Below are 70,278 nucleotides of genomic sequence, written 5' to 3' on the forward strand. Positions count from 1 at the left end.
TTCAATTATATAGACAATCCAAACTATTTAATACTAGTAATGAGCTTCAAGTTGTAGGTATAGGTTTCTAATGTGTCTTTGGCTGACATCACAGGAAAGTTAGTAAAGATACAATACAGTACCTTGTAAGGCAAACGGTGGTGAAAAACAAGAAATTCACTGAAAACACAAAAACCTCCACATTAGAAAAAAGATTGAACAACCATCATACCCCCAAACATAAGCACAACATAATTTTTAAATTGCATTGCCATTAATAATTGGCTGCCTGCAGGCACTGTATAAAGGCTGGACAACTGTTTCCTACCAGTCCAGTTCAAATGGGCAACAACAGCAAGACATCTTTGTAACGCAATGAATCAGAGATTAACAGACATTCAAGGTTGACAAAATGACACAGAAAACCCTGCCATTCAGTGGAGCTCATCAGCAGTCCACCTGAATATCAATATATTTAGGAATCATACTTAAATCTTGACCAAACAGACTTCTTCTTTCAGGGGTTGGTATCTTTGCTACAGTTAAAATGATGTGCAAGTGAGCTGTCGATGATACATCTCTCTCTCTCTCTCTTTCTCTCTCTCTCTCTCTCTCTGTGCACTTGCATAGAACGGCAAACAGACAATGAGCCGGGACCGCTTTGTAATCTGCAGATGCTGGCAAGTAAAACACAATGTGGGTGTCAAGTTTTTAAATTGAGTCATTACTGAACCAGAAAAGGAGGGAGGCAGCTTCTAGTTTGTAGGATTTAAAACAAAGTCACTGCTGAGGTTAAAGAAAAGTGTACTCGCTTTAACGGTTTAAAATGTGTTAGAATGTGATTAAAGAAGTTGATGTGCGAGTTGAGGCCTGACATACTTTAAGCTGTTATTTGACTTGTAAGCATTGAGGAGTCGAGGTGAGTGAAAGTGTTCGAGAGGCAGCTGTGATTACGGTTCAACTCTGCCTGTAAATGCTTCATTCCCAGAAGTCAGTGTTAGCAGCACAATACACACACGTTGTAACTCCTGAAAAGAAGTTTTTAACATCAGCTGCAATTCCAGAAAAAACATGAGCGGTATGAAACAAGTGTAAACGGTACTAGATAAAGGTAAAAATGAGTATGAAAGGGCTAAAGGGGAAAATAAAATATTCTGTCCATTATAATGTATGATTATACATTAAACATCCAAACAGTGTCCTACATGAGCTTCAAATGTTGAAGTTTGAGTGTTTAAGTATGCTAAAGTAGCTCATACAAAAAAGCGGCTAGTATGTCAATAATAAAGATTGTAATATGAGAATATCTCTAAATGCTGTAGCACATGCCATATAATCTACTCCTGAGCCTACAATAATCGAGTTGGGGCAAGAGAATATAATACTGAAGCAGTTGCTGCTTTTTGGCTTAGAAGAGCAGGTTGCACATTGTGTCTGCAATTAGAGGGGAAATTTGCCACTTTTTATGTGGGTGTCCAGTCTGTGTTGGTAGTAAATGTAGTCGTTTGAAGCGATAAATCCCTCGTTGTGTGTTAAATTGACTCAAGCATTCTGAGTTTGCAGCTGCAAAATGTGTTGCGCTTCCTGCGTCCAGTGCCGTACAGTGACGTAGTTGGAGGTAAGGAATGCCTCAAATTGAAAGCCCGCATGCTCGATGCTGCTCAAAAACAGAACCTCCTTTTTCTTTTAACTTGTATTGCAAACTAGCTACTTTTCCAAAAAACGAGTGCAGTGGATGTTTTGGACGAGGAAACATTTAGCAGTAATTTAGCTGACTCAGATATCCGGCCCTATTTATACCAGCCAGAGTTTACAGCAGAAGAAATGCAAGAGGATATGGCCGGCAGGGACCCTCCGGGTGTCAGAAGCTCACGTGCAATGCATCCTGGTACATATAGGCACAGCCGGCACAGTTTACTCCTCCAATACAGGTGTCAGTGAGGAATGTATTGCCTCGATTGTCCTCCTTCACCTGATTGGACATCCGCATGAGTCGTTGCTCAGTATCTTAATGATCAGGCATTTAAAAGGACAGAGGAAATGTCATGCAGCATAATCACAACTCGGGCCAAAGTGCATACCAGTGAGTGCAGGGTTACAGACACAGGTAAACGCTTCCACAGAAATTGAGTGAGAAGTATTTCTTCATGGATAAGTGCTTCCATTAATGTCATCACAGAAACAATCGGAGGAGGAGTTCTGATAACAGGCTCTCAAGCTCAACTGCTTCGCTAAGTTTCCAGCAATATTATTTGCAATGAAAAGATGCTGTAAAGTGAATGCATGGGGAAACAGATTCAGATTAGAAGTAGTATTACAATATGCTGGATGGTGTATGGTTCGGTTTGGATGCCTGTACCTCTCATAGGAACAATAATAGGGAGTAAAAATATTATAATAACAGAACACTAAAAATTTTGGCTCTTTAAAGGTTCAACATGATCATCTATTCGCCATCGCCCCGACTACTGCATGTTCTTAAGACATGTTGCTGTGATCTCCTCGGGCAAATGAGTCGCTCCTGCTGAAATTAAGGGTCACTCGGGTCCCAACTTTAAGCTGGAGTCCAAGGTCCAAGGTATGCGGGCCCATGGCAAGTTGTGAGCATGCTGGTTCAAGATTGAAGGCCTTCCCTGGGTTTCATTCCTACACAGCGCCGTTCTGGAGGCGGTCAGGGGTGAAGCAGCCGTTGGTCTTACAGCTGCTTTCTGCTGTTGAGGTCCGGGTCACTTTGCTCCTGGCCTTCCAGCGCTGAGCCAGCGGCTCTAGGAACAGAGAGACAGAGGAAAGCAGATAGCAGAGCCCAGCCAGGTAGAAAGAGCAGTCGTACGTCTGAGTGTAGTCGTACAGGAAACCTGCAAAACACCAAAAATAGGGACACTTTCAGAGTCTATTTGTTGAGTAGTACGCGGCACGGGTCATTCATAGCAACATAACTTCATTAATATGTCATGTGGATACAAGCTGGGGAAGCCTGTCGATGTGGGGATTTCATACATATCTTATTTTTTCAAGATATTTAAAACTTGAAATGAATGTTTATTTACAGGCACACATGTACTTTCAATGGGAAAAGCACAATAATGAGTTAGGATCAAATCACTTCACATTTGTGTGCACATGTTACACACTCTGTTTAAACTTAATTTAATTCCCTAAATACACACTGCGTAGTTATTTGTATTCTATTGTGTATATGTATTTTATGTCAATATCAACATATAAGTAAGTACATGTCTCTGTTATTACAACATACATCCATACCTTAAGAATATACCAAAGACCAAACCCACGTTATTACATTCACTTTATTCAAAGCTTTTTTGTCACAGTTGAGAAGGACATAACTTTGGTCCTTACAAATAATTGTGACCTGCTAAGAAGGGGCACACCATACCTGTACGTGAACATGTTCATGTACAGGTATGTGTCAGACATATCTGTACATGAACATGTTCACGCACAGGTATGTTTGACACATACCTTGAGTTTTGAGACTTATGCTCTAATGACATTTCAAGCAATTATTAATAACTATTTGTACATTTCTATAGGAGCATGTGTCATTTTCCTAGTATGCAAGTCATATTTGCAACTGGGTTTGTGCTGATACAATACATGTTTGGTAAGTACAGTTTAGATGGTGCTAAAAAAGACAGAATTAATGCTTAGAAAGTCAGAAAAAATTAACCAAAGTGAAACTCCACTCTAGAACGTCAACATAACAACTTCAACCACTTTAAAAGAAGCGACGTGTTATGTGGCAAAAGTGGCAAAAAAGTGATCGTATATTCATTTATAAAAATGACTTGGTAGAGTATGTATAAAAAAATATTCCCATTAAAATGTTATACTTTGTAATATAATAGAATTGCTACAGTATGGTTAATCAAAACATGTGTATAGTATGATAAACCATAAAAATGTAATTAAAAAAGATCCATAGTACCAAAACGTACAGACATTGGTAAATTGAGGACACGTGTGTGTGTGTGTTAAATGTTAAACAATTAATTGTAGGTTGTATTTCTTTCCATAATGGATATTTAACATTTTTAAAGTGTACCCTTCATGTTCATAATTTGACACAGTTTTACACTCTTCATAGGTTTACCTCTATACCTACAGAATAACATTTCCAGCGTGCTTGACTTGGGTGTAAACTATACTGCAGGTGACTTACTGTCGCTTGTTTGTTTTCTTTACATGAGACACATTGACCTTTCACTTCAATTGTCACCGGATCAGAAAAAAAGCAGGTAGAACCACAATCCTGGCAGGTCAGTTGGAAATTCAGAACAACTGGATACGACAACAAAGTTGTCACAAGGAGGATACATAGCAAACTATGCATCCTCCTTTGTTTCCTACTTGAACAACAGGGATGCTAAACAGAGCCACATGCTATTTCCATACAACCCTAAAGGGGGTCATTAGTCACATTTCAACACCGAAATCCATATGCTCCTTTGAAAGGACTGCCCAACTCAGTTTACAGGGTCCATGTCAAAAAGTTCAAGGGAACCCCCGGTTTAACTGGAGTTACCTCAGGGCACGAAGAGTTAAAAGGAGAGCGGGTGAATATGTTGCGCAAGCTCTAACCAAACTCCAGCATTCTATGCATTGGCGATAATAACTGATTTTATTCATGCTCTCATGTGTTATGCAGAACATTTTCTGTTTTCTTTTGGCTGACCCAAAGAAGGTGTAGTTCATGAATCCACCCCAACTTGTTGTCATAGAAAAACACTGTAATAAAAACTAAAGGCAGATCAGAAACGGCTTTCTAAGACAAACAAAGACAGTCTGCCACTAGTTAAACAGAGTGACTTAAACCCTGCCATAAACACAACACTGTTATTCTACTTGACTCACTTTTAGGCAAGATGACATTTGACCCAGTAACCATGTATGCATTTTTGTCAAAGCAGCCCCAAAGTCCCAGCCTGCATTGAGAGCTGCACTAACGAGAGGCTGTTTTTCTCCTGCGTGTTTCAGTTTTCACTCTCCTTTATGACTGCGCACACACAAACACACACGCACACGCACACGCACATGCACGCACATGCACACACACTTAGAGGCACTGTAGGGAATTTAGGGCCCCATGAAAATATGTGCATCTCCACCCTCCAAAAAATATAAGTTCGCAAGAAAGACTTTTCCACGAACGCAATCAGAGTCTGAAACTCTTGTGGACAGAAGAAAAAAAACACACACGACCTCACCTTGTCCCTCTGAGTAACAGATCACTTCAGGACAGTAAGGTCATGGCTACATATGCGCTGCATATGTACAGGGTTGTTATTGTGTGCATGTAGAAAAGTGGGTAAGCACATGTCTGGATAGGTTTTCCATGACGTGATCCACTCACCTGCCAAAGGAGGTCCTGTCAGGCAACCCAGGCCGACAAAGAACATGGAGAAGCCCATGGAGTTGTTGAGTTTCTCTGATCCCACGAGATCAACCTGCAGAGCAGAACAACAAATTATACCTGAAGCTATTGTTGGGTCATCTCCTTTCCTGATAGCTTTTTCAAATTAAAAGACAATTGTTTTGCACATATTTTAACACAATGCAAATCACAAATCCTCCATATTACTATCATATTTTCAAAAACATACAATCTTAAATGGATGAATGTTTTGAGCGTCCTGTTACAACTATTCAACGTGATGATGACCTGTCAAAAATGTTGAAAATATCTGCAAATTCATAATGCATGATAAGGGTGAAACAAATACTCGAGGATCAACACTAAATAGTATGTAAGTGTAGGAGTCAATGTTTGACTAGGTCGTCTAAAATATGAATGAAGTCATAGCATTTGGAAGCTTCTCGTTCTGGCACAAGGGACGACAGCAGCTTGAAGATGAAGCAGCGATCCAACCAGACGCGTTAATTCATACGAGAGTCGCAGCAGGTCCAGGCCTGTGCACCGAATGTTGTGCGTGGAGTGATCTTTTTGTTCACGTTTTAATTCATTTAATTGCGTATTTGCGTCAACAAAATATCTGTGAAAGGTCATCTGTGATCACATCCCATTAAGACTTGCCGAGTCAAACAAGGTGAGGTGCCAGCATGTTTCAGGAGATGTCAACACCTGACCGACCTTACTGAGTAAAACTTCACGTGTAAAATCAGTTACAGGCAGGCAGAGAGGACTGGTAGACTGATTCTTCCCTTGATATTCAGAAAAATAAATCAAAACTGATCACACAACATTTAGACCCAGAGGCATGCCCTTCCCTTTGACTATCGGCAAGTGGTCTTTCTTGGTCTGCACATTAATATCATGGTGAGACTGACGCTGGCGGGATTCTGTGATTTTGGTAGAGCACGCTGTGGCACTTCTTATTGAATTGCCTTCACGGACCTATACTGATTTTCTGAGGCCCTGTTTTTATTATAAATGTGCATGAATAATAATACATGTAAATTTAAACTATTTTTACGAAAAATTGTCCTTAGTCTTTTGAGTTTAGTTGCGTAAAATCTCTACATCTCACCCTAACCCTCTATACCATGCTGACGTTAGCATAGCTCAAGGCACCACAGAGACTAAGAACAGCTTCATAGAGGAAATGCGCTTTGCCCGCCTGTCTGGTATTTCAGTGCCAGTGAGTGTGCGGTGCTCAGGTGACAGGAGAGCCGCAGATAGGCCAGTTGTTGGTATTTTGGTGGAACGTGTCTTAGACGTCATGCTAAGAATACACGCCTCAGAAACACGTCTCATTCTGCCGCAATGTCAATCTCCTGCCAATTGGTTCATATTTTGTACGAACACAACACGGTGTAAAATGTGCAGTAACAACACAGTACCACTAAAATGTAAATTCACAATTCAATGCCTCTTCAAGCCTCTTTCCATTTGTTGAACCATTATCGTTGTGCATTTCTGTGACTGGCTCAGCTGTTTGAGAGCGAGGCGACCAGTCAGGTGACTGGCTGAGAGTGTATTTATGAATCTTCCCACACCTTCTGATCTACATCAACGCCCACCTAATTCATGCACCAAAAACTGCCGTTTTGCACCCATCATCAGACTTGGCCTTTAAAACTGAGCCCTCACTCTTGATTATTCATTCCCCATCCATCCCTAATCTGTAACCCTGTAGTACAATTATTCCAAGTGAGTCACGTATAAAAAAAATGACAGGACCTGTAAAGTAAAGAGTACAAAAGCATAGCATGCATGTTCAAATAGGATGGTCTCCTTACTAGAACGGGCAGGAGCAGAGCCATGTATCCTCCACAGAAGATGGCAAAGAAGATAGCGTAAAACATCAGCAGGATGTAGGAGGTTGCCAGTGGGGAGAGCAGGTTGACTAGGCCGCACAGGATCAGGTAGGCCTTGTGGTAGTGGTATTTATGGAAGAGGTTCCTGTCTGTCACCCAGCCCGAGGCCAGCTGGGCGATGGTCTCTGTGATACCTGCAACGAAAGCAGACAGTTGAAAGTGAAAGTGTCAGATGAAGAGGAGTCTTGGGGATGAGAGCAAAAGGGGAAGAATAAGTGAAAAAGAGTCGTCAGTATGAACGTCAGTTTACTGTTAGTACCTTAGGATTTAATTAAAAATGTGTACTTTCTGAAAAGCATCATTGATACAAAGTTAACTATACTGGTTCAATAAAGTATGATATTCCTCACTGTTTCTTTAAGGAAGGAGTGAAGAGAGGCAGACGAGGGAATGCATCAAATGAAATATTCAGGTATAAGCTGCTCTTTGGTAATAGAGTTTTTGATGGAATCCAAAAAACAGAGCGTCCCTGCTCTCTTCCCAAATGTCCCTAATAATCAGGACGCTTCACATTTAGAAAACAGATGCACTCTACAGTCACAGACGTCCAGGTATCAGAGTAATAAAGCAAACTGATTATTTTTCACTTGGAATATTCTACAACCGAGACACAAATGTTCATAGACTATATTTAAAGTTAGATTCATAAAGGAGTCACTTCACCCAATTGTTTAAAACAACAACAACCCTAATTGGTATCCTTCCAACTGTTTGATGCATTGCCATATATTGTGTAAAGACATTTATGGTTCCCAGTGAATGAATCCTGATAACTTTGTTGCGCTAAGGTACTAAGGCAAAAAGTTACATGCAGGGACTTGTGAAAGTGGGGCAGACACAACGTATGAGGGAAGAATGGCGCTCTGCAGCTCATCTACACGGCTTTGCATTAATACCAGATATGACATTGAGACAAAGTCCCAGTTGTTCTGGTCCTCTGAAACAAGAATGTTTCCACAAACTGTGGGTGGCAACCCATCCATTTGTTAACATCTGTATTACACTTGCAACACCAAGGCAAACTACTCATTATGCACTCCGTCCCATCTGATTGATTGTTTGCTCCGGTCGGGTATGATGACTGGGCAGATATGTGCCGTTCTCTGCTGAGGTCAACTGGAACGCGATAGGCAGTGCGGAAACTGCAGCGGTATATTGACCGCCGCAGGAATAGCTACAAGCAGGCAGCGCTGAGCTATTGATCAAATAAAACAAACTGATTCTATGCAGATCACAGTTACCCATCCCTTGCTCAGCCTCTGCACCACAACTGCACAGTCTGCAGCCACTAACACCCGGTTTGAAACGGATGAACGTCCTGCTGAATATGGATGAGTTTGCACCCAGTCTGTGTAAACAAGTAAAGTATGCAGATGTATCTAAATTGGGAATGACGGTCAAATTCATCTGCATGAATCAACAAGTGGATGTAATTAACGATGGTCAGGTACATCGTCACTCTTCAAGGCTTTGACTGAAGTTCACATGAATAAAAAACAAAATGCCTCGTCAGTGAACACTCACTTTCCTTACATAACTGACTCTAGAGCATTTCTCTCCTCCGAGGTTGAAAAGATGACATGAGGCAGCTGTGCTGTGTTTATGTGTCCTCCTCTAGTGACCCAAGACAGTGTCCCGGGGTGTCCCTGCTTGCACACAGACAAGTTGTCAGTTTGCTTGTGTGTTTTAGCCTCAGTAGGTTGTTTCAAGCCTGCAGCTGTTCTTGTTCAAACTCAGTATACTGCAGTTTAAATGTGGCCTCTCTAAGTAGCAAGCCAACTGCATCAGGGACATTATTAGTTCTCCCCGTAGAGCTGACAGGTATAGAAGGTGTATACTCTATGCATGCTTTTGGACACTTTAACGGGAGGTTGCAAGGCATGGAGAGGGGCCATTCGCTTTGCTTCAAGGAGGGATATTTTGTCACTAGATTAAAGCAAAGTGGTTATAAAAGACATGTTGGGTTTCTCAGCTTCTCCAAGGTGGAAGTTGGCTTGTCTTGCCTCCTCTTTTGTACGTATTCATCCTCTGCAGAGTATAAGCCACTTTAAGACGGGACTCAAACTAAATTGGGAGCCCCTTGTCCCACTGCCAACAACTTTACTCAGTTAGGTGTCGCTTAGCAACTCCAGTTAGCGCCGGTGTTGGTGGCGGAGGGTTGACGAACAAACTGACCCGGACGACAGTGGCCTCCCTCCCTCAGCTGAGTCAATGGGCTTCTATGACAAGCACTAGTTCGGGGAAAGAGGGACAGCGGGACAGTGGGAGGGTGGCTTTGTGGCGTGGGTGGCACCCCGTCTCTCTCTTTCTCTCTCTCTTTTTCTCTCTCTCTCTCTTTCTCTCTCTGTCTCTCTCTTTCAGTACACATGACCAGAGAATGTGACTGAACAAACGTGTCCGAATCAAAAGAATCGGTCAGTCTTGCTGCTCGCTGGCACTGATCACTGGCATGAAGCTCAGAAGTGACCCCATAGAATTCAATGTCCTTTGGTTTGAGTGAATCCCGTCTAATTTTCTCCAGCAGTGTTACTTGGCACCCGTCTAAGTTTTTGACTGAATCCTCCAGCAGTGGTTGTATCCAGCTGCACCAATGCTGACAAAAGAAACACTGCTTATTCACCGGCTCATCTGCGTCCCATAAATTTAAATTGCTCAGTTTTTAGGGAAACTGCCCTATAGGCCATTTGAACCATCTCCCAAAAAGCTGAGGCATTGATACATAATTCAAACAATTCAATTCAACCCTAAAGAGATGTATGCACTTTTTGTATTACTGTGAAAAATAGCATCATCTTCCTTTGTTACATCATAAAGGAATTCATGTGACAATTTAACAAGAATTATTTAAACTAAAAAACACCTTTCATCAAAAGTAATACTATCCTTCAGCTCACAATAAAGGTAATAAAAAGCCACAAAAATTATACAACAATTATTTAAATTTTTGTATAATATGTTTGAGGACTGATTACCAATGGACAGATTACAAAACAGAAGCAAGTAACCCATAAACGCATGTCCCCGTCTGGAGTATTTCAATTATTCACAAAGTCTGACGAAGCAATCTTCAAAAATTACACGCACATGTGGACGGTGGTCAAAATGTTAATGCTGCTTTCTGTAAATAATGGAGTGGCCTCATCAATGGCATACTGCTAAACCCACCCACCCTGGCCAGTGGACCAAAGTTCAGCTTTTATGTAAGCACATTCATTACATAAGACTGCAGAGTCTGAGCAGCTCACAAATAATTAATGCCTAAATGTTGACTGAGGCCTTTTTTTGCATCGCTTCTTATACCCAGTCTTTAAGAAACCTGGATCTTCCATTTCAAAGTCACTGTGAAATCTGCTGGAAGCCACATTCAAAGACAAACAACAGCAATACAGTATCTATTCAAGCAGGAGTCTGTAAGATTTACAAAGAGCGTCCATATTTCAGACACAGTCGATGCAGACTGGTGTCTAATCTAAAAGAGGAACATTCCTGCATCACCTTTTGTGATGAGAATAGTTTAATTGGTAAAACTGTTAAATTAAAAACAATTAATGTGCATCTTAATAGCAATGTATGACAATACTTCTATACATAAGAGGTGAAGTTGTGCTTGATCGCAAACTCAATTTCTAGGAACCATTGTCATAATGTAATTGTCAAAATAATAATAATTAAGATGACTATAGAGTTTCATCTAATGACGAGATCATGTGCAAAACCGTCAAAAATAGTTCTATGATTTGGGAAATCTGCTTGGTTCCACGAGCCGAAATGTGTTTACTGAAGATTTGACATTGATGGGATCCATCGTTTAAATTAGTGAGGTTAAGAGGTTTGCCGTTGGAAGATTTTGTTACCTTTGGACTGAGCCGAGCTAGCTGTTTTTACCTGTTTTTATGCTAAGCTATGCTAGCTGGCTGCAGCTATATTTACTATGCAGACATGTGAGAGGTATCAATTTTCCTGTAAGCTCTATTTTCAGGATCGTCAAACTGTTCCTTAGAGTTGGATCATAAAAACAGAGTCAAACATGTTAACCAATGGGTGCCTCACCTGCCACAGAGATGATGAAGGAAGCGTCCATGGCATCGATGCCCAGGGTTCTGGCTCGAGCGGTCAGGTGGAAATAGGGGATGAAGTAGGCCAGCTGGCTGAAAACCAAGGACCAAGTGTAGATACAAAAGAACGGGTCCTTTAGCAAGGAAAAATCCAGTATTTTGGTTTTTATGATGGCCACCTCACTCGGAGTGCTGGCATGCGAGGGCAATCCAACAATGGCGGACCCATTCATGCTGCCATTGAGCTCCGATGAGCTGTCTGGAGTTTTGGGTTTACAATGACCCAAGTCCTGGTGGGGCTTGTAGCCATTCACACCATTGAGGACCAGTCTGGTCAGTTCAGGGTTCACTGACTGGTCCTGGGATCTCTGAGTACATTGGCCCTCCAGGTTCTCAGTGTCTCCTTGAGGAGGAGGGGATGACAATGAGTCTGCTTTGGAGATGCCGTTTGATAAGTGAGAGGAGCCATTCAAGCAGCTCTTAGTGTATTCCTTCTCTGAAGAGCTTTTAATGGAAATAGCAGGGCTCTTTTGAATAGGAGAAGAGGTAGGGTTTGAAACAAAAGGCTTCAAATAGATTGGTCGCAGGAGCATCCCAGTGGCCACCAGATTCAGCATGAGACCGCCAAGAATCAGCATTGCACCTGTAGGGGACAAAGAGACCTCAGGAACCAAATTTATCACCTTGTATATGCGGTATTTTTACTTACACAAAAAGGAAATACAGCAGACGAAATACTCACATACATTTTACAGAGTGCACTGGTCATTAACAGATTTGTCCTGCATACCTTGCCAAGCGTAGTGGTCCAGCAGCAACTGAGTGAACGGAGCAAGGGCAAAGGTCAAACCCATCCCAGAGCGCCCGATCGCATACGCCGTCGCTAACCTCTTTCGGAAGTACAACGCAGTTACGACTGAGAAGGATTGGTAAAGTAGTGCAAAACCCATTCCTAAGAAGAACAGTGAAGGTTATCACTATGAGACGCTGTGTCTTCAACAGGAATGGAGGCAGGCAAGAGAAAACATGAATCTCAACAGGAAGAGTTGTCCTCATGCAGAGGACACATTGATTTGTTTTTGTGTTTTCAGTCATCAGCAGATTTATGACTCGTTGAGACATTTTGGCATACCACAGATTTCTACTTACCAACTATCACTCCCATGCTAATGTAGAGGAACACCACATTGGTGGCGAAAATACTTATGATGAAGCCTCCACTAACCAGCACCGCCCCAGCGATGGAGGTGACTCTGGTCCCGAGCTTAGCACAGGCCACAGAGGCAAGGGGTGCTGGAGAAGATGCACCAAGACATGTAATTATTATATAGCCTTCTGCTGCCTATGTGTAAATATGTAGAGGAAATGTAGCTTCAAACAGTAAAATATAATGCATCGTCTTTATAAACTGTTTTAAAACTCAACGCAGGGTAAGGCAGACGGATTTGGCTTCGTTCTGATATTAACCTCCAGACAGACGCAGACTGGACATGATGGAACCGATCCAGCTGATGCTTTCTGATGAGCCTCCAAACTCATCTTGAAATGCCACAAAGAAGATGCCGAAACTCTTTAGTGTTCCCATCACTAAGACGTTTACCTGCAGGGGTGCACATACAAACACAGACAAGCAAACAAAGGTAGGGAGATGAGATTACTAAATGCAAACAAAGAGTGCAAGTGAGGTAACGACATACCGGACAGGCTGGAAAACGACATTATTGCCACACAATATACCTGGATTTGAGTACAGTGTTCGGGAAAAGCTTGTTGCTTGACAGTGTTGGGCTAAATATTCACATGTTTAAGATATGAAAGATCCTTAACAACTTAAGTGGATATACCAGGAAGCAATGCAGCACCACCATCCAGCCCCAACCTCCATCTGGAGGATCCTCATACTTGATCTCTTTTTCCTTTTCCTTCTTAGAGGCCATGGCATCCTTCCTGAACAGGTTCATGGCTGCCTAGGTTTCACTAGAAGAGAACAAAGTAAATGAAACATCAACAACTTCACAATGTGTTCGGCTTCGTAATCAGAAGCATTCAACACATCACCGGCCAAACATATTCTAGCATAACAGAATCTTTCTTTAAAAAGCTTGATTGTTTTCTAGGTTTGATGTTGATTTGTCTTCAGTAAAGTACTTTTACTTCAATCAACTTTACAGAAAATGGTTGACCAAAATGTTCGATAAAGGGCTACGTGAAACAAGTCAGTTACAGAGGAACTAAACATGGTTAATTTTCCACCACTTTCACTCCTATTACAGTTACTGTACTGGACTCAATATCTTAGTGGTGTTTAAAGCAAGTGTGAATATCTAATCATGCGCATCTTGAAGATTCTTGTCAGCACGTAACCGAACGGCCTGTTTCTAGTTTTGATTTATGAACAACGAACCCGAGAACTAAATTTGGGATTTATGTAATGACTTGTCCTTGTCCTTGTCCTTCCAGAAGTCCCCTGGCAGAGGGGGTGAAACGGGGGGACAATGGACTGTGATGCTGTGCTAAAAGCCAGCTGCAGTTTGTCTTTGCACCCCATCAGTTAATGTGTGACATTGTTCGACTTTGAGCCTTTCTTAGAACTTGTTTCCAAATGCAAAAATTAATCCGTAACAGATGAAGAAAATAAATGGGGGGGATATAAAAAGGAATAAAGAATATATAAATAAGTTATACAACTTGGAATAAAAATAGAACTACATTAAATAAAAAATAATTAAATAAATATATGAAGACAAATAAGGAAATTTAGAATTATTTTCACATTTATTTCTTCATTTATGTCTATATATTTTTGGGAATATATCTATTGTTTTCAAATAGATTACAAAATGTTTCTTTATATTTTTTAATCTATTTTTGTATTGTTATTTACTCATTTCTATCCTTTTATTTGTCTTGATTCTTTTCCCTACTGCTTTTGCTATTCCTTGAAGAGCAAAACTGCATAATGCAACCCAAAAGGGCCAAGTAAAGTCAACAGATTGTTTCCAGACATTGTTAGGATATGCATTATTAGTATTTTGCTGCATCATAAATCAATTGGATTGAAGTACGCCAGATCCAATACTGGACATACAGTCTTAATGAAACCTGAAGAAATTAAGGTGTGACATGACTACCAAGGCTCAAATGCTGGAAAGTAAAGAAGCTGAACCAAGTAGAAGGAGAAGGCGTAGTAAACCTGTGTTTATCACCAGTCCTTTGTAGACTGCATCTCTAACTCAGTCTGACTAAGACATGTATAAGAAGCCACATTAGGCAGAGAGCACAGAGCGGATTAAAAGGGGAATGAATTGGGCCAGTGTACTTGCGAGCAAAGTATTTCTCCCCCATGTGCTGTTCACAGGTTTTCCTCACAATGTGCTTGAGTGCATGTCTGTGAATGTGCCGGGGGTCTGAGGGTTGGAGCGATGGGGGAATGGAGATCAGAGCTTTGTAGTGCGGTATTACAGTTTTTCTCAGTTGCCTTGATACATTTCTCGAATCATCTTTAACATTTGCAAAAAAGTGCATCTCTTGAAATAGTTTGTACAAACAGCACCACAAAATGGATTCCTTGTCTGTAAATTGCTCCAAGTCCTTAGTTTATCTTTCAAAAGTAAATATGAAGTCATTCTTTCCAAACAAGATAGTCAAAATGCTTATCCATGTTGTCAATACCACAGCAGGCTCTGTACGTTCATTCTGATGTAAACCCTGGCTACGGTTTTGATGATTGAAATTGCACAAGGCTTCAGTTTGTCATATTTCAATAGTGCAGAGTTATAAATTACTGTATGTGGGAGATCGATCGCAAGAGATTGTATAAGGTATCACATTTACACCTTTACCGTTTGTACTGTAACTTCTTGACAGTCCATGTCATTGTGATACAGAACAGAAAATAAAAGATTGTTTTCCAGCAGTGCATAGAACAAATGAAAAAATAATACATTATTAGAGATGTAACATCTCTCCTATTTCATAGAGAACTGGTTGATCTAATGCTTCACAAATTTTACTTCATTAGTGAAAGTCAAGATTGAATTGATCCATTCAGGATACATGCACACCAAAAAAATCAAATAGACATGTGTTTAAAACATGCTTGACAGATTATGATAACTGGTTCAACTATTTTGCATGTGATTAATAGATATGTTAGGGGGTAAGCCTATTGAACACAGAACCAGTATAACAGTTTTTGATCAGAAAATTGTACCTAATCATGCATGAATGTGCCACAGCATTTACAAATTGTTTAGAAGAATTAGAAGTAGCATTTATGAAGTGCACAAGTGGATTATTAGGAGGTTTTGAGAATTTCTATTATGATCTAAGAAATGTACCAAAGCCACTAAGAATAACAGCATGTTTTAATCCACCATGAGATTCTCTCTACAACTTTCTTCTTCTAGTCTAATATAATAGTTGAGTAAAGTTAATGGTGATTAACGTCCAAATGTCCTAAATCTTTACTTTTTTTTAATTTTTTTTTTTACATCTGTCCATAGATCACATATACAACATCTGAGCAACAGGCAATGACACTTACACATATCTTTTCATCAGAGTCAAAGTCATCCAAATGCATGGTTTGTATCCTTGAGCCCGAAGAAAATGTGTTGAGAACCTTTCCTTCTTCATGCCACGTGTTTTTAGTAACGCATCCAACATGTATCCATGTGTACAAGCTTTCTGGCGCTTACTTTGATTTGCTACTGCCAATTGTTAATCAGTGGAATAGTGTGAAAGCATTGGCAGGAACGAGTTGTAAATCACCTGTGCAGCATGTGGAGAACGGCTCCATGTCTCCACTAAAGGTGGAGCACAGGGAACCTTTCACTTAGAAACGACTTCAACAGAAGCGTTAAGGATTGTTAAACATTTTAGGGAAATGCGCTAATTTGCTTAAAAAAACACGCCATGCACTCTCTCATCTGTCCACAAAGAAGAATTACACACTAATGTGTTGGGTGTCATGATGGCTGAGCCTTCGGAGCGCTGACTAAATACAGCGACGTCCTGTTGGGTTCAGACTGCAGTGTTGCATGTTATAACCTCTCCCTCTATCGTTCTGCCTCTGGATTGGATAGGACTTACTTTAAAAAATACTTAAACACACAACAATTTGTTACACGAGTTAGGGTTAGACATATCTTGTTTACTAGTTTGTAGAATTGATGATTTTAATAGACTTAATAGAAAAATCCTTGCCTGAAGTTTTGTCCTAGTCTGAATGAAAAAAAGATTCTGTGCTGCAGCGTCTAAAGACAGAGACAGAGTCTCTACCACTGCTTATTAGAGAGCCAATTAGTCATAAATCCATCTCTATTTACTATACAATTCACAAAGTACACAACTTTCTGTTTAAGTATCCCACAATACAATATGCTGCATTAAGTAGACGCTAAAGTCAGAGCTGTGTGACATCACATCCGTCAGTGAAGATGCAAAATAATGATCACCCATAATTGTCCAAAATCTCAATATGTTACATGGGGAGAACTGTGTGATCCCTCAACCACCAACAGAAGTTACCAGAGCAATGGCTCTGGTAACTTCTGGTAAAAACACAACAACGAAACCCTCAAATATTGATAAAAACCTCTCCTAAATACGCGTGAAGCATGATTGAGTTTGAGCGTCAGGCTCATTTATTGGTCTGGAGTCCGGCTCTGTTACAACTCACTCTTCAGATACTCTGAATGATTAAGTTGCACAAGTCTATCCGGCAATAATACAATCAGAAAAATAACAAAAATACACACATACACATCGCTTCAGATCATTCCTACATACTCTGTCGTTACCAAGTAACCAAGTGAAACAAGGGAGGAACCCTCTATGGTTATTTGTTAACCCGAGCAGCGACAGCATCAGCAGCACACAATAAAACTGGTTAATTGAGTTACCTGTCAATGCGGTTTCGGTAGTATGGCTGGAGCCTCTGGAGGTGGAGAATAAACGCAGGAGTCTTATTCTCCGAATCTCATTCTCAGGTTGGTCGAAGGGCACTTGTAACTATGACTGCATCAAGATTAGTTTTATGCCTGCAACAAGGACCATGATAAGATTTAGCGTGAGGTAAAAAAGATGAAAATGAATGCCGGCGGGGAAGTATCCCTCATATCTCTGAAACCTGAAAACAGAGACATACCTCGCATTATTTACACAACAATGTAGATCAAATGTGGTGCCTATCCACCTTGTTGATAAACTATTTCCCAGTATAACTCAAAACTCATGTTCTGGGAACTACACGTGTCAGTACAAAATTAAGTGGCTGTCTAACGTTTTGAAACATGTCAGACTGAAATGACGGACCTGTTGGCCCTGACACTGACAATTACCCACAATTTGAGTGTTCTAACTTATTATTTCACAAATGATCAACATGTTAAAATGTCATGTGTAATGAAATGTTATTATGAGACGTATTTACAAGTGAATCATTGCACAAAACTGTAAAGATGTTTGTCCACACATGCAAACTTGAAATAATGTGGCCCAAGAACTGACGCAGCAAAAGCACTGCAGGCGGCAGTCTGACTCAAAAGATGTGAGAAATACAAAGAATGTTGCAACACACAATTTAAATTGCTAACAAGATGTACAGTAATGAAGAAAAGCCATTAGAAAAGCAAAATTGGGAATCAGGCAGGTAATTTGGCACCGTCGTCAACCAGTCAGCTGTGTCTTCTACAGATGGATGCAGTGGCAGTATGGATCTGTGAGGGGACACCTTGACAATCTAATCAATTGTGTGGTGGGAGGAATTTGATGTGATCACAGTAATCAGGCTCCTCTTGGTCTTTGGTTTGTTTTTATCTGGGAAAAGATACAAAGAGGAAACAAATAACATGATTTAAAGCTAAAGCATTGCTTTCCTGTGGCTTCACACACACACACACACACAGACCAAAACGGCATTTCAAAAATGATCTTAAATGTCTGTGTAGATGTGTTTTCAATAGCATGGAAGTAAAACTTTAAAGATGGAAATACAGTTAAACAGATGTCAGGCTGACCTCTGAGCTCTCGCAACACCAAAGAGGCATGCGTCAACACCTGCACAAAGTAGGAGAACCCTCCTCCCTCCTTTTCCACAGCTGTGTGTTAAGAAACCTGCCCAACTTCTTTTACAGTATTAATGGCTTACATCGTTGTTCTGTTGAGGCAACTCATAGGTTTATAGTTTAACAGAAAACATTTGCATGCAAGGCCATGGTCGCTGCATACAGACATTAATGGACAGCTCACTGAAACGTTCTTTCCTTTTTTGGGTTAAAATGATTTCCCTCCACTTTAAACCGAGAGCTGACACTTCAAATATTTGCAAAGACATGTCTTCTGGCGATTGACAGAAGTTGAAACGGCAGATATTTCCAAGATTACCCACAGATTCAGAGTGTGAAATGAGCTGTCTCCAAGAGCTTAGAGTGAAGACAAGACAATGAGCTTCTTTGGAAAGCAAGCACATTGTACAGGGAGGGTGGGGATGCTTACACATTTTACACAAACATTAATTTTCTGCATTGTGTAGAAAAGTGTAAAAAAAAAAGAGAAGGGAAATAGTGAGAATACAGCATATCTGGCATAACTGTAATAAAGGCAATATATTCAGTTCACACAAAGATTGCAGAGCAAAGCCTAATAAAAGGACAATTCTTCCTCTGCAGCATTATTGTCCTCAAATGCAGCCTCTAAAAGTTTAATCTTTATTCCTCCCTGAAGATTACTTTGTCAGCCAATACTCTTTTGCAAGAGTTTGCATTTCTGCATGGCTGTGCATTACAGTAAAGTGAGTAAAACTGGTTACTCAAAACCAAAGTTTAAACAAGTCACTGTGAAAATGTGTTTTAAATAACTTTCTTGATAATGTTATTTCCTTTACTTATTTTCCTGTCTGCCTAAGTATTTTATCAATCAAGATAAACCCCATTTCACAACCTGGAGCCTCCAACTATATGACTGCACTTTTACTCCTGCATTGAATTGTGAAGAAAAGCAGACGTCAGTCCTGAAGAATTGTGAGATTATATATATATATATATAAACGCAGGGTGTTTAGCTGAAAGCTTTTAGCTTAGTGCACGGAGGCGCACACAGACACACACCCCGTATAATCTAGGAGAGAAAACGAATAGGTCTTACCGTGTGTAGCTGTGAGCTGCTTGTTATCTTCACTTCACAGGCCTGTTGCATAGTGGCCCTCAACTCAACTCTGCTGGAGAGGCGAGAAAAGGCTCGTTCAAGCAGATGCGACATGTCAGGCACCTTTACACATTGACAGTAACTTACGTCACTGGACGTCTTGAGATTGAACTGACGTTTTTGTAAAAGTTGTGAAAAGTTTGGTAAATCAAATATAACTTTTGAGGCTCACAGAGGGTAACAGTTTGGATGAGAACTTGTGTTTGATCTCTCAGGGATGTTGGAGACAGAAATTACAATATAATGTGAATAAAAAAATGTTTTTGTTCTGTCAACTTGTATTTAAAACGATAGTTGGCTTATATATGCAAATACATCCATACCTGAAATCTCCTTTCGTCCTCGACGCGCTCCTGCTCCAATATTCAATTAGATCAATTTGACGCGTAATTTGGGGTTTTCTCGCTCCGGGTTTGTGCGTCCCAGAAGGATGTGCGCATCACCAGTGAGGGACTTTTTGGCAGAGAAAGATTGCTGCGGGACCTTTTTCTTCAAGGATGACCGTGCCATAACTTTGCCTCTATGAGCGAGTCTCTCTGAGTTGCATCTCACATCGCAGCCTCGACATTGCTGGCTCTGCTGAGGAGCCGCAGAAAGCAAAGCATTCACCGAGGAGAGCCACGTGACTGAGACGTAGCAGTGTACCTCATCTGAGAGAGAGAGAGAGAGAGAGAGAGAGAGAGAGAGAGAGAGAGAGAGAGAGAGAGAGAGAGAGAGAGAGAGAGAGAGAGAGAGAGACAGAGAGAGAGAGAGAGAGAGAGAGAGAGAGAGAGAGAGAGAGAGAGAGAGAGAGAAGGGACAAAAAAGCTCTGCGGTGAAAACATCAGAGTCGCCGCAGGCTCAACTGGTCAAAGCGCCACCAAGACGCACTGGCTGTCTACACCGCAGATAAGCAACACGATGCGGACACGCGGGTTTCTGATCGATCCCTCTTGTGCAGAATTCCTCCGACTGCCGTACCTCCACCCAGAGATGAGTCAAAGCTCCCCGGTGAATGAAAACAAGTGCACCTGCCGCGTCACGGGTACCTGCTCCTGCATGCGCTCGAGATTCTTCCTCTTCATCACAGACTTAATTACACGTTGTTGTTTTTTTTTCTTAGATGCCAAGCAGCTGCCACAGAAAATGAATTGTTAACCACAAAACACTGACTAAAGGAGGAAATAACGAATACTTAACACAGAAGAGGGCAACATAAAGTCAAGTTGAAGTTTATTAAGGGTTGTTCTCTGTGCATCAGTGCCATAGATGATAGATGATAACAAAAACACACACAAAGTAAGAAGACAGCTGGAAATAAGATGTTGAAGGGGCTTTTAATTAATGCATATTAACAGCAAGGTATACATATTTATATAATATATTTAGAAGAAGGGAATCTCACGGCAAGTGTTAGAAAATTAGCAAGCATGTTCTGGTTTATATATGGACCAGCAGAAAACACAACAGACATGTGAGAATTCCAGATTTCTCTTGATCTTTCATACAGTTTAACCAAGGTTGTGTGAATATACTTGTGTGCCTCTCATGTACATTTTTCTTTTTTTTACATATAAAATTCCTCACTGGGTCGTGTTGTCTTCAAGATGCGATCTTGTGAACTGCTACTGTGACGGTCCCATGACTCCTCACCAGAATGTTTCTACAAAATAAGCAAACAAATCCAATTTACTGAGACAAATATTCACCTGAGGAACAATAATTATTGTTAAGTATTGACTCAACCAATCATATCAACCTTTCTGCACTTCACCTCCATTATTATGAATATATTAATATCATTGGGGATGTTATGACTGAAGGCATTACATTTAGTATCATTGCCATTATTGAATGTTGACGTTTTAATCCACAGTAAAATAACAGGAGGGTTGACAAACTGTTGACTTTGTTTTGATATCCGTCCCATTATGAAGTCATTGGGACTTTGAAAAAAAAAAAAAAAGATAGTACTTCATCCAGGAGAGGGACATCGGGGACGGAGAGGATCCGTCTGAGAGTCTCTCAAAGTCGGGCCTCTCAAGCCTTGTTGACGAACACTGTAATTCTACCTTATTTGTACTGGCAGTCTGCCAGTCACAACAAAGCAGAAGACTCACCTTCAGTCACTTTAAGGTCTAACATTTAAAATGAGTTATCTCTAATAATATTCACCAACATGAACCAGAAGATGTTTCGCAAAGTCCAGAAGGTGGCAGCATAGTCACACAAATTAAAGCTAAACTCCTTGGCCAAAGACTTGAAGGTCAGCATGAGGTACAAACAATAGACACTCAATCTCTGATTTTGGATGTCTTTCAACAGTTTTCTACCCAAGATGTATTGATCTCCACAAGTGTTAATCAAAACCACTGCAGACAGAACCCCTTAAATTCACTGAGATGGAGAAAAGGGTGGAGATGCAAGTCAGTCGAGTTAGTGCTCACCCTGACTCGGACTCCAAACACACTGTCGGACTATCTGTTGGGTCTTTGACGAGAGCGGCTGCTTGTTTGGCCAACACTGACACAACACCGCCATGTTCATCAGACAGGGAGCCGCGGCCTGGAGATCGAGATATAGAAAAGAGTTTTTAAACAGAACTGAAGAAACTTCAATAGGAGCCCTCATTCATCTTTCTTCTGATAACTGAAAGGAACACTTGCATTGTCACTTCTAGCTGTGTCTTTTCAAAGTCTAGTTACATATAACATTTGCAAAAAACGTTCAACATGTTTTTGGTTTTATCACGTTAATGACCCGTCTGATCAGCTTGTATTCCACCACTGTCCTGTGACCCTAACTGTTCCCCTTGAAGAAGTACTTCAACATTTTGATCTGGCCCTATACATCTCTGTAAAACCACAATATGTTGTTTTTTGTACTTAAACAAACAAGATACAACCAGGTGAACATTGATATATCATTTTAGGAGGTTGTTAGTAAAATCAATTGGCAGCATTCACAACTGCACAGAAACAGTCATAATCTATACCTGACTGTAACTTATCATAAGTGACGCTCACACATAACCCCACGTATTTACTAGCATCAAGGTTTCTGAGCATTCTAATTGATTATGTCATTTAGCATCTGTATCTCCAAACATATTTCCCCAAAACAGCTGTTTGTGACCCAGGTTGGCATAACACTGCGGGACAACAAGTTGCTTGTGTTACACAATTTTATAACTGTGCATGTGTGCATTGCACCAGACTCCAAAGCAGCTTCTTACCTGAGGCTGTGCGACTAATTAATGTTTTGTTTTTGTTTGTCTTGTTCAGCATAAAAGGACGACAACTTGCCTTTCTTTGTGCAACCATGTGCTTTAAAATAACAGCACATGAACCTGACATCTTGAATGAACCTGTTGGTTTACAGGATGTCAGTAAATAGCAGGAAACTCATCTCAAGTTCCCAGAGCCAATAATGACGTCTCAAAGTAACAGCCCAAAACCCCCCAAATATCCTGTTTACTATCATACCTGTCTAAGAACACTAGACAATACCCACGTTTGATTGTTTTTGCAATTTATGCTTGAACAATTGCAAAAACAATTGAATAAAAGGCCAGTTTAGGTCTAAATACATTGACCAATGTGTTATATGAAGCTTGCATGAAACAAGCAGTGTTTTCTTACAGCCAAGATTGTGTCCTTGTTCATCCGTGCAGAGCACTCCGACAACTGATGGATTTTTCATGCTGCAAACAACACAGAAAACAAGGAGCTTTTAGTCGTCTTTAATGTGCCAACAGCTAGAATACAAACTCAATGCCAGTCTGGTAATAACTCACGTATCATCGAGATGCTGTTCGAGGGTCGACTCCATTATTAACAATCCTTAATAACTGCTAAACTTAGATATTGTGTATGAATATGTGTTGTGTTTGTAGCCTGCGTCCTCAAAGCTTCCGGTTAGAGTCAGCTGATTGTCACGTGCACTACGGGACCCGGTGAGGACCAAACTATACGCAGCGAGGAAGCAGCGGGACCAAGAACCTGCCAGGCCGACAGACTTCACCCCATGAGGGTTCAGAGTTGGTCAACTAGTTAGTTACTTAGTCAAGTCATTAACGTGACAATCTACAAGGAATGGTTTCACAAATAACAACACAATCAATGTTGGTAACGTGGTGGTATTTACCAGTCTATTTTAGGATGACGCTTATGATATGAGATCAAACTGCAGGTTTTGACAGCACCCGTTGCCACAAGCGGACAAAAGTGTTTACAGCTCATATTTTAACTCAAGCAAAACAAAAGAGGGATCACAGAAAAAAAAAACTGCATGAAGTATACATTTGCAAGTGTTGTATTCAACGTAGGCAACATACTTTCTGACATGTGTTTCTGTGAAAGTTTATGTACATTGCTTGTGTAATGAAAACATACTGTAAAAATGTTTACAACATAATGTAATATAGTAATATCCTGCTTGCTAAACTTTTTAGAAAATAAAATGTTGTTACACCAACTTAGCAACAGGATTGTTTTTAGATTTAAGTCTGACCCTTATTATTTTGTATTTAAGCTTCTGATTTATAATATTTAGGGATGGACACTGGAATTTTTTAAAAATAATTACCTGCTTCTCAACAGATTATTTCACATGTTTTCATTTTAACAATACGTTGATATATCTGGAGTCTCTCTCTTTAACTTATTACAAACCTCAATTCAATAAAAGTTTGAGTGTAAAACGTAAATGAAAAATATCTTGAGGGCATGGCTAAATTGTGATTGACAGGCCGATACCAAGGCGCGGTCCGAGTGTTACCATGTTTTTCATCTCACGGCTTTCACGTTGTGTTTTCTCTCCATAAAAGTTTATCCTAACATGTCTGCTTGTACCGAGCTCTGAACCTTCGTGCAATGCTGGTCAACATCCAGCTGCGGCCGGAGGCACCAGGAGAACATCAGAGCAAACCTCTTTTGGCCAAACGGTTGATGTCATAGCGTCCACCTTCTAACAGTCCATAGATCAAGGATACAAATAAGACTCAAGATATTTATCAAATACATAATTAATTTATTTTATCTTAATGTTTTCTTATCGAGTTGCTTTATTGATGCAGTTAATAACAAATTGCTAGCACTTGATACATAAGCTTAAAATACTGTAGATGTACATTAGCCTGGTTTCTTCTGTGGGCAATAGTTCCTCATTCACTAAACTCGTTTTTTAAACTGGATTAGTTGTGACATGAAAGCCTGCCTGCATATATTTTATCATTCATGTGTTACTAAACATTGTTAATATATTATATTTTTCAGAGTTGCATTAATATTACATTGAATTACTTGAATAATTTCCTCCTCTTCAATATAATCTTTATTGATAATCCAGTTCCCACCTTTTTCATAAGAATTGCGAAGGCGATCACGATCAGATGACTCACACTAAGCTGATGTCAGGCAAAAGAGCTTCAGTGTCACATGACCATTAGTCATGAAACAGTTATTTGGAGAAGCATTCAGTCCTTGTTTGACGCTCAGATCTAATCACTGAGAATGGAAATTATCCTTAAAAAACAAAACCAACATCCCATTGGTACAAACAATGTACAGCATAAACATGATGTGAACTCAACGTAAAATATAGTATTCATTTTATGCTTCTCGCGGCCTTTTGCTGATGGATTCTATATTGTTTTCCACAGTGAGCTGAGGCCACCGGCTCGCTTCCCTGCATGATTTCTGCTGCCTGTCCTGAGACGGCGAGGCTTCACTGCTCTTGCTGACAAGGCAGAAATGGATGAATGTAATTATGTGGCTGCTGCATTGGGGGAATCCATCACCTGTGTAGCAGCAGGTTAATGTGCTGCTGACTAACCCATGGAGGAGGCTCCCCCTCCTCTCCTCTGATTCTTCATCTTTTCCTCTCCTCTTTACTTTCTTATATTTCTCTCCTCACAGCTTAAATCAGAGCCCAGACGCTTCCACTGACAACCTGCTGCTCATCACTGTCCGAGCCTGCACGTAGGCAAACACACGCACACCTTTACGCATGCAGAATAATTCACAAGGTTTAAATACATGTGATATCTTCTTCCATAGTTGTGCATCACACACACTCATGCAAGGCATCTTATCCAAAGGGAGGTTGACATCAACACTATTATACTATTTGCTATGTGGTCACTCTACAGCCACGGTCACTTTGCAAATGAACCCAGAACAAAAGATTGACACCTATCATGACCTTCCAATATGTGCGTATCATAGCTGATACAATTTAGAGAATGTTTGTGTGATTTAGCACACCTAAAACTCATTATTCATATTCTGTTATTTGTCAAGTGTTATTAAGCAATGTCAATAAGGTGTGGTCAGATGGAGTCTCTCCAAATTTGCTTAAACCTTTCACATTATCATTTGTTTGTTTTCATATAAAGCAAATGAAAAAAGTGAATTAATTAAATGCATAGGATCACATCAGACACGGGGGAAAAACGAATATTATAAATAGAAAATATATACAAAATTTAAAAAAATGTTTCTATTCAAATATATATTTAAATTCATACCAAATAATTAGTTAATAGCGTATGATAAAGGGAATAGGTTTTTAACCTTATAAGATTTATTCTATCACTGTGGATTATTGCTGGTGTGCAGCTAAAAAATAGCTTTCAAAATACATGGCATTCTGGCAAACATACAAAAAGCAAGGAAAATCACTTTTTATCCATATATGAAGTTTATGAGTCAGCATGTGGTAATTTCAGTAAACTTGTACAGGCTCTGATGTTGCTTCGGCTGGTCCCAGCTGCTTGGGACTCTGCATTTCATGGCACCTCGCCTCTCTTTTCTCACAAAGAGGTGTCAGTGTTTAGTTCATATGAATGTCATCACTTGTTGAGCAGTTTTCCATATTTCTTTGCGTTAGCGTGAACCACTTGAGTCATGGAAACTCTGTCAGCCTCTGCTTCGCGCAGATGTATGGTCAGACCCCAACAGGCAAAGATGGACAGGGGACTTTCGTGAGCCTCCCCACTCTCATCCGGATGAGTAAGATGACGAAGCTTCCGAAGAGACAGGCGGAGAGGGCGTGGGGAGATCTCAGACATGATGAGGGAGGGAGGGAGGGAGGGCTGGGTGGGGGTCTGAGGTAGATAAAGAGAGGGAGAGAGTGTGGCTCTCCCCTTCGAGGAGTTCTGGGAACCTTCATGACTGACCAGAGAGCCAGGGATCCAGTGTGAGGTGCCGGACAGACCTTTGACAACTGCTGTCCAGTGTTGAGGGTGTTGAGCGAGTCCAGATCTCCTGTTGCTGTCATGTGCTGGAGGGCGATGCTGCTGTCCTTCCTCCTGGTGTCTCTGAGCTGCTCCAGAGGAGCCGTCATCACAGGGGTGAGTGAGAGGGTTCTGTCTCTGATGCACTCAGTTACTCTTTTGAGTCATGTCTGATTCACATTTTACATTATATGTATATTCATCATCTTCTTTATCATCTGTCTGATAAAGTAAATGCATATTGAGACACTTTAATTTTACAGGCAAACTTATTTAATTTACGAGAGCTGCATTTCATTTTTGTTTAATCTGTCTGTTATTTATTTCTTTACTCAATTATTAATTTAATCTGTAAAATGCAAAATAGTGACGCATGCTCATCACAAGATTCCTGAGCCTCAAGTGATATCTTCGAGTTGCTTGTTTTTTGTCTGATCAACTTGCCAAAGCCTGAAAATACAGAAATTACAACAATGCAAAACAGAGAAAAGCAGAAAATTCCTACATTTGATAAGCACAAGCGAGCAAATACGTACCATTCTTGCTTCATAAATGACTTGAACAATTAACTTTACTTTTTTTGTGTGTGTGTATTAATTGATAAATTGAATTGTTTCTGAGCTGATTCTGTCAATGCATTGAGAAGTGTGCTGCATTTGCATTCAAACCCCAATACACCATTTGTTTTATATTATATGTAATACTATTCATGGACTTCGGATTTTTGGTTTGATTTTTCTTATATTCAAACCAAAAATCTTGCAAAAAATACTACATGTACAGTATACAGCTTTTTCACTTTTCTGGATAATTTTGTAAAATTTGATTACACATGACTGACAGGGGACCACATCCCCCTCCGGTTCAAATCCAATGGAAAACCCAGAGGAAATGATCCCGGCCCTTGATTGATATTCATTTGTAAATTGATTAGGGAGATGACAGGCAATCAATAAAATAGCTTTTACTGCATGAACATGAGATTACTATTACAAAGTAAAAATGAAACAGATTCAAACATAAAATGGTTATCTATTAGCATGAATAAAACTGAGTAACGCTGTCGTTCCTTTCTGTCCGTCCACCCCGTCTCTCCCTCTATCCTGCAGGCCTGTGACAGGGACGTGCAGTGTGGGTTTGGTCTTTGCTGTGCTGTCAGTCTATGGCTGAGGGGCCTGAGGATGTGCGTCCCAAGAGGTGTGGAAGGGGATGAATGCCATCCCTTTAGCCACAAGGTGGGAAGCAATGCGACGTCACTAATCTTCCTGCATCACACGCACACACACACACACACGCACACACACACACACACACGCACACACACACACACACACACACACACACACACACACACACACACACACACACACACAGAGTCGTACTCCCACACTTGTTTGCTGCGTTAGTGGACATTGAGATTATATCAAGCTGCTGGCAGGTTGGCTGAAGCTTTAGAAAAGCTGCTGATAACTGCAGCAGCTATTGATCTTTTCCAGAGGAACCGGCCAATCAGAGCCACACATCACTTTGATCATCTGGAGATGGCAACAATTACGTATCCTAACACCACATGCGTCTCTGACTTCAGACTTTTAAACGATTATGAACTCCACTTGTCAACTGATAAAGGATTTAATTAAACTGTCAGATTTTCCCTTCCCCTCCTTTTCCCACTTCCAGGTGCCTTATGCAGGGAAAAGGCAACATCACACCTGCCCCTGTCTCCCCCACTTGATGTGCTCCAGGTACAGTGAAAGCAAGTATAGATGTACTGACGACTTCAAAAGCCTGGACTTTTAACAGACCTCCAAACATTCAGATGAAGAAGATCAAAACAGAAACCGCATTCAGAGTGAAAAACATGGCTGTGGATTAGAAAAACATATTGAATCTTCACCGGCTGTATTCTTCATTGGCATACTCTATGCACTATAAGACATAGTTTGGATCCCATCAATCTACACGTCAAGGAGAGAAAGAAATGTGACAAGAGCCACAGCAGACGTCTGATACTTTTTACTCAATAAAAGCAAGATATTTGTGAACAATTGAAACATTTGCTGTTTAGTTTTCATGCTCACTTTATGTTAAATTGTCAAAAGGTATGTAAAAATATTGTCAATAAAAGTATAATTCCAACATTGTTGTTGAATATGTGATTTCTGGAGTTTTGGTTTCCTTCGCAGTCTGTTGCTTGATTAAACATAATGAGTGTTACGGGATGTCAAGTGATTTTAATCTCAGTCTGATTATGATGAAGGTCATGTGCATAATGTCCTTTTGCGCCACAAGCAAACACATTATTATGCCATAACCTGATGACCTCCACCAAGTTCCACCAGAACATTGAGTTGTTGTTGTTTTTCACTCAGATTTGGAGTCTACAGTTTAATAATCTGACATTTCAAATAACATTTTAACAATATATTTGTGTAAGACATCAAATCCTTCACCCTGTGTTTGCTAAAAGCAAATTCATTGGAAAAACCTATTTTTTGAAGTCAGATGCAACATAAAGTTAGAAAGTTCTGACAACAAATTTCCCCTTGGGGATTAATAAAGTATCCATCTCTCTCTCTCTATAATTAATTTTCCATTAAAGCCAGATTACAGTGTATGTTCTGGGTCAGCTGTATTTCACATGTTAATGCATTGTGTCTTTGTTTGACGTCTTACTGTTATCAGATAATCCTGCCCAGCTAATCTCAGCTCACAGCTTTGGAAATCTGTGGAAAGTTTCCGTATCAATGTTAAACAGGAGCTTCGGGCATCAAATCCCCTGATTCCCATGTCAACACATTAAGTGTGCGCTGTATCGGTTATTAAACACTTAACGTGTCCTCACGCTAAATTAAAATCATCTGTTAGATAACAAAGGTCAATCCTCACGTTGACACGTTAAATAACTATTGTTGCTGTATTCTGTATATGATTGTATATCCTACAACTTTGTGAGTTCAGGAAAGTAAATGAAGGATGCTGAGCTAAACATTAGCTCTGTTACATAACTGTTGCATTAGGATTTCTCTTCAGTACAGTACCAGGAAAAGCTTTCAAAGCATATGTTTAAGTTGACCTTTTAAAAACCAAGTTACCCATATATGGGTATTTTACTTATTTTTGCAAATAAAACATATAAATCACAATAAAATATATTGATGTTATACACCAAATTAAACACCAAAGCCTTTGCTACAAGAATCAGTCAGCCATTTAAAACTCAAACAGAAAGAAAGATAATCATAAAAGTATAAAACAAAAAAAACAAAAAAAATCAGCCCAAAATCAGCATGTTTCCAGAACCAGCAACCCTTAGCTGGGTGCTATCAGAAAAATCCTGATGTCCAGAAGCAAAACAATTCCACACAGATTCCAGACATGCCTTCAAAATCCCTCCACCTCAAAGAACCAGGGAGATCTGAGCAAAAGAACACAGAAACATGAATCGCTTTATTTGCAGTAGTTGCTGTATAATCAGCAAATACTGCCTACCTTTTTTTTTTTTTTTTTTACAGTTTAATAATTGTTAATTTGTGTGCTTGTTTAATTTTAAAGGGAAATATTGGTTGTTTTATAAATTCCCCCCAAAAAAATCTGAATTTTTTTCTTTTTTCTTTTCCTCAAATGTGACTAAATGTTACAAATGTGAGCCCTCGCCTGACTTTTTTCTGTACTAAATCCTCTCTAACTTTGTTCTGCTTCACTTTATCAAAGTAAAACAATGCAAAAATTATGTTAAAACTTTGAGGTAGGATTTGGGAGAATTTAAAAGCTTACGAATGCATTATTTCAAGGTAAAAATCATGCTAAAAGTGCTTTTTTTCTTGGCGGACCTGAAACTTTACATTCCTTTCTGTGTGTCATCTTCATTTACTCTTAACCAGTAACACTTAGACTGATATTTACACATCTGAGCAAAACTTAACATTATACTTGTTTATTAACTCCAAGATTATTCAAATAGCTCGAGTGGTCGCAGAGACACAGCCATTTTAGTTTGTATGTCATTTTCAAGCAGAAAACCTAAAAAGAGGCTCGGTGTTAGCTGTGAATATTCTCACCAAATCATTTTCAAACAAATACATATAAAATTTAAGCTGCACTTTAAAAAGCACTTGATTTTACAGAAGAGTGTAGTCACATGGTATTCTCAGAATTCCAGCAACAGTTTTGATTGTTCAATCAGGATATTTGCTCTCAGATAAGAGGCATCGCATATTTCTTATCTCAAACTGATACGTGGTATCAAGTTATGAGGAAGGGCATTTTGGAAACACGACCTTGATTTGTTGTATTTAAGGGCTGGACCCAGCGACTGGAGGTACACTTGTCTGAGTCCAACAGTAAAGTGACATGATGAAGTTGCTCGTGGTCCTGTCAGCTCTCGTGGCTTTCTCTGAATGCTTCCATAAGTAAGTCTTACCTGGCTGGTTGAGAAGCAACCACAGCCTTTATTTCTTTGACATTTTACACAGGAATAGGTTGAATTGTTGAAATACAATCTCTCCATCTAGTATTCCTGAGGGAAAAGGCCTCAGGCCATTTTGCTTTGCGCTATCACACCTTTCAAACTTGCACAAAGTTCAAAGGAAAGCTCACTTTCTGATTTGTCTGGCTCTAATGTGTCAGGTGTCTGTACATTTCGGTAATTTGTTCTTGTTGTTTTTGTGCTTAGGATTCCCCTGATCAAGGGAAAGACTGCCAGGCAAGACCTGCAGGAGAAAGGACTATGGGAGGAATACAGGAAGCAGTACCCATACAACCCCATGGCCAAGTTCTTCCAGGGCGGCTCTGAGGCCATGACCAACGACGCCGACGTAAGTTCATAAGACAACATTTAAAGCGCAAATAGCAGCTATTTTACGGTTTTAAGTGTTGTTCAACTCTGCAACACTTAAAAACATATTAGCTGCATTTGAGTCAAGTTCATGTTAATTTGCACTTGTTAACTTCCCGCCTTGCGTCCCTCTAGTTGTCCTACTACGGTGTGATCTCCATCGGCACCCCTCCTCAGTCCTTCAGCGTTATCTTTGACACCGGCTCCTCCAACCTGTGGGTCCCTTCAGTCTACTGCTCCAGCCAGGCCTGCAGTAAGTGTTACTGAGCCGGACACTGCTGCCGTGGGTTAAACATTGGCTGTTAAGCTTTAAACATTTAGTTTGTGTTTTACACAGCGGTTGAAAGTAATTCCTTATATTTACTCAAGCACCGTGTATAACTGCACATTCAAGGTTTCCATTTTATGCTTCTCTATTCATTTCTTAGACTATTTATATTTCTAACTATTGTGACTTGTTATTTTGCAGAGTAATAGTTTCCATAATACAAATCATGCAATTATGCATTGATTAAATATATTAAATATAGTGTTATATATTAAATTAGCTAACTGTGTTAAAACAAAAGTAGTAGCTTAACATTCACGAGTTGCAACATAATGAATCAATAATAATAACTCAGCAGTATAATAATATTACACTGAGCAATTCTGGACATTTTGGACACAATTGAGACTTCAGAAATTGTAATTCAGTATTTTAAGACTGCTGTACTTTCCCATCAGAAGATCTAATTACTTGTTATAAACAAATAGAGCTTATAAAGAGTCTGACATAGACTCCATTTCTCTGCAGACAACCACAGAAAATTCAACCCACAGCAGTCCAGCACCTTCAAGTGGGGCAGTCAGTCTCTGTCCATCCAGTATGGCACCGGCAGCATGACTGGATATCTGGCCATTGACAATGTTGAGGTAACCAAAGCCCCTGGAACAAAATACCTAGTCTGTTTACACTGCAACCAGGCATATCACTGTGGTCTGTTGAACTGTGACTGACAGCTGTCCTACGTGTACAGGTGGGCGGCATCACAGTGTCCGAGCAGGTGTTTGGAATTAGCCGCACAGAGGCTCCCTTCATGGCTCACATGGCAGCTGATGGTATCCTGGGATTGGCCTTCCAGAGCATTGCCTCTGACAATGTCGTGCCCGTCATGGACAACATGATCAAGGAAGGACTGGTGTCCCAGCCACTGTTCTCCGTCTACCTGAGCGGGTACTGAAACAGGATGGAAGTCTGTTGGTGGTGCGTCATTTCCTGTAACATTGTATTCATTGGTTTGATTTATTTCCTCCCTTAGCAATAGTGACCAGGGCAGTGAGGTGGTCTTCGGTGGTATTGACAGCAGCCACTACACTGGACCAATCACCTGGATCTCTCTGAGCTCTGCTACCTACTGGCAGATCAAAATGGACAGGTACCAAGAAAACACAGAACAAAATACTAAGAACAAACATAAGTTGCGCCACTTGACTGTTATCCCCTCTCTGCTGTTTCTCCTCCCAGCGTTACGATCAATGGACAGGTTGTGGCCTGCGCTGGTGGCTGCCAGGCCATCATTGACACTGGTACTTCCCAGATTGTTGGCCCAAGCAGTGACATCAACAACATGAATTCCTGGGTTGGAGCCTCAACCAACCAGTACGGAGAGGTGAGTCACAGCGTCATACCGTATCCCTTTGAAGTAAATTTCCCCCATTTTCTGAACCCAGGGTAAACAAACATGTAATGCTCTGACGTCAAAACTCCCAAACGAAAATAATTAAGCAGCTCGTGGTGACCTGGAAACCTGCACAATACTAATAAATACAACTTCTGCTGGAACATGGTATTCAACTGTGTGTGTGTGTGTGTGACGTTCCTCTCCACAGTCTACAGTGAACTGCCAGAACATCCAGAGCATGCCTGAAATCACCTTCACTCTGGACGGACATGACTTCGTCGTCCCTGCGTCTGCTTACGTCTCAGTGGTCAGCTATACAAAAGCAACCCATGCAGCAGAAACGTTTTCAGCACAATATTAAAGATTTGGGGGATGACAATGTATTTTCTGTCGTCTCTTCACAGAGCTCCTACGGCTGCAACACTGGTTTTGGCTCAGGCGGCTCTGACCTCTGGATCCTGGGAGACGTCTTCATCAGGGAGTTCTACGCCATCTTTGATCATCAGAATCAGCAAATTGGCCTGGCCAAGTCTGTGTAATGAAATGACTGATGGATATCTATAAATGTGTATTCACAGTGTTAGGGCATGTCTGATTTAAAAAATAGTAATTCTGCAATTGGAGATTGTGGAAATACTTTTGAACATATGCCTTTGCAATAAATCAATGATAGCAACTAAACTAAAGTCGTTCTTTGAATTTTTTGTGTGTGTGTCAGTGTGACCGCGGTGACGAAGATCACACGTCAGTGCTGCGAAGACGTCTTTCGAAACATCTTTAGTTTTGTGTTACAGCGCTGCACTGAAATGTCACAGAAATAAGAATCTGTCTATTCATTCATTCGCTCTCAAGAGAAACTTGACCTTTTATAGAGGATTCAAAAAGAGTTGCCACCGCCGTGTGTGTAAAGGAAGAAGAGGCCACGAATAGAATATCGAGCTGCTCTCAGAATAGACTGAAGCCTACGGTTGTAATCGAGAAGAAACTGATAAGGACAAACACTGATTCAACAAAAGATAGCCCGACGACATAATCTGACAACTGCTGCTTTTTCAACCTGTGAACGCTGTTGAAAACACTCAAGCAAAATGTATTTTTCTGAACTAGACTATGTTAATTCTTTCAAGCATCATTTCATTTTTATATCTTCTCATTTTCACAAACGACACATGTCATGGATACACGGTATTTCAGAGACTCACAAAAGACAAAACAATAGGTCAAACAAATGGATTTCTAGTCCCTAATATGGGTCAAGCACCAAAAAATGCTGGATCCTATGCAGTACATTTCCCATAATGCAAACCAATGCATGTTTTTCTGAGCTCCTCTCTGCCTAATAAATCCCTGTCGAACTCTATACTGTCTGAATAGTACTGACCATGACTAGTAAACAGACATTTTAAAATGTTTTATTTCAAACACAGTGGGGGGAAAAAAAGAAATAAATGAATCAGTCCTGTTAAAAGAAATGAACTAGATTCCCACTAATGGATTCACTGGTGGATTCACTGGTGGATTCACTGGTGGACTGCCAGTGTGGAGTACTCCACCATCCCTTCATGCTCTGCGCTCCTGGTGGAGTCAGGGGACCCCGCTTGTGTTTTGTGCGTCCTCAGGTTTGCATACACCTCGGTTGGTCTCAGGTGAGCTCTGAAGTCCACTGTTGTGTAAACTATGCCGCTCACCTCCTGGGGAGACACTTTGTCAAGAGACTGTCTTGTGGAGGAAGTTTGAAGCATAAACATGCAATCTGCTTTTGAAAACTAGTGACAATGAATCACAGAGGCTACATGTTCCTGTTTAGCACTCACCGGGGCCTCTTGTTTCACTGACTCACACAAAGTTTCTGCATATTTGTCGACAAGGGAAAAACAAAATCTCATTGGTTTTATATACCCATTCCGAAAAATAACAATCACAATTTCTTTTCAGACACTTAATTTAGAAAAAGTGCTTACCTGGATGTTTACGTCTTGCCTTGACTCTGCAACAAACAACACCAATAACTGAAGTGATCAACATCATCACTGCAATGGACACAATGACAGCGAGTGGCAAGCCAAAACGCCACGGAACTCTGGAAAAGAAAACAATAACAGACACACACACACACACACACACACACACACACACACACACACACACACACACACACACACACACACACACACACACACACACATATATATATATATTATCTTCAGATAGTACTCTTTGGCCAACTAGCAACAAAACAAAATGAGCAATCTGCAGAGTCACCTGTCACTGTCACTGTGGTCCTGTGCCAGAGCGGGCCAGGAGGAGTCTGGGAGCGTTGTGGAGGAGTTGGGGGCTTTGACAGTTGTTGTCAGAGAAGGCTGAGACTGGCTGTGGTGAACAGAAACCTCTGCGAAATGCAAGAATAAAATAAGCTTCCAGTGTGCATGTCTGACATTGCAATTGTTTCCCTACTTTACCAGGAAAAACACTAAAATATAATTTTGCAATTAAACATTAGTCTCTGTAGCTGTAATAATGCATTTTCCCCATGCTTTACTGCATAAGCGGCTATAGCACAATTCATATGTATAACACCATATTAATGAAGATTAAGACTGCTTACCAGACACCTCGACATAGTAATCGCTGTAGATGTGGTTCTGAGTTCCCAGCACAATACATCTGTAATATCCTCCGTCAGCCAACTGAACATTTGATATTTTAAATTCTATCCAGCCGTCTTTCTCAGTTGTGGTAAGTCTTCCTTTCAGCAAGTCACAAGTGAATCCTGCAGTGTCCAGCAGCTTGTAACATCCTCCCGGATAGAGTTTACAGCAGGACTTGTTGTAACTATTGTAAAATGAAGGGAAGGTGAGCTTCAGCAGAACGTGTTCAAACTCATCGATCTTCTGCTGCCCTTTTAGATGAGGGATATCTGGAAAACAAACATTTATTATTAAAGTGTCATTTACCGGTACTCAAGAACAGAACATTAATGAATGTGGTCAAGAAAACATACGTAATAAAAGAAACAAGACAAAGGAAAACTTCATTTTCAATGTAATGCTCACTGAGGCTCAGCCCTTTTTGACACTTTTCCACTCTTTTTAGAGGGTTCGAGGCCCCTCCTTGCTGAAGAAAAGAGGAAGCTGTCAGTGGAGCAGCTGGAGGGCCCCGACAGAAGAGTCTGTGCTGACTCTTTTGGGAATTGTAGAGGCACACTTCTGCTTCTTAGTCGGTGACACTTCAACATGCGGACTATGGGGAGAACCGGTTACCTTGTGGTCGCCTGTTTGATGTGCGGTCACACGGTCAGAGGATGTTGACTTGACTCTTAATTTTAAAGGTTGCAGTTTGTGGTGTGCTTGTGTTGCATTACACTACATTGTTTGTCATTTCCCTGTACTATATTGCAAAATGTCGACATGTGCTGGAATTGCTATTAGCACATTATAAGGCAATATACCACAAATTTGAGCCTCACAATGACTATAGAGTTGCATCAACTTATTTCTAAATATGTAAACAACTCTTTTGTAATGGCTTTACTTTTATGATGTCCAATGTATTGTGACTATATACATTCTAAAGTATGTCAAGGTTTCTTTATGAACAAAATCAATCTTTTTATCTGGACATTTATGGACACAATACAGCGTGGACACAAGTATACGCAAAGTGATTTATTTGGTGTCAGCTTTCAGCTTATTAAACAATTCATATTCACCAAATCAAAAACATCTTCCATCGCGAATCAGACGACAAATGCAAAAGGTATGTACATATCAATATTTAGTAGACATAATGTTGTGGCTTTTTAACAAGTAACAATAATATTACAGAGCAAAGATAATCACTCCATTTTTCTTTCACCCCATTCAAAAACTAAAATGTTCCTTTGGATGCTCAGTACATTTTCTAAAGCATGATATAAGCTGTTTCATTTTCTTTGATAGCATTGTCTTGCAAATGGAGGCAGTTGAGGCATGTAAACAAGAATAATCTTTTATAATTACAGACCAACCTTGCTAAATTAACTCTTAAATGCACAGCCCCTATGATTAAGTTAGAAGCAATGGGTGCAATCATTTTAATTTACAAAACATTGTTGAGCTTGTTGAACAGTGCAACTGCCGCCGAGCAAGTGACAGTGTGGAGGAGATGATGATTTAGTTCACAGCCAGCTGAATGCATAAATAAGTTGAGGTCACTGTACTTGTTCGTTCATAGTGGTTTCTAGTAATTTGTATGCCAGTAGATTTAAGAAGCAGTCTATTCCTCTGTGAAGGTGATGACATCATAGTGGATGCCTTGCTGCTGCAGCTGCTCCAGCTGTTCGGGTGTAGCTTCAGTGTAGACCGTCTGGGTCTGAGACATGGCCGAGTCTAATACGACGACAAGAACAAAGATGGTTAGCGATGTTGTAATTATAGGTATAGGTGTTCATCGTAATGGGCATTGTATTTAATAGATTTGGTAAATAAACAATCCAACAGTGTCGTGGAGGAGTGAATATAAAACAAGAGAAGTGCAATCTGTTCCCTAAAAGAGCTGACCTGTGACAGCAGAGTGGGAAGTAGCTTCCAGATCTTCAGGATTCACCAACTGTTGCTCCGAGCTCACAGGAAGATACTGTATCTGACCGTCATGGCTTAGAGCAATCTGAACAAGCAAAGAACACAGAGCTTGTCAAAACAAAAAAACTCTTACTGTAGGGCATTTTAGGTTCTCTACTTCACTTTGTCAAATTCAATCTCTCGCTGTAGAGTGAATCGAAATCTCAGCCTCACCTGTTGCTCCTGCAGAAAGCTCCCGTCATGCTCATACTGGATGATCTGTCCATCTGGCATCTGGAGGAACAGAAGAGCAGTTAGAACATTACATTATTCCCTGAAAACACCGCTTGTATCATTTATGGCAACTTATTATGAGGTAATACACTGACCTGTATGTGGTTGCCATCAGCTACTACTACATACTCCTGAGGCAGCAAGTGTTGCACGCCATCCGAGATGATATACTGAACCTGAAACAGGACAAATGAGTCAAGATGAAAGCTTAAATATACAATAAAGGCTATGATATAAATATATACAGTAGATTCTACAAAATGGCTCTTACCTCAGTCACCTGGTTATCGCCTGTCATCAGGTGCTGAACTGTCTGTCCATCTATGGTGGTTATCTGCTGGATGTATGTGCCCTCCTCCTGATTAATGTACACATTTATGCATTTAGTTACAATTGCTTCCATTCTGTGAGCAAAAAGAACAAATCTACAAGTGTGTCCAGCATCATGTGAACGTCGGTACCTGGTCTGATAGTGACTGTTCTTGAGCTACAATGATGTGCTCCTGTCCGAGGGCCTGCAACCGCTCTGGAGTGATCACTGTCTGATGAGCCTGTAGCGCTGTTACACACACACGCACACACACGCACACACAGATTTTTGTGATTTAATTTGCCAATAAATGCAGCCTCTGCTTATAACCTATAAACCATTTTGAACCTTAATACTTTGCATCATTCATTGTCATATTATTTGTGTTAATTGTCATATTATTTGTGTTCCTTACATTGTAGTGTGGCCAGGGCCTCCTCGTCACTATTCACGATGATGGTTTGCTGAGATGTGGGGGGACGGCTTTTGCGAGCAGGATGATCGTGATTGTGGAGACGCTCCATATGGAACTTTAGATGGCCATTACGGTTAAACCTGAGATATCGGGCAAAAATACACATTGGCATCGATTGCTGTCCATGAACACTTTGCGGTCTAATGTATACAACTTGTTTTGCATAATGCTGCGTTCAAACCAAATGCGGCTCAATCTTTCGCCGTTTAGCATGTCAGTTTCTTACTCAACAATAAAAATGGGGGCGTGGCTTATCTCTGTGGTTTATTGCCGCGAAAAGAGCAATCATTTACACTATCGACTATGGAAGAAATAACCACTTGTTCTGCTTTATATTTGTTGTGAAGTCCCAAAAACATTGGAATATCAAACGCCCTCGTGTTTGGGTTCATAACACCACCTGTAGCTGCACACAGCTCGGTGAATTTTCCAGACTTCTCCAAGAACTGCGTCTGGCTTATCTCCGTAAAACAGTTACCGTTTCCGCCATCCACCCTGGAAATAACCACTAGTTCTGCTTTATACTTGTTGTGTAATTTCCTCAAACGTCGGAAGATCTAACTCCATCGTGCCTGGTTTCATAATATTATCCGTAGTCCCACAACAGCGTCTGAATGAAGCCGCTATCAGCGATACTTCAGGAGGACTGGCAGCAGTTTGATGACGGGCGGAGCTTTACAACACTGATTGGCTGACGCAACTCAGCATCACAGGATTTTTTCGCCACAGCTGGGCAATTTTAACTTGGCGTTTTGTGACAGTTCCAATTAGTTTCAAACCTACCTTTGTCCACAAAGTTTGCAATAGAACGGTTTCTCATTGGTGTGCGTCATCATGTGTCGCCGCAGGTCTTTCTTGTTCTTAGAGGCAAAGCTACAGCTTGGACACTTGTGAGGGCGTAAGTAAGAATGTAGCTCCATGTGAGCCTAAAAAAATAGGATACAAATCACGTTAAAAAAAGTGGTTCAAAAAACAGGAATGCTTTTAAAATGACATCCAAATAAATGACCTAAAAAAGGGGTGGAAATGCCCCTCTGGTGTCTTTCAATCTGTTAAAACTATATTTGATGAGCTATTAAATATTCATGTGAGTGTCAATGATGCCCCCTTTGAAATACGTGTGGTCAATTTATGGCTATGAATTTAAGTGGTGATTATTGTCCGCCTTTGCTGGAAAAACAATTGTGTTCTTGATAAGATGTGTAAAGACAACTTAAAGAAACTCACTTTGACCTCCTGCCAGGATGTGGAGGTGAAATCGCAATCAGGACACTTGAAGGTGTTGGGGTCCAAGTGGGCCCTCTTGTGGTTCTCCATGTCAGAGCGTCCGTGGAAAGTCTCCATGCAAATTCGGCAGGAAAACCTCTTGGTGCACAGACCGGGAGAGCACTCAGCAGAGGGAGAGGCCGGAGCTTCGCTGCTCAGCTGAGAGAAAACAAAGGACACAGTCAGAGAGGAAGGGTACACGATGTGGACAGATCTTTACATGCCAAAATGACTAAACTCTCGCAGTTACCTCTACTTGTTGCAGAACACCATCAGGCAGTGCCGCCGCTAAGTAGTACTTTTCACCTTTCAGGCTTTCTGACCCAGAGACGTCGACAGCGTGAGAAGGACTGCTATCATTGTTGCTACTGCAAATAAAATAGTTTTATGACATTATAGATTGAGAAGAGATCATGAAAGTCATCAATCATCCTCTCATTATAATTTTAGTAGTCATATTACTCTGTTTTCCAGTGCAACATCGGTTCCACCAAATCAGAGAAACTCACACTGTGTGTTATGTAGTCTCACAGACATATTTCGACGCTGCTGTGTCAATGCTAACAAAAAAAGTCTGTCTATTGTTCAACCATGTTGGAGGAAATGTGGGGCAGTAGATGTAAACCACTGCCATGTATTTTGGCTTTATCCGGAAATTGTACAGTTCTGGGGAATTGTGTATTGTCAAAATTCTGGGCTATGACACACCCAGGTCCCATATGTTTCACTACTTTGGAAGTATGACAACAGATACTTTAAGGGAAGACAGATATCGGATGAAAATTCTGCTAGCAGCCTGTAAAAAAGCTACAAAGAGATGGCACACGATAGAACCACCATCACAATATTGATGGTTGAAAATTGTGACTGAAATATATTGGATGGAACTGTAAACCCACAGAATAAGAGCTCAAGAGGAGCAATGTCGTGTCAAGTGGGAGAAATAGACGATGTTTACACGTCAACAATAGAACAAGATGAGAAACACTTGAATGTTTCTCAGGATTTGACAGAGCAAACAAGACCCTTTTTGTTGTTGTCATTATTGTTTGTTTTTCATTTCTGTATATAAGTAAGTATATGTAAGTGATAATTTTGCTAAAGAGGGGAAAAGGTTCTGGCTTGTTTGTATTTCTTCAAAACAATCATCATGGTCTAAGAAAAGGATGCAGCGATGGTGTCCTTCTAAATCTGTAACAGGCAAGTAGTTGAAGGGGAGGAGACTGCTGCGTGAAATAGGCGGCCAGTGTCAGGCTCATACACACATTGTTATAAGTTACCTGTATCCAGGGCTGTGGATCTCTTCTGCTGCCTGTTCCACCACACTGAAGTCCCCTCCGTCCTCGTAAGCTTCGATGGCAATCTGAGTCAGCTCTCCTGTTTCAGAGGTGGCTGCCTCGAAAGCTTCTTGGAGCACCGTCTCACCGTTCTCAGACACGTGGAAGGTCACAACCTTTTGCGCCTGGCCCGGTGCCGAGGTCACCGTACTCCACGTGCCCTTTTCCAAAGCTTTTCCTTCTGAATTCAGCACCGCCACCTGAGGAGCATGTTCAGTCACTTTTAACATAATGCACATTATTTACAAAATGCAAACATACTATCCACATAAATGTAAAATTATGAATTTTGATGAGCACCAACCTGTAAGGCGTTTCCAACCAATTCCCGGGCATTGCTCATATTCAGGAGCAGGTCAAGGGCATTCTGGGCAGACTGGTCACTGGCATCAACTGAGGAGCACATGGTGAAAGTCAGCATTTATCTTAAACATTCAAACATATTTAAACAAAGACTACCAAATCTGTAAACCAAGAATAAACTACTGTAAAAAAAACAACCATCATCATAGCTAAATGTGAACATATTTAAAAACAAGTTACAGTTAATTAGCTTCAGGGCTCTGAGATTGTTGTCCAAATTGAACCTCTACAGGCTGTGGTTAATCGACTGCAGGTACATTTTTCCTGTGGGATAATGGATGTACTAATATACAACCAAGCACTTCTTCACTTTCCTAGCCTCAATGAGAGATAGGCGGTAACATACCAGAAATACTGATTAAGTCTCTAGAATAGAAAAAGGACGGACCTTGTTCATAGATGATGGTGGTGTTTCCCAATGCATCCTGGGACACGGAGGCATTTTCCATACCCTGCATGGCTTGTAGTGTTGCAGAATCCACTGCAACCTAATGAAGGCAGGTGAAAAAAACTGTTATCCCAAAATACCGCAAAACATAATACATCCTTAAACAAAATTAAAATTGGGCCAGAGACAAATACCAGAAAACCTCAAACAGACTCACAATCGTGTTCTGCAAATCCTGTGTGTCATCATGTTGTTGTTGTTGTTGTTGTTGTTTGAGCTCCTCTATCTGCTGCAGTGTGAAGAAGGGCCTGCGGCGCTTCCTAACAGGCTCCTCAGGGTGTGTCACAGACCACTCGTCAAACGTCTCAGGGTGGCGACACTGCACATGTAGACGCAAGTTCTTCCTGTGTTTGGTGGTGAAGTGGCACATATCACAGGAGAAAGGCTTCTCTCCTGTAGAAAAGGGTGTTCATTGTAAAGGTGTTGTACAGTATAGCGTTCATGAGGTGAACATACTCAAGTCTTTCGGCTCCACAGACCTGTGTGTTTGATGGCCAGATGGGAGACCAGGAACTCTTCTTTAGAAGTGGAGTATTTACAGTAGTCACACTTGAACGGTCGATCATTGGTGTGGGACAGCTGATGGTTGAGCAGCAGCTTCTTGTTGTCACAAGTGTATTCGCAAAATTCACACTTGAACCTTGCACACACACACACATCCAAGAGTTAATTATTGCAATATTATCATGATTACTCACATCAATAACAAATGACTAATGATGATTCATTAAAGGCAGGTTGTAGTCTACATTGCTGATCAGACATGTCTGTTACATCCATGTTTTTAAAATACACTGATGAATGACAAAATAGAAGAGATACAATAAAAAATACTGACTTGCTATCTCCGAAACTCTGGATGTGAGTCAGCAGGTGCATTTTGAATGTGTAGCGCTTCTTGAAGGATTTGCCACACTACAAAGAAAAAATAACACAATAAGTTGAAAAATTCAAAAATTGAGATATTTGTGAATATAAAATAGAATTATTATGTAAAGAAAGAACAGGTGGAGTCAGATGATTAACCTATTCAAGGATGTTTACTAAGAGAGGCGTGTCCTAATTGTGATGCAATACAAATATTAGTTTTTGATGATTATCTGTGTAGTATTGTGAATTGCAATTATTTTTGCCGGGATCGTTGTGAAAGGACATTTTCATAGCGTCCTATGCCTAAATATTCTGTTCTGTAATCTTTTTTCTCTCTCTAAATATTAGTTTCCATTAAATGTTCTTAAAAATGTCACAATCTCTATCATCTGACCTTATCACACATATGTGGTTTCTCTGAGCTGTGGGTCTTCATGTGCTGAGTCAGTCTCTTTTGCATGGGGTAAATCCTGTGACACACAGGGCAGAGGAACTCTGACACCTTTGGTACCTGCAGAAATGAGCATAAAAGCCATCAAATTTACTTGAAAGTAATTCTGCTACACGAGACCATGAGCATGCTAACTAGGATTTAAACATCATTCAAATATTGGAGTCCTGAAATGTCTTACCAACTCCGGCTTTCTTTTCCTGTATGGATGAAAATGAACAGTATAAAAATTTAAAAAAAATCCTAACTGTGTTCTGTATGACGAATCACATATGATGTATGTGCTCTATGTTGACTGAGTTACTTACTTGTCTTTGTTGTGGATTGCTGCGTGCCGATTGACATCTTTCTTGTAGACACTTGTGTAATCACACTCCTCACACTTAAATGGCTTGGTGCCCTCATGATTGAACATGTGTTCCTGCAAAACGGCCCACAAGACTTTTAGGGCACCATACAAACAGGCTTGTAAACTGAGGTTAAGCCTATTGCTATGACCTGCTTTATTGCAACTGACCTTGAGTGAAGACCAACGCTTGCAGCGATAGTTGCACTGCAGGCACTTGAAGAGCTCTGGGTCATTGCCTTCATGAGAGTCCACGTGGAAGTGCAAATCTTCTTGGGTGAGGAAGCGTGAGCCACATATCCAGCAGTTGTGAGGTCTCAGTAGCGGTTTCAGGGATTTATAGTACCGACTGTAAGAAAAGGAAGAGAACAAATTAATAAGCTTGTGGGTTTATGCAATACTGTTATAACACAAGTTTATTTCATAATTTGATACTCACTTTCGATTTATATATTTCTTATACTTCTTGCGAAGAAAACGCTTTGAGGGTCGGCCGCGTTTCCTCTCAAAAAACTCATCTGGCTGTGTGTTGGATGAAGGGTCTTTGTTCTCAGAGTCTGATTGGCTTATTGCTGCCTCAGCTATGTCTCCATCTTTCCCTATCGCAGGCCCAGTGTTTAGCCCGGAAGAACTGGCCTCCTCAGGTACACCAACATCCGCACCCACCCTGGGCTTTTTAGCAATACTCTCTGCTTCTGTAACAAAGCAAGGAAAAAGAAGAATGTGTAAGCATTCCTGAACGGTGACAGGCTGTTTTTGCCTTACTTTGTCAGAACTGAAAGCCAACCTTTGCCGTTGTAGCCTTCGTCTAGAAGACTGTACTTCCTTGGACGGCCAACCTTACGTCGAGGACGCCCTTGAGAAGAGGAAGAGATAGGAGGAGCAGGTTTCTTTATGATGGAAGGTGATCTTCTTTTGCAGTCATCATTTCCAGGGTTGTAGTCACAGTCCTCTGGGAATAAATAAAGGAGAAAAAGGGAATATGATTATTTTCCCAACTGATTTGCTAAGTGCAAAAAAAAAAGGAAAGTCTAATTGCCAAGTTTTTTTATGGATTGGTGTTCATATCTTTTTTGTTTTAACTGTTATATCAAAATGTTTAGCTGTTTTCACTCATGGGGACTTGTAGCATTACCAGTTCTTAGGAAGTGTCACAGGGGTATAATGGGCCGTGTATTTTGCGGCCAAGGGATTTTCGTTTTGAAATGAGAAAACCAAAAATGGGAAAATGACCCATTTTCCGTTTTTTGTTTTGATAATCGAAAACAGAAAACGATAAAAACGACCCGTTATCTGATGTGTGAGCAACTTCCGGGTCACAACACAAAAACCTACGAGAAATATAGAAAGAAGATTTCCACGCAGTATTTTCATTCTCGATGTCCATTTTCAAGCACATCAAAGAAAATCAGATAACGGGTCGTTTTTAGTTTTCCGTTTTCTATTATCAAAACAAAAACAGATAATGGGTAATTTTCCGTTTTTTTGTTTTCCTATTTCTAAACGGAAATCAGGAAACGAGCTGTTTCCTGATTTTGGTTCTCATTTCAAAACGAAAATCCGTTGGCCGCAAAATATACGGACCTACAATCCAATAACTCTAAACAAATGCAAGCCAGTTTTACTTCCACATGCACACATACGCTCACACATGCCTACACAGACTCAATATAATTACATAATTTTTCTCTCTTTTCTTCTTTTTTCTTTTGTTGCCCATCTTATGCATTTTTTCTTTTTTCTTTGTAATTTTGTAAAATGTTATAATATTATATAGGTGGAGGCTTCAAATAAGCCCAGTTGGCTTTTTGCCTCTTCCTGCACTGTGATATTCATTTATCTCCATTTTGTTTTATTGTTTGAATTGTGCAAATAAATTTAAAAATACATTTTAAAAAAGTCAGAAAATAATCTATATTTGTCTGCATGGGGGTTGAATTCCAATCTTCCTCTCTGACCTTCAGGATCATCAATAGCACCAGCATCCACAATATCATCATCCTCTTCCTCTGCTTTTTGGGGTTGAGCAGCCTTCGCCTTTGCTGCGTTCTTCTCTTTAGCTTCTTCCCTCTCTGCCTGACGACGGGTAAATGTTTCATTTTTAGGAGGCCGTCCACGTTTACGCTTCTTTGCCATGTCCCCTGAAACCAGACATTATATCACATATAAAATGTATTGTTAATAGTATTACTTTATTTTTAAAGCCAAAAAAGTCAAAGCTATACATCTTTGTGATGCATAATCATCCGTACTAACTTACCTACAGGTCTGAAGTGTTTGTCTCTCATGTGGTTAATTAGTGTGTCTTTGGAGGCACTCTTGTACGGACACATTTTACACTTGAACTGCTGTACAATCACTACTTCCATCATCTCCTCCAACTCAGCCAGGTTTGGTGGTCTGTGTCCGGAGCATTCTGCCACTGTTGATGTCTCCATCTCTCTGACCAGCCCAGCTTCATCCTGAGGCCCCTGGGAGCCTTGCGGCTGCTCTTGGCTGGGTGAGTATTGTTGGGACAGCTCAGGCTCTGTACTGGCGGTGTATGTCCCACTGCTGCTGATGAAATGTCCAGGCTGACTCTCGCTGCACTCCAATGCCTCAGGGAGCCCACCTGAACCTACCGTGTCTGCCAGAGGGTGGTCTGATGAGGAGCTGTCATCGGCATAGAGAGAGTCCTCTGGACCATTGCTGCTTTCCAAGTAACAGGAGTGCTGCGGCTGCTGTTGGGAGTGCTGTGGCTGGTCTGGGTCCTGGTTCCGCTCGTCATCATCGTCTCTCGCTTGATACTGAGAGCAACCTGGTTGTTCAGAGTCGGCAGCTGCAACACACTCTCCACCATAGTCTGCCCCATACTGCCGACTTGTCTGGGTCCGGTGGTCCTCACTACTGTCAATGTAACTGCGCGAATGATGCGGTTGCTCTCCTTCGTCCACCCTACACTCCAAATACCGAGTGCTGCACTCCACCACATAGTGACCTCGGCTGGTAAGGTTTGAGTCAGCCCCGCTGCATTCCACATATCCGGGCAGATCCTGGTCACTGTTATCTCCGCTGTAGTCAGGGAAACCAGACTGGGAGCGAGTCTGGTCGGGTTCCTCGCCTGAACACTCCACGTAGGATGATGAAGACTCCCCTGTCTGGTCTGGACCATCTGCACTGCAGTCCATATACTGGGAGGGATGGGAGTGCTGGGGCTGGTCAGGCTGACTGCTGCTGTCTTCTGGGTAACCAGAGGGACCCGGCTGATCTGGTTCAGGGTTGTCATGCAGGTCTCCCTGGTCCAGACAGGTGGACGTGGGCCCTTCTATGGCTATACGATGAGAGAGGGCCGACGATGACATTTGGGCTACCATAGGAGCACCTATAGCAGACAAATACATAGAGATGGATTGAACACACTACAAAGTATAATCATACTGTGTCATCAATGTAAGTGGATTATAAATTAACTAAATAAAAACTCACTTGTTAGAGGACTAGAATAAAGTTTGGTCATAACAAGTTGACATGGAATAGTTATGTAATGTATACACTTTATAAATAAATGCTGTCTGAGTAACATCCCACCACAGTATTCAGTATATTGTTTCTATTATATATAAATATGTTCAGAATTTTCTCATGGACTTTTAGAATGGTTTGAAATGAGATGACGGCTTAATGAGTTAGCAGTAACAATAGCAGTTTTACCATCATCTGGTCCTTGTAATATCAGATACTGGGTTGTTTCTGCACCTCCATCTTCTGCACTGGTCACAGCTATGCAACCTAACAGATGAACAGCAGTCAACATCAGATATCTGCTATGTTACGGTAAAATAAACTAACTGACTCAACGTAAAAGCTTCTCATCCTATGATAAAACTGAAATTTGACTGTCAGCTGAATACCATTCATGATGTCAGGGCCGATGGTGGACTCAATGATCTTGTCAATGGCAGACCCGAGGTCTGACGAGGTAGAAGCAGTCGAGTCAGAAACCATCATGGCTCCTTCAGATGCAGCACTTGAGTGGACCAGCACCTGGGCCGACTCAGACACCATCACTGACTGAGTCACTGTGGAGACACTGGACACACTGGTGGACTGGGCCACTGAGGAGGAGTCTGGGAGGTGGACTGATGAAACTCTGACGTCTGTACTGGAGCTGGTTTCTGGGGCGAACACCTTGACAGGGAGAGGCAAGAACAGGATTGAAATACCAAAAAATTTTAATGACAAAAGCCAAATTGCTATATTTGGTTTAGTTCTTTCAACCTATAGCTGTTTTCTCACCATCTTTTTTGAATAAACAAACTCACCATAAGTCCCTCTGAGCTCTGGCCCACATGGCAGTCAGATTCTGGGGCCTGTGCATGAGAGGCAGCTGCATCACTGCTGTCTGCCGACATGGCCTCTGATGACTCCACACCCATGCCGCTTTCAGATGGTTCCTCCATCCCAGAGGGACCGGCATCACTGCTGCTCTCCACCTCATTCTCCTCTGAATCCATAACTATCAACAAAAATTTAACAAAAATGCTATTAATTTGAAGTTTGTTTCAAGTTGAAGCGTGCCGTTGTCATTTCTGGAAGTTCATAGAGTTAAGATGAACCAAACCTTCGTCATCTGTGTTATGAGAGTTGGCAATAATTGTGATTTGTTATGGTCCCTGCTACCTTGTCACTAGATTAACAAAAGTATGGAAAGCAAATAAGAACTTTAAGATTGAAGTGTGCAAGGGCATATATTGGAAAAGGTAACTCAAGTAATTCATTTGTGGTTTCAAAGTCTACTTAATTTTGCAGTTTACATTAAGTGTTTGTTCTTGTGAGGTCTTTATTTAGATTGTGATGCAGTGATGGGGTTTTGTGGAAATGCAAAATCCTTCATATCAAATAGTCTGCACATTTAAACAAAGGTGAAAATGTAATTAAAATGAAAAGAATGTGCTTTGAGTATTTTTAAAACGCTAAACAAATAACATGTATTAGATCGATATATACTTTATTCATCCCCAGGGGGAAAATGCGTTTGTAGCGGAAGCAAAGTTATGAGTAAACATACAAATATTAAGTATGAAAAATAGATAGAGATAGATAGATAATTACTTTATTGATCCCCAAAGGGAAATTCAAGATACTCAATATGTACACAATAGAATAAAATAGCAGAGCCAAACATTAAATTCAAGAAAATTATATAAAGAAAATGCAAAAATGCAAACTATGTAGTAAATATATAAACATCAATATTTTTTATACAGGGGCACGACGTAACATGAGTACATTTACTAAGATAAACTTGAAGACAGCTTTGACTTAATTACATTTCTTATTGCAAGAAAGTTTATACTTTTACTCCGATGCACCGAATGGCAGGATGAATGAGTTTGTGATACTATGAATAACATTTTAATACATTGATTTCAGGAAAGGATGTTGGATGGTCACTTGGTTAGTGATACACGTACCGCACTGTTAGGACAACTTAAACCCCATCTGCTCCGGCTGTTTCTCTGCAGAAGTCTGCATTAATAAACGTTAGCAAACGTTAGTAAGTTATATTAGCTAGCGTTAAGTCGTTGTATTGCAGGACTTCGGTGTGAATAAAGGGCTCTGTTCGGGCGTCAAATGTGCCTGTTCTTGAGCAGTGAAGTTGTCTGGAGACTACGGGGACCAGCGCTAGCTCACGAATGAAGCAGCGCCGTGAGCTTTTGAGCTGGCTAACAGACATTGTTGTCAGCTCGGTTTCTGGTTCAATTTCGCTGGAAAACAACCAAAATGGTCCCGACGGAAGTTTAAATGGTTGAATATGACAGCGTCGAGAACGAAGAACAGTTATAAGCACGTCGGCACGTCGGGTGTAAACACAGTGACCAAACACATCGCGTGTGTTAGCCGTTTTGAACGGGCCCAGCTGCCCTTGATCCTGCCTGCTCCGCGTCGCCATTTTCCAACCAAGTAGCCCCGCTTTACACTCAGGCATCTGAAAGCTCTACTGGGGACCTCGAGGGCCTAAGCTGCGGCAGACCGCCCAAATGCTCTCCCTGAAGAAAATGAAAATGTTTTCCCTCTTCGGTCCAAGGATCTCCGCGCTTTTTTCTTACCGTGTGTCTTCGAGTCGACGGGTTTCCGTTCGTGTAGACGCGCTGGATAGAACAGGAATTACCAACTGGTAATTGTTGCTTCTTTCTAGTCGGGCGCCATGAGACTCTCCTTGCTTCCTGTCCGTGCAACCGGATCTTATTTATTATTTTTGTTGAAAACTCTTGTTGTTCAAGCGAGCATCGGTGTATTTACCTCTTCTTTTTTTTTAAACAATTTATATTTCAACGTTGGTCTTTATATGTTTCACATCTTCGGCGAAATGTATGTTTATAATCACTTAGTGGACTATTGTTTTTAGAGGAAGGCGTATTACGCAATTAGATGCGGAGTAATATGCCTTCACAATAGGGCAGTCGTTTGAGGAGACTAGATAATCCGTACTGCAGAAATGTATTACATTTAATTTAGTATCACTAGGTCTTTGTCGTTTTATCCTTTCTGGCTACGTGGGAAATCATGACGTTTGTGTATCTTCATTACTAGCAACATATTCATTATACATGTTTGTTTTTTGCTGTTGTGGGAACATTGATTCACATGTAAAATAAAAATAATACAGCATTATAGTGTCAGTTAATCAATTGTTTTAGTGAAGGATTGACACAACTATAGTGGGATTTAGTTCTCACAGAATGTTTATTGCATTGAAAGTACGAACTTAGACAAATACAAAACATATCAGTTTCATAAATAATTTCAGTGAAGGAGACATTGAATTGTCTTCCAGTGCAAGTGATTGGCTTTAAAGCCATTTTCAGAAATAGACAAATACATTTATACAAAACAAAAAAAAAAGCTTTAGGACACAAAAATAATATTAGATATTGCTATAAATACCAAAATAATCTAATACTGTTAAGAGTCTGAACCTGTCAGACATAAACATCACAAATCTGGAATCCAGATATTTTTTGAGAATATTTTAGTTGTAGTTATGGGTCTCAAATTTTAGACCACCACAACCAACTAGTTCACAGATTATCAGTCTGAGGGCAAGGAAGTGCCAAAGATTACTTGGCTTTGCTTTCCTTTGGGTCAATGCTGTATGTAATAAAAATAGCCAACATTGATGACGGACAATCTTTGACATCCCAGAAAGCAAACACATTATAACAAGTACCATATCACATTCTCCCTGACACCTGCACAGGAGAGAGAAGTAGGTGCTACCACATTTAAGACGATTTCCAGCTCATCCCTGTTTGTTCATTTCTTTAGTAATGAGTGCCTGAAGTGTCTGAGCACTTGAGAAGATCATATTTCACGTAGCCAACACGATCCACCTGCCTGCGGGAGTTCATACGCCAGTAGAAGCGGTCTCTGCAAAAGTAGATGTGACCTAAAGCAGAAAAATGAAAATGTTAAGACAAAATTATATATTAAAAAATGTTCTGTTATTTGCTCATTTAGTTTGAGCTCAGTATAAATGTTTGAAATTACCTTTGTACTGGAAGACATCATGAGCGTCACTGGGGACTCCACCAAAAACGGCATCTGTGTATCTGGGGTACCCTTTGTCGATTTTCTGGGCCTTCACATCAAGCCTGTGTTGATAATAGCAGATTATGTAATTAGATTAGAAGACTAATAGTCAAAGAAGAGCTGACAGGGTTGAATTTGAGCTAACAAATCTTCTCATCTGGATTTTGGACACACCTCCAGTAGTTCTCCCCACTGAAGAGCAGCACTTTGCCTCTCCCCCTCTGCAGCGCTCCCTCCACCTTCTGAACGCTGTCCGGGAGGCCAAGCTTCTCTATGCTGCGGGGCCCCAGAACACTCTTCCCTGTGTACACCCAGAAACGGGTTCCTAAGGACAGAAAATTATCATTAGAAAAAAAAAATTACACTTTTGTCCTAAGTGTTAGTGGTCCCATATACACTGTATGTAGCTTTATTACCTGAGAAAAAGTACAATTTCCTGGCCAGAAGGTTCTCAAAGGCAGAGTCAATGACAGCTGGCAGAGCGGGCCACGTCTCTGAAATAGAAAATGGTCCCTTGAGCACTCCACTGCTGTCGCTGGACATCTTCCAGTAATGTCTGTTGATAAACACATTTAAACACAACACACAATTAACACATCTGGTTTGTGTAAATGCTACAGTTATTACAAAGAAAATAGACTAGTTGCTTACCCCTCCTTAAAGAAATGTAGTTCTCCATCAATCACAGTGATGGTGTCGAATTTGGTCAATTTGCAGGCATCTTTGGTGGGATCCACAGGTCGAGTGGTGGCAGTTGTGGTGGGATCAGTGGGTCCATCTGTAAAGTCAGTCTCATCCGTGTCTGGGTGGGTGGTTGGGGCGGGTGTGTTGGGCCCAGGGGGGGTGGGATCTGGGCCTGTTTTGCTCCCTGAAAAAATAAAATAGTGTTGGTTGAGCGAAAGGATTGGGGAATGGAAATTTAGGCATTTAAAAACAATTATGTATGATAACACAGTTTTTCATGACCCCACCATAGAGATATTGAATTCCTTCAATGTCATCTTCATGCAGGGAGAAGTCTTCCACGTAGCTGTACATGGGGTACATGAGTGCCTCTCTTATGTTGGAGTGATCCAGACCAAGGGCATGTCCAAACTCATGGGCTGCCACCAGGAACAGACTGTAACCTGGATCACATGCAGAAAGGAATATTAATGAATGGCCAGGGTGAATATGTATGGCATTTATCTTCTCCACCTTCCATATTCTTAATATTATATTGTCTTATATTCATATTACTCACCCTGGTCAGGACAAAAGCCCCATTTCTTGTCATCATCATAGCTGTCAGTGGTACTGCACCACAACTTGCCATCTCCTCGTCCCTCACTAGTGCAGGAGTCATACTCTTTACCCAGGAACACAAAGGGGAAGTGGCAAGGCTCCCCCTCAGCGTTTCCACCAGTTACAGCGGTTTCTGGTCAAACAAAGGCATAATAACACTGGTAAGATAAAATGCCATTGTGGCAGTACTCCACAGCATTCAGGAAATGCGGTTCCTGTCACTCACCACGACTGGGACAGAATCCAAATTTCTTGTCATTGTCAAAGTTGCTTGTGGTGGCACACCAGCGGTAGCCATCACTGCGGCCCTCTGTGGTACAGCTGTCATATTCCTCCCCAAGAAAAACAAAGGGGAAGACACACTCCTTCCCGTCTGCATTTCCTCCAAATGTGTACAGAACTGTCAGGATGAGAAGAAGGGGTGAGCGGGTGAACCGAGTCAGCATGCCACAAATGTAAACACATCTAGCTGACCTCTGACCTCTGATTTCCCTTGCAGAACAAATTGTCAAGCTTACGTTCACTTGGGCAGAAGCCGTATTTCTTGTCATTGCTGTAGTCAGCCGTGGTGGCACACCATGGCAGGTTGTCCGAACGCCCATCAGTGGTGCAGGTGCTGTAGGTTTTGCCCTCGAAAGTGAAGGGGAAGTTGCACAAAGCACCATCAGCATTCCCATAGCGAGTCTTCACAGCTTCAGTGACAGAAAGAAAACACGCATGTAATTTAATGTGAACACTAGAGGGAGACAACCTCATATTATTTGTTGGTGGCGAAGTACTTTCTTCAGGGATATTTTATTACCTGGTCCTGTTCCCAGGGTCCAGTACTCATCATCGTCAAAGTGGGCGTCACCCTGCAAACCCTGACCAGGGGGATAAGCATGGGCCAGAAGACCATCTTTACCATCGAATGGATATGGGTCTCCATGGTCTGAACAGAAAATCAGAGTGCACGTCATTATTTTAGTATGTGACATCAATATGAACAACGTCCATGAATTGACCATGCACAGCACAAACACATACCAGCTTTTCCAAATGAAATCATGATGTCAGCTGTTCCATCAAAGAGGCGGGTAAAAGTCAGAGGGGTCACATCACTCCACACCTTGAAAGCTCTGGCAAATGCGTCATCAATCAGAGAGATCTCCATGTCTGGAGTATAGCTAACAATCCTGTGGAGAAAAGAAGAATCACACTGTTTTCAGACTTATAATTGACAATGTCAGTGAAGAAACTTAGGGACATATCTTTCTCAGAAATACTCTTTGTATTTGGTGCCTTGCATTGCAAAGCACGTGCATTATAATATCATGCAGTCTATTAACAGATGCTTTCTACCTACTCACCTGTAAGTGACATCCTTATTGTCCCATTTGAGGTCTCCGTCAAACGTTTTGTAGTTGGCCACATCGGGAACCCCGCAGCGAGGCCGTTTCATGGCGTCCAGGGTGGACTTGTCCAGCTCTCCAGTCTCCTCCAGCCCCATCTGCCTCTGCATCCTCTGCAAAGCCTTGGAGGTGGATAACATCGACTGGAAGCTGCTGCGTTTCAGCACATTCATGTAGCCAAACTTCTTCAGGTAACCCTGGCAGGAGAACATGAGAAACCACAATAATGAGTCCATATTGTGATAGAGTGAGTTCTTATGGAATAAACTTTGGTCTGGAAAAGTACATACTAGTGTTTTTGTTCTCACTTTTACACCCTAATTCAGAAGAGCATATCTTACTTTTCAATATTATCATAATAGAGGTTTTTGTCTAAGTAATTACTTCCCTCAACAGCTTTATTGCACTGTTTTGGGATTTTGAGTCTATCGAGACAAAATCAACCATCTGCTACTCACTTCTGCCAGCTCCGTATCCGTCATGTTTTTGATGATGTCTCCTGGGAAGGTGACAAAGACGGACTTGAGAGGAGCGCTCCATCCATCCTGGATGCTTATCCCCAAAATTAAACACACCGCTAAAGCACAGCACCTCATGATGAGACCTGTTGTAGATTACTGCAAAATATATACTAAGAGCCTTGCAGTGAAACGAAGCTCAGTTAGACAAAAAAGATGAAAAAGCTTCTCCACTGACAATCAGCAGTGTTTCTCCTTCAGCGTCCTTCTTTGTTTTGACTGGTGGCTCTTGTTGTCCCTGCTTTGTACCCTTGGTTGTGGACCTTGTTTTTATGCAACGTAACGTCTTAGTCACTTAACCTCGCCCCCGCCCACTACTAACCTCAGCCCTCCCACTTACATCTTAAAGACTGCACGTTGAATGTACTAGGGGAATTTCCAGAATTTCCACATTTAGCCTTACCTAACAGCTGGTTAGCTAATTGTTCTTTATTGGAAATGTACGCTGGAGGAGGTGAAGACTGACAGTAATGGATAGTACCAATTATGACAAAGTATTATGAAGTATTATGAAAACCCACACAAAGTATCAACGACATTACAAATGACTTTGAAAGCTCTTAAAATTGCTGTTATCTTAAGAATTTATTTCATTAAAACACTCAGGAAATAACCTAAAGAGAGCATAAACACAAATGATGATGCCAAGTGGACATTGTCTTTGTCATCCTTTTATTTATGTGAAACTATATTCTTGACATGTTAATATATTTTTACTTGAGTACAACACACTGATCATGGGACCGAGCCAGACACTTCTGTTATTTAGACGGTCTCAGCAATGATATAAAAAGTTTCTTCCACCCTATTCATAAATAGAGAATTGTTTCCTCTTTATCTGATACTGAATTAAATATCAAACTAGGTCAAGCCTAAAGTAAACTCTGACAGAAATGCCATGTGTGTCAGTTTTATTTTATGGTAAATGTTTTTTTGCAGTATTACATTATTGTTGTTGGCCAGATTTTGGGGAACTACAAGCTTCATCATCATCATTACACTGATGCTGATGCAAGAAATCCACTGGCTTCTTCCACAAGATGAGCCAATTCCCTAAAAAATGACTTAACCACCTCGTTTGGCAATGAGCATTACACCTCATTTTCTCCAAAGCAGATCTTACATCTCTGTTTCTCGTGCACATTTATGTCACATAACAGTTTGAGCCATGAAATAAAAAAAAACAAGAAAAGAACCAAAAGTTATATATTATATTCTTAAGAACAAGTTTTATGTGCAGTAGTGTGTTTGTGCTGGTACTGTATATGTTGATATTTGAGATGTGAGTATCAAGGTGTTGTGGACAAGGATGTGTCTCAGCCAGCATGTTATGACTCATTTACATTCCCACATAAATAGTCAAAGCTGCAGATGAGGGGCTTTTTTTTCAATGAGCACACTGCTGACATCCTTGCCTCCCATGCAAACATGTTAACATTTTCAAACACAGGAAAACAAACATCTCTTATTAACTGATGAGCCAAGTCAAAATAATCCACGTTAAAGGGGGGAGTCCCAGTCCAAGCCCAGGGTGAAAAATGTTTTTTCAATTCCTAAAAGTGAATAAAAACATAATAGCTGCAATTGAAACTTGCCTTTTATGGTCAATGACTATTTGCATTGATCAATGTTCTCATGAAGACGAGGTGTAATAATTTGGATTTGCGGTTTGATGAGGAAGGCTTCCTTCCTCATATTTGAATCTATGGTTTCCTGATGTGGTTAATGACGACACATTTTGTCACATTCATCATCTTTCCCCCATTAAAACAAACATATTGTTGACATGTCAAACATATTGTCATATCCTCTCCCAATTATTACTTGCTTTATATTTTCAAATGTAATTTCTGTTGTTTGTTGTAATTTTCCCTCAGAAGGCAGAAGCCATAATAATGAAAATATTTTGTTTTGTTCAATCAGTATATTTATAAAGTATAAAACTCTAAAGTTTATAACTTCATAGCAGCTTTCCAGATTTTAACAATGATATTGACCAGTCAAAACACAGTATGGGGGATTAAAAAACAAAAAACTTTTTGCTCCTTGCTGACTCACTTTATATGCACATTATTCACATGGAATTCTATAAAACAAACCAAACTCATTCTTCATGGCAAACACTGTGAAATGAAATAATCGTCTTTGTTTTCGATGGGTATTGACATTTCAAAAAAAAAAAAAATACAACATATAATATAGTTACATAACACATACTGCCAGTATAATTTTAGCCCCAAAAAAATAAATAAAATAGCTCTATGCAGCAACAAGCCCTCTTTAATTTGTTATGGTCATTCAGACACAATCATGAGGTTATTTCTGTTTATATGTGCTCTTCAGTGGATCTCCATGCCTTCTTTGAAAACATCTGCCACTGATTTTACATGGCGTCAAAGGCTTAATGAAAACGCCTCCATGCATTTTAACAAACGCCACATTTCATTTGGTTTTGCCACTTCACTTACAAAAGACGTCTGGCACAGAATTTTAAAAAAATACACATTTCTATGTGGCAAAAACTGCTCTCAGTCACAACACGGTCTGTTGGCACACACCACTACAAACATATGAGGTGGCCAACTGCGTCATCAGAGAGCTGGATAATATAATAGTCGACCAGCAAGACCCTCACAGCCTACGGATCTTTATGATTAGGTTAACCGTGCAACAACAGAGCCACGCAATTACCAAAAGTCGTCATTTGTGACCGCTCTCTATTTTTTCTGGAGCTGCTGAAACACAGTGAGGCAGAACATGATCCTCCTCCTCCTCCTTGCATGTCTCAGACGTCTAAATGTTGACATTTTAAGGTCATCAATAGCTCAGGGTGAACACTCTGATCATATCGTTGTGTTCTCTTCAGAACTCAGCCTGTTTTATGGCCTGATTTTCTGTTTACAGTTCAGCGCTGCACAGAAGGTTTCGCAACTTTGTCCTTAATTGTGACCTGCCCCTGTTTAGTTCATACCCTGCCTTGTTAAAGCAAACTGTTTATTTCTTATGGTATGTTTCTAGCAGGGAGTTATAAATGAAAAATCACTTCCTGTCTGCCACAGTTGATGTGGTCCCTGCTTCCTCGTTCAGCTGCGTTGTGTTTTATGAAGACTGGTTTGTTGACTTTGTGGTGGGACACAGAGACTGTGTTTGATGTGGAGGCAGCGCTACCCCAACGCCACGTCCAGGTACTTTACCCGGCCTTGCTGAGTCTGCTGTGCCTTGCAGTTATTCTGGGAAACTCTTTGTTTTTATACCCTACTAAACTCTCACAGAAGTTTATTTTGGCTTTCCAAGAAGTTTGCCTCTGAGTTTACTTTGTTTTATTTCTGGCCATTCTCTGTTGTTCACTTCACTATCACAAAAACAATGGAACTTTAAAAAAAGCAATAAATGTATTGTCTCCAAATATGTGTTATATAAATTGTCTTTAATTTGCCAAGACACTAAGCATGCTTGTGGGTGAAACTGGCACACAAAGTTTCTCAGAGCGCAACAAACAAAACAAATTGCAGCCCAAACGAAAACTAATTAAAACAAGCAATTGCTAGCATAGAAACCATGTTGTGCCTCCAAGCCCTCAAGTGTCACTCATATAACAGCTTGTCTGTCATGAGTCACAAGGCAGCATGATAAGTAAGACGTAAATAAAGAACAAACTCTAAACAGTTACCATTAAGTAAAGTACAGTCATCTGAATGGGACCGTAGCACAAGAGGTCACAGCGTTGACTCATGTCCTCCTGGAGGCTTACTTCTCCTTCAGCAAACTCTTCGTCAAAATCTAGACTATTAGTCACCTCGGGAATATTTCTTATTTACTGCACACACACCTGTTCAGACAATATCTCGGTGTATTAATATAACAATTGTGAGATCAAAAAGATATTCAGAGTCGTATGAATAACATGTACATGCACCACAGTAATTTCAGAGGCTGAAAGAGCATTAATAGTTATAATAATGATTCCCATACTGATGTGTCAGGCATACAGCCCAGGATGAACAATACTGGGTTAAAATGATACTGGGTTAAGTTTAGGTAGGTCACTCCAAAACTAAATGTAGATAAAAGTTGTTCTCATCTTATGTTCTTCAAACCGTGCCTTAAAACCTAATCTTAGCAGACAACAACTTTTCTTGATCTTGAAGTTCCGCCACACAGCCAGCGATCAAAACGCATGTCAAGGGGATCAAAGCTGTAAAAAGGTTCATGTCGTCCCATCACTGCTTTTTGCTGTTTTCTTCCTATTGCTCTGGCACCGACTGTTTGTTAGCAAATGCTTCCTCTCAGGTACTCTACAGGATTGGGACACTCTGCTGCTGATGAGTGAAACAGGATATGACAGAAAGTCCTGAAGGCATTTGTGCTGATGTTTTGCAATGACTTTGTATGGATACATATGTGGTTATGGGCCTTTGCTGACTAACTTGTGGCTTCATGAGAACAAAACATTTCACATGGTTCACTTATGTGAGAAATTATCATGAAAGAAGTGATTGATGGATAAATACACACACACACACACACACACACGCACACACACACACACACACACACACACACACACACACACACACACACACACACACACACACACGCACACACCTGATACAAGGAGTGTGTGAGATGGCGAATGACACGCAACAGAGATCCGGCATGTTGTTGTTAATGGTCGGCAGCTATATCCCCAGTAAGCCACGAGGCCCCTGCAGGGAGGAGGTATGATACTGTTGTGACACTGTAGTGTAGACAATTTGTAATTATATAATAACACGAGAAGCGGCAGGCGGGTTTGGCGGGGAGCCATGCATGAGGGGAGACTGAGGCGTGGGCTGCCACTGCGGAGCAAGTCCGGGCAGGCGGAGTTGTGTTGACTTTATGGACAGCCATCTTTCACCACCACCGTTAAAAGCCAATTACTGCCAGTCATAAGCAGTGGCCTTTATGAGCGCTCCATCCTCTGCCATCCAAAGCACAGCCACAAGGGAGTGACAGCATGGGCCTCGAGGGGAGCGCTGATTGCACCAGATATTATTATTGCTTTTAGACTGCATACGGAGCAACGCCTCCATAACCTTGTAAAGAGTTGTTTTCCAAATCTGCGGCCCGCAAACCAAACCAAAACCATGCTTTTTTTTTTTTTTTACAGATAGGCATTTTGTGTTTTGATAAAGAGTCATGTATGGGGAAGTCCATTTGCCAGGTTTTTAAAACCAACATCACAGAAAATGGGAAAAGTACGGGATTTTCCCCTTCCTGATCTAGGAAAAGCAGCTGATAGCAGCGTGAAGTGAGTCAGGCTCAGCACTTCAGCTGCCTCGGCACACTTTGGTTCAGACTTGTTGAGGCAGGCAATTATTCCTCCTTTGATGTGTGTTCGGTGCTGTTTGAGCTCTCGGTTACCGTATGCGGGGTTGCCGGAGTTTGAACTTGTGTGGCCGAAGATAAACACAACATTTCCCTCCGGCACAAAAGCCCGGATTGTGGTGCACACGCTGTGTCACTTTTTCAGTAATGCAGCAAAACAAACCTGAACCAAGACATTGCTGTTTGTGGTTAGATTTGCTGAGGAGTCTGTATCACCAAGATGGTCAGCAATAGATTCAGCGTAACATTATCTCGGGGAAGGCATTTTTATCAAACTGTTTTAAATGCCTGAGGAATGCACGATGAAAACAACATTATGTTTATCTTGTAGGCAGTGGTGGAACGTAAATAAGTACATTTACTGACTTTTGCTTTCCTTGAGTATTTTCTTTGTATTTCTTTAATATTTACATTATACTTCTGTAAGTTTTTTAAAGCAAATATTGTACTTTCTACTCTAGTGCATCTTTTTGAAAGCTTTAGTTACTTTATAGATACTATCGATACAAAATAAATATAGACTAATAGGTTATGATGTATCATTAGAGAGTAAACTACCCAGCAGTAGATCAAATAATTACATGAGCCCCATCTTGCGATATCAAAGTGATGAACACATTAATTAAAATTCAGTAATATAATATAAATTGTTCTGAAATTGGTAATTCTTTTGGAACTTTAGGTATATTTTGATGTTAATACTAACTGAAGGAACATCATATTTGAGTTCATAAGAGAAACAGCTAACACAATGACTGGCGCTCTTAGGTGGATGTGGGAACATTTTCTGATCATATCTTGAGGATCTCTCTGAGGTAATTAACTACTTCAAACAACTGTTTCATGTTCTCAAATCTAGAATAAAAAAAAGGTTGCTTATGATAAAAATAGATGATAAACTATCTTGCAAATATGATTTTGTTTGTGTGCAAAAAATGTATGAAACAGAGTTATTCCAACCAAGCATGTTTTGATGAACACTGAACAACAATAAGAGTAAAACAACACCGTACTGTACAGATTTGGAAAACAACTTTTTAAAGGGTTATGGAGGCATTACTTTATATGCAATACAATAATGTTGCTTACATCTGCACATGTTTTAAATGTGGGTTTGTGTTTCTGAGCATCATGTAACTGAATTGACTCCGGTGTGCATAAAGTAGGCATTTTGTTTTGGCTCCTTTATTCGTGCTTCATGAAATATTTGGAGCCGACATTAAATCAAATCAAATCAAATAAAAGTCTATGGATGCTGGAAGTGCCAGACAGCCAGGCCTGTGGGAGAAGCTTAATGAAGGAACCAGATGTGACCTTTGTATCCTTCACCAGGCAGCCAGATCAGCAGGAAGCACGCCAACTGTTCACTTTTAATCAAACATATCCAATTATTATTTACCAGCAGGTGGCAGTCTGTCATAAGGACTTTCAATGACACCAAAAGAGGGTTAGAAATAGAGCTCTGCTGGAGAGGAATGCAGCATCAAGCTTTAACAGCTGAAGGGAAACCTCTTTTTTTTAGGGGAAGTGAATAATGCCAACTATATCTCTGCTCCACAAAAAAAAGTATTTTTCCCAACTGAAATTATATCACCCATCTTTTGCATCTTCTCTTAACTCTGAGTTCAGAAAGGAGCCAATATCCTCTCTCTCTATATATATATTTACTGCTTTCAAAATACCTCCTGAGGCAGAGATTTGATTAAAAAAAAAAAAAAACAAGATCAAATATTTATGTTGTTCTAATTTTGTCAGCCTGTTTGGTGAATAATTGATTAGGAATGTGCGTTTGTTTTATTTGTAGATAGCCTAATGCATTTTTATTGAAGGGTTTGCACACATGCTGTGAGCCCTTATTGCTGTTTGTACCGTTACTGAATGGGGTGAAATCGTTTCTGAAGGACAGTCGAAGACATTTGATTGATGTCATAGGTACATTTCTGTTTTTGCACATACAAAATTGCATTTGGTTAAATACACAGTGAAAGATGGTGGGGGTTTATCTGCTTTGTTATATTGCTTTGCTATATTGCAACTGTTTATCTAAAAAATGTTTCATATCATTACATCCTTAAAGACTGTGTCCAGTTGTTACAGCGAGCAAATATTCCATCTGCTGCAAATGTGCGTCCACTCATTTGTTTTTGCATTTTTATAATAGCTTATCAGTTTGGACGCAGCCTCTCGTCAGCTGTGAGGCCAACAATGAACCGATGTCTCCACATTGCCATATCATAAAACAAGGAGTCTGACACAGATGCTCTTTCAACAAAGGCACAATTGGTGGCCTTGTTTTTATGACTGATTGCTTTCCTGTGAAGTCCCATGTGCAGAAAAGTGGCAACAATCAACTGAAAGTGATGGTGGAGGTGAGCTTCTTTTATGTACACATTATCCATCACAGCTCTTCATTGGAGCTGTGTTACAGCTGTTCCCAAAGACGGATGTTGTGATGGTACATAAAGCGTTCTGACAAGAAGCCTTGTTTCCTGTTGTGTAGCAGCACCAAGGGCACAACACACTTGCCTATTCATGAAGCCTGATCACAGCCCAGGTAGATCAAACCACCCCTCCATTTGGAATAAAAAAAAGCTTTTACTGGGACATAAATATCATGCGATGCACTTTTACCCTCGGCCTGCCCTGGAAGTGCAGTCTCTGAAGCATTAGAAGGTCAGTGTCAGTTAGATCTGCAGCTAATGTACTGAGCTAAATGTTGACTTGAAACATGGTTGAAACAAACCATTCTGAAGAAATATTGATCCAGGACCATTTCACCAAAGGGGACAGGTAGGTGTTGAGACCACAGGCTCTCTTGTTATTAAAATACATATCTTTGTGAATTTCCCTTGCAAATGTGCACCAAGCCATTTACAGAATCCAATGTAACATCAAATACAAGGTTATGACACTCTGAACCTGGTTTCATGTGAATATAAAGTGATGGAAATGGAGAGCTCTCTCCTCTTCTTGGGATCTGCGGTTAGCACCCACATTAGCCCCAAGGAGAGTAGGTCGCTGCAGGGAAAGGTCACCTCCGCTGTTTGGAAAAACAAAACAGCAGTATTTCCTTTCCTCTTATTTGTAGTTCTTATCTGAAGTCTCCTTCGACTTGATATTCAATATTTCCCTGAAATATTTAATTTTAGCCAATGAAACCAAGCCAACGTGATAAAAATAGCCTCCAAGATTCAATAAACGTGATACTCTGTATGTAAAACATTTCTAACATTTAACATTTGATTTATAAGGTTTCTGCTCAGCCCTATATCACATGAATGTGTGCACATGTCTTGTTTAATTTATACTTTATGGATTCTGGACAAATTCTATCTGAAAGATGAGATTAAAGTAACTCTGTTGGCAAATAGAGAGCTGGAGACCTCGTAGACACAGTGAGAGTAAGCAGCCCTCAGCAGGATTAAGTAGTCTTTCCAGAGACTTTACACCTCGCCAAATATCAAAGGAACTCAGACACAGAGAAGAAAAAAGGGTTGTTAGAGCTGTGACAACTCTCGACTGTTATCTAGAGCCATTGCATTATTGCGGCAGTAATGAGAACTCTGACAGCACTACCAAGCAAGGTACCAATGGAAATTGTAGATATCTTGGGCTTGAAGTGTTTTGCAGAGAAATAATTGCAACTGAAGAAGTGATGATTTGCAGAAAAAATGGAATAGGTAGAAACAACTTTACTATTATTCTTATATTTAAAAATATAAAAGAATCGTTGCAATGAGTTGGTTGGTTCTTTACTTGAGTTTATCATCAGTTAGCATACATACACACCTTATGTGAGCAAGAAACAGATTGATAACGGCTGTTAATGCAGATTCAAACTAGATTATTTTCCTGGCCACTTCTGGGAAGCAGAAACAAGCTTTAAACACAGCCCTGTAATATCATATCCTTACTGGTTAATATGGCAAAAGTTGTAAGCAAACAGCTGCTTATTTACACAACAAGCAGGTATGCAGCAACAATAGCATTCATTTGGAGTATGGCTACCTGAGAACTGTAAATCCAATAATCTCTTATAATAATCTTTACCAGCTGCAACACTGACACTGGTCTGGTTTTCACATTGCTAACTTTGTCTGAAATAGTGGACGGCCTCTTCTTGAACCAAAGGAGGACAGGAGTAGATGGGCATACACAATTTTGAAACCAAAGTCTGGAGTTCAGATCCAGATTCCTGTCTGTGGTTATAGGTTTATAGGTTACGCCACTTTGGTTCAGTTTAGGAAATGACGGGTTATCATGGCTAAAAGAATCCACGATGACAATATTATCACGCTATCAGTAGAAAACTTTGTTTATTCACTCTTTTTTTTGGCAAATTAACGAAGTGGCGATGGAGAGTCTGACACTGAACCCTCGTTCAGTGTCAACATGTTTGTGACCTGCCATGTGCTACTGATGTTAAGAGAATGAGTATTTTTTTTGTGGCAGAAACATATTTCTTGGAGATATGGTGAGACCGTGTGCTCAGTAGAACCATTTGCACCAGATGTCATTCATCGAGCTAGGAAATAATATATCACAAATATTAACATTTCACTATTCTATTGGAATAAATACTGTAAACATATCTTGAAAATAGCATTATTACATGATATCATATGTTTATTCATCCTCTTTTTATCCACTCAAGTGTGTGTTATATACAGTACATCTGGCCTATACACTTTGGTGTGGATTGCATTAAGGTGTCTTCTTGGCCATCCGAGCATCAACATATTGATGCCTGATGACTGTCTGCTTGTGCCCCGGACGTTTTTCTCAAGACTGCAATAAAAAATACATAAAAGATTGTCACCCACTCAGAAGAACGTCAGTAAACTGTCTTGGACCGAACTCTGAGGTTTTACAAGAGACAAAACAGAATTACTTTATCTTTACAGTATTTTTGTCATTGGCATTAAACATCATTTCTAATCTACAGATGCCCCAGTTTGACATTTTGCAAAAATGTTGAGCTACAGTATAGTTCAAATACTCACAATCTTCAGGTTGCTGTTCTCAGTCCAGTCCGTACTAACTACAATACTGAATAAGGCCATGGAAGCCACTGTTCCTCGTGGTAACTTGTGATAATGTTATCAGTCCATGTAGTGTAAAAAAAGGAAAACAGCTCTCCCCACCAGCTGGCATGGGAGCTGGATAAACACAAGCTCTAAGTGCTTCTTTGTCTTTCTCCCCTATGGGCAGCGAGTCTCCTGCACGCAGCTTCTAAAAAGGTTGAAACCAGCCATTCTATCCAGCTGCTTGTTTCTTATCTCAGTCCATCTCCTCAGTAATGGGCCAGTGCTGGATCCATTGAGAGACTCAGCTCCAGTGGAGAAGAGTGAAGGGATTACAAAACCCTTCAATCTGCACAGATAGCTTCATGCTGTAAAAAGCTATCCCGTAGTGCCACTTGCTGTTGTGCGATCAAGACCCTGAAGAAGAGATGCGCGTTCGAAGCTGTGTCGCTGTCGTCCCTTATTTACATTATTACATTCATATTCTTCAGCTACAGTCTGTTAAAACATACACACAGTAATAAAATGTACCTGTTCATACACACATTCATTCTATAGCAAATTATAACATTTTATAAACTGACACTGACCAACCACAATAACTTATATTGCACATTTTGCAATGTTCACACTAATTGTTTGACCATAATGAACAGCAGCTCAAGCGGAACGTCTTCAGTCTGTTACTAAGATTGTCACTGTCAAAAATACTTCCATTATTGCAAGAAATAGATTTTTTTTTCTTCTTTTTTTCCGCTCAGAACAATCTTTCAGAAAATCCACTCCTCCTGAGTGAAGATAAAGGATTTTCCGGTATTTTGGATTTATGACCCAAGTCACCTTCGTGCCTACAGCATCGCAGCACTTCCTGCTCCTCATCAGACTCAATTAAAACGAAGAGAGAACCAGTGCTCGAGCACTGATCATTATTTTTCAAGCCAGCCATGTGCTCCATTCCTTGGCTTAGACTGAGTTCTGCTCCAGTAAGGGCGGATGTTCTTTAGGTTGTTGAGGTGGTTCGGTTCCCTGGTACTGCTGCTGCTCAGGTGAAGGGTACTGCTGTTGTGGCGGTGGATCAAATGTTAAGCTTTCCTTCTGTGGGGGATGTGTTGGTGTCACTGGATGTGACTCTGGATTGGGCATCTCTTTCTTGTCGCTGGGCTGAATTTCCAGAGCGGGTGTGTCCTTGCAGCAGAAGTACTGCTGCCAGATTTTCCTGAAGGCCGTGCGGAACTTCTTAATACGGAAAGCGTAGATAATTGGGTTGACGGCAGAGTTGCCATGGGTGAGCAGGATGGCAATGTAGATGAGGACTATAGGCTTCTCGTACTCTGGGCAGAAGAGTGTGATGCAGTTGATGATGTGGAGGGGGAGCCAGCTAATCGCGAAGAGAAAAAGAACCAGAGCCAGCGACTTTGCGAGATTCAGCTCCTTGTCATAGTACTTGTTCGGGTCTGCGTGACTGGTGGTAAACTTCTTATTGTTAAGTTGCTTGTGGATAACATAGAAGATCTCTGCATAGATGACCAGCATAAACAGCAGAGGCGGCAGCACCCAGCCAAAAAAGTTGAAATAGACCATGTAGTCCATGCTGATGACATTTTCGAACTGGCAGGTGATAATGAGGTCAGAGCTGATGGAGCCGTTCTGTTGGAGGCGCTTCAGGTTGTTCCAGCCTAACATGGGTGTAAGTCCCACGATGAAGGCCACCGTCCAGCATATCACCACTGCCAGTCCTGCTCGCCGAGGGGTCACCACCCGCTTGTACCTGCAAACAACACAGTCTCATGTCAGCACTTTCTCTCACAGCGCCGGCAGGACTTGCATGGTTTTGTATTTGCAACATATTTCTCTCTCTCTCTGTGCCCTTGAGCTGACAAAAAGGTGCAATTCACAAGAAAGCGTTAGTATTCAGACCGCAAGCTCCTTGACACATTACACACATTTCCTTGCAGTATACATTTCCACTTTTCCACAACCTTTACCAGTAGACATTTTCCTTCGCATCACTGCTTCTTTTTATACTTCTTTTGGTTTAGGGCAATACTAAATTAGCTCATATTTCATACAATTGGGTTAATATGATTTAATAATGTATTACAGCTGAAACAAGCTGTATGACTTGGCAAGCAACAACCAGCTTTAACAGAAATAGCTTTTTCATTGTTTCCAGTGTCTTATCAATAAGAGACAGAAGGTAGAAGTAGGTAAAAGGTGCAGAGGCTGTAAAATCTTATCACTGCTGTCCTATGAACAAGAAATGGCACCGAGAGACTCAGACTGATACTTGCCTCGAGGCAGGGAAACACTGATCTGATCCCACTCATGTTGAAGTGTGTAGCAACCAATGCTCCCTTTCGGATTACTAATGATTTGTATTTACAAAGGGTAGAGCCTGAAGCAAAACAAGACCCTTCGATTTAGGCCAGGGCCATATCTCGGATTAGTATCGACATGGGATTGTTGTCCTGAGACAGCTCTGTGTCTGAAGCTTGGCAAGGTGATCATCTTTCACACACTGGGCCTGGGAGCCGTTCTGAAGATCATATGCTAATCTAACAGCAGGGAGTGTGAAATCTCGATAGGGAGTGGCAGTAGCACTTGAGTGACAGAATGTTTGATTTAAATAATACAAGGACTGTATATTAGGCAGACACCTTTAAGCTTGAATGGTTTCAATAGATGAAGTAGTCCGAAGCTAAAATCCCAGATAAACTGCTATCATAACCCAAAAGACTTAAGGATAGCTTTGATTGTTAATCTCATGTCTAAGACTCCGCTGACAATATTCTCAGACAATAAACTTCCCTCTCCGACTAAGCTTATCTCTTCCGCCTTCCAGAACCACTGCTCAGTCTTTTGTTTCAACCTGGCATGATAAACCATGGGTGGCATCTAAAACTAAGAGGGATACTGAACATTTATCGATGGAAAATCTGACCTTTTTTGTGCCCTCAAAAAATGAAGACAACATATTTATCCTGTACAAACTCGTTCTGTCAGTGAGCTACTCTGCCACACATTAGCACCAGGACAAAGGAACACTGTTGGTTGATCAGATAAGACCTTGGAAAAAAAGTGTGGTAAGGAGTGGCAGTAGCACTCATAGTTGTTATTCTAATCTGTTTTGCACCCTCAAGAAACACAGAACACCTATTTATCCTGTACACAACCTCATTCTGTCACTGTGCTACACTGCCACGCATAGCATCTTGAGGACAAAGAAACTAATTAAAGCTGTTGGTTGATCAGTTACACCCTGGTTAGCTGCCATGTCAGACAATATGCCAATAAAGGGACTGGACGGATGGAGGCTGTGAAGTGAAACAACCAAGACATGAGGAAATAAACGCCCACAGCTCTGGAGCTAATACAGACAGTTCCAATGGTGTTGCTGGGTGCCATCCATTATTATCACCGTCACTGTCACGTGTCCACGTGGCACAGATAGAGAGAATAACATGTGTCTGTCCTTATTGGGTTGTGAAAACCTCATTACCTGGTTGGGATCTTGACTCTGAGATAGCGGTCAATTGCAATAGCCAGCAGAGCCAGAATTGAACTTTGCGTCAGCACCAGCACCGTGCACGCGACGAGCAGGCAGCTGTAAAAGTGAGTTTGGAGTCCGATACTGATAGTGATGGCCAAGGGAATGACCAGAGCTCCCACTGCAATATCCGCCAGAGCCAGGGAGACGATGAAACAAAACGTGTTATCTCGCAACGATTTGTTAATTCTCACCGCCCAAACCACCATCACATTCCCGATTACAGACGCGACTGCAATCAGCACCTCCATTCCTATGTAGAGCGACTGCGTTGATAGAAGAGTTCCGGCCATCCTTGCAGATGATTATGTTCTTGATAAGCAGATTGATTTCAGAGAGACAGCCTCACGAGAAGCCAGCAGCGCAGTCCTTGGTCTTGTTTGTGATACAATATTTTCCAAAATGAGCTGTGCGTCCGTCAGTTTCACGGTGTCCACATTCTCCTGGTGAAGAGATAAGAACAGCAACCCAAATAATCCAATTATTTTGTTTGAGTAAATGCGTTAACCAGCAGTATATCGAAACGTGAAGGGGTTTCCTTTTGGAGCAGGTGTTGTTGTCCGGTGGTGGTTGTGCGTCGCTCCTGCTCTGTGCCCTGCGCATCCACTTGGCTGAATACACCTGCTCCTGGTGAGAGCAGCATCCTTCCCGTGCGCTCCGATTTATCCAAGAGGGCACTTCATCTTCGTCGGTCGCCGTTTTTAATTTACCAAAGCACGTTTTAACAAGGCAATACGCTGTCTCCTGGATGAAAGCGCGCACAGTTGCGGCTCCTGCGCAGACGTGTCTCTCTATCTCTCCCCCTCACTGTGCTTTCGGTAAGACCAATAATGCAGTTGCCGAATATATCTGCGGGTTTCTCAGCTTTTGTCTCTCCATTCAGATGCTTTGTCTTTGTTTCTGTAAAGTCCATTATTGGTTTCACTCGGAGTCGATCTTTTCCATCGGCGGGTGCGACTGCTTCTTCGTCCATGCATAAATAAATAAATGCGGTGTGCGGGACCGTCCCAAGGAAGTCAGGTCGTGCAGAGGTGATTTGAATGCCCTCTCGTTATAACATGTCATGCACGCCTTCCCCCAACGCCCTTTTTCAGATGCTAATGTCCTTGTTGGTTACCTTTTGTTCTGATAAGACGAGAGGCAGTGAACTGCCACAGCTGCCGCATAATAACAGATAACGCTCTTGAAAAAGGGCAGAGATCATATATACAATTCCCTAGTGACAGAAAAAGAGAGTTGATAGTTGGGAGATGGAATCAATCAATATGAATCCTACTGTTTGCTCGCTTCACAGCATGGACTTAATTTAATTCACAACACCTCAGAGAAACATAAATTGGAACAAATAGATATTCAGGTCATTCTAAATATATGTGCTTCAGACTTCAAAGACATCCGGTCTAAGCCTGAAGCCAACCACCAAACTAAATCTATAACAACACGGCTGAAAATGGTACGACTGATTTAGATCTATTGATCAGACTTCAAACAATATTTCCTGGCTCTGACCATTCAAAAGTATCTTTTCACAGACACAAGAACCCTTCTTGCATTCATGAAACATATTCCCTGAAAAAAAACACAGGAGTGAACTACATCACTGGCATCTTGTGCTCCCT

The 70,278-nt window shown here is 40.8% G+C and overlaps 6 protein-coding genes across 9 annotated transcripts; 2 read left to right on the plus strand and 4 right to left on the minus strand.

The window, feature by feature from the left end:
- Window positions 1-798: 798 nt before the first annotated feature.
- slc16a4 (solute carrier family 16 member 4) lies at window positions 799-20,116 on the minus strand. 4 transcript variants are annotated; one of them, XM_068598526.1, is made up of 11 exons: window positions 19,865-20,116; window positions 19,482-19,551; window positions 17,240-17,377; window positions 13,178-13,310; window positions 12,801-12,933; window positions 12,483-12,626; window positions 12,124-12,285; window positions 11,329-11,976; window positions 7,201-7,412; window positions 5,354-5,447; window positions 799-2,834 (listed from the first exon to the last, which is right to left on the minus strand). In XM_068598526.1, exons 4-11 carry the CDS (start codon window positions 13,292-13,294, stop codon window positions 2,626-2,628), a joined length of 1,719 nt encoding a protein of 572 aa, XP_068454627.1. In that variant the 5' UTR covers window positions 13,295-13,310; window positions 17,240-17,377; window positions 19,482-19,551; window positions 19,865-20,116; the 3' UTR covers window positions 799-2,625. The 4 variants fall into 4 exon arrangements, with proteins under 4 accessions (XP_068454627.1, XP_068454625.1, XP_068454626.1 ...); XM_068598524.1 differs by having other exon boundaries at window positions 17,240-18,155; XM_068598525.1 differs by having other exon boundaries at window positions 19,482-19,554.
- Window positions 20,117-20,736: 620 nt separating this feature from the next.
- On the minus strand, window positions 20,737-23,444 carry lamtor5 (late endosomal/lysosomal adaptor, MAPK and MTOR activator 5). The gene is made up of 4 exons (XM_068597980.1): window positions 23,317-23,444; window positions 23,162-23,223; window positions 21,968-22,085; window positions 20,737-21,183 (listed from the first exon to the last, which is right to left on the minus strand). Exons 1-4 carry the CDS (start codon window positions 23,349-23,351, stop codon window positions 21,123-21,125), a joined length of 276 nt encoding a protein of 91 aa, XP_068454081.1. The 5' UTR covers window positions 23,352-23,444; the 3' UTR covers window positions 20,737-21,122.
- Window positions 23,445-26,691: 3,247 nt separating this feature from the next.
- On the plus strand, window positions 26,692-28,713 carry prok1 (prokineticin 1). The gene is given in 3 exon segments (XM_068598389.1): window positions 26,692-26,874; window positions 27,867-27,992; window positions 28,438-28,713. Coding segments are annotated over 3 exon segments (429 nt in total). The 3' UTR covers window positions 28,558-28,713.
- A 2,397-nt stretch (window positions 28,714-31,110) lies between these two features.
- On the plus strand, window positions 31,111-33,797 carry LOC137800186 (pepsin A-like). The gene is made up of 9 exons (XM_068597249.1): window positions 31,111-31,169; window positions 31,433-31,574; window positions 31,730-31,847; window positions 32,391-32,509; window positions 32,614-32,810; window positions 32,896-33,012; window positions 33,102-33,246; window positions 33,467-33,565; window positions 33,663-33,797. Exons 1-9 carry the CDS (start codon window positions 31,111-31,113, stop codon window positions 33,795-33,797), a joined length of 1,131 nt encoding a protein of 376 aa, XP_068453350.1.
- Window positions 33,798-34,654: 857 nt separating this feature from the next.
- LOC137800879 (uncharacterized) lies at window positions 34,655-54,746 on the minus strand. Its single transcript, XM_068598247.1, has 47 exons — window positions 54,662-54,746; window positions 54,162-54,400; window positions 53,839-53,987; window positions 53,615-53,743; window positions 53,331-53,504; window positions 53,039-53,212; window positions 52,772-52,945; window positions 52,500-52,655; window positions 52,180-52,396; window positions 51,945-52,084; window positions 51,703-51,853; window positions 51,487-51,590; window positions 51,330-51,385; window positions 50,046-50,158; window positions 49,630-49,703; window positions 48,258-48,451; window positions 47,847-48,123; window positions 47,647-47,724; window positions 46,217-47,317; window positions 45,915-46,097; window positions 44,744-44,908; window positions 44,396-44,651; window positions 44,128-44,305; window positions 43,919-44,031; window positions 43,792-43,810; window positions 43,554-43,670; window positions 43,128-43,204; window positions 42,769-42,929; window positions 42,447-42,682; window positions 42,230-42,329; window positions 41,783-41,871; window positions 41,422-41,678; window positions 40,392-40,506; window positions 40,103-40,300; window positions 39,659-39,801; window positions 38,816-38,955; window positions 38,552-38,649; window positions 38,362-38,448; window positions 38,186-38,266; window positions 38,031-38,090; window positions 37,797-37,902; window positions 37,515-37,625; window positions 35,864-36,175; window positions 35,521-35,647; window positions 35,222-35,338; window positions 35,073-35,121; window positions 34,655-34,949 (listed from the first exon to the last, which is right to left on the minus strand). The coding sequence occupies exons 1-47, from the start codon at window positions 54,683-54,685 to the stop codon at window positions 34,779-34,781; spliced, it is 7,590 nt and encodes a 2,529-aa protein (XP_068454348.1). The 5' UTR covers window positions 54,686-54,746; the 3' UTR covers window positions 34,655-34,778.
- Window positions 54,747-63,844: 9,098 nt separating this feature from the next.
- On the minus strand, window positions 63,845-69,661 carry adora1b (adenosine A1 receptor b). The gene is made up of 2 exons (XM_068598475.1): window positions 68,612-69,661; window positions 63,845-66,880 (listed from the first exon to the last, which is right to left on the minus strand). Exons 1-2 carry the CDS (start codon window positions 68,950-68,952, stop codon window positions 66,076-66,078), a joined length of 1,146 nt encoding a protein of 381 aa, XP_068454576.1. The 5' UTR covers window positions 68,953-69,661; the 3' UTR covers window positions 63,845-66,075.
- Between the last annotated feature and the right edge of the window lie 617 nt (window positions 69,662-70,278).

This window comes from Clinocottus analis, unplaced genomic scaffold (genome assembly GCF_023055335.1).
Source record: "Clinocottus analis isolate CAN_PGR_092001 unplaced genomic scaffold, fCliAna1.0.p SCAF_4, whole genome shotgun sequence".
Classification (NCBI taxonomy): Eukaryota; Metazoa; Chordata; class Actinopteri; order Perciformes; family Cottidae; genus Clinocottus; species Clinocottus analis.

What these genes read in the sequence shown, in the direction of transcription:
- slc16a4 (XM_068598526.1), bottom strand. Translation starts at nt 13,294, where the DNA reads ATGAACCTGTTCAGGAAGGATGCCATGGCCTCTAAGAAGGAAAAGGAA. An exon ending in TGGTGCTGCATTGCTTCCTG is followed by an intron (nt 12,934 to 13,177) that starts GTATATCCACTT and finishes GCACCCCTGCAG; the next exon opens with GTAAACGTCTTAGTGATGGG. An exon ending in CTTCATCATCTCTGTGGCAG is followed by an intron (nt 7,413 to 11,328) that starts GTGAGGCACCCA and finishes CTTTCGTTGCAG; the next exon opens with GTATCACAGAGACCATCGCC.
- lamtor5 (XM_068597980.1), bottom strand. Translation starts at nt 23,351, where the DNA reads ATGGAGTCGACCCTCGAACAGCATCTCGATGATAC. An exon ending in GAACAGCATCTCGATGATAC is followed by an intron (nt 23,224 to 23,316) that starts GTGAGTTATTAC and finishes TGTTGTTTGCAG; the next exon opens with CATGAAAAATCCATCAGTTG. An exon ending in TGTTTGGAGTCCGAGTCAGG is followed by an intron (nt 21,184 to 21,967) that starts GTGAGCACTAAC and finishes CTTATTTTGTAG; the next exon opens with AAACATTCTGGTGAGGAGTC.
- LOC137800186 (XM_068597249.1), top strand. Translation starts at nt 31,111, where the DNA reads ATGATGAAGTTGCTCGTGGTCCTGTCAGCTCTCGTGGCTTTCTCTGAA. An exon ending in TTCTCTGAATGCTTCCATAA is followed by an intron (nt 31,170 to 31,432) that starts GTAAGTCTTACC and finishes TTTTGTGCTTAG; the next exon opens with GATTCCCCTGATCAAGGGAA. An exon ending in CTGCTCCAGCCAGGCCTGCA is followed by an intron (nt 31,848 to 32,390) that starts GTAAGTGTTACT and finishes ATTTCTCTGCAG; the next exon opens with ACAACCACAGAAAATTCAAC.
- LOC137800879 (XM_068598247.1), bottom strand. Translation starts at nt 54,685, where the DNA reads ATGACGGATACGGAGCTGGCAGAA. An exon ending in GGGCTTTTGTCCTGACCAGG is followed by an intron (nt 52,656 to 52,771) that starts GTGAGTAATATG and finishes CATGTGATCCAG; the next exon opens with GTTACAGTCTGTTCCTGGTG. An exon ending in CAGTGAAACAAGAGGCCCCG is followed by an intron (nt 34,950 to 35,072) that starts GTGAGTGCTAAA and finishes GTGTCTCCCCAG; the next exon opens with GAGGTGAGCGGCATAGTTTA.
- adora1b (XM_068598475.1), bottom strand. Translation starts at nt 68,952, where the DNA reads ATGGCCGGAACTCTTCTATCAACGCAGTCGCTCTACATAGGAATGGAG. An exon ending in AGAGTCAAGATCCCAACCAG is followed by an intron (nt 66,881 to 68,611) that starts GTAATGAGGTTT and finishes TGTTGTTTGCAG; the next exon opens with GTACAAGCGGGTGGTGACCC.